Source organism: Juglans regia, chromosome 6 (genome assembly GCF_001411555.2).
Source record: "Juglans regia cultivar Chandler chromosome 6, Walnut 2.0, whole genome shotgun sequence".
NCBI classification, from domain to species: domain Eukaryota; kingdom Viridiplantae; phylum Streptophyta; class Magnoliopsida; order Fagales; family Juglandaceae; genus Juglans; species Juglans regia.
Window position 1 is genome coordinate 35,366,111 of NC_049906.1, and position 60,948 is coordinate 35,427,058.

A 60,948-nucleotide genomic window follows, 5' to 3' on the forward strand; every position below is an offset into this window, starting at 1 on the left:
GCGCGTGCATATACATATATATATATATATATATATATATTATTGTTAGAAACAGTTTTAAGATGTGCAACTAGTCAACTACCGCACATTCTTTCCAAAAAAGTAAGATTTATTATTATAAAACTAATTTTGTTTATGTAAATCTCAAATTTATCAACATTTTATAAAAGAAGCGTGCGAGACTTGTATACAAAATATCATTTCTCATATATATATATATATTAATTAGAAGAAAATAACAACGTTACTAACAATCTAGGTAATAATCTTTCACATAGTCCTAGACACAACTAGGGTATTACCTAAAAATTTGTTGAAGATTCCCTATGTCTAGGTCACATTATGCATTACTATTTATATATTCTCTAGTAATTATCTTTCCAGCTGTACGTCTTCAGATTATAGCCAAAATCCATGAAGTTAGCTGCATATGTTCCTTAGATTATATGAAGTTTTGTAATTAGTCTATGATCACGACTCTCAAATGTAAAAATGATGGAATATTTGTTTTATTTAACAGCTTTAAATTAGAAGTACTAACTTTTCTTTTAGAAATTATTACACTTGAGAATTTCAAGTTGAGTAATAAATAAGAAAATTCTTATTCTCAAGTCAGTGTGTAAAGCACACACAGATAAAATGCTTATATGGAATAATTTGATTTGGAAAAAAAAATTTAAAATTTAAGTATTACAAATCAAATCTTACTATTTAAATAATGTACTATAGACCATCTAATAATAGAGTAAATCGGTAAATAAACATATAATTTATTACTAAACATGATAAAATGCAGCAATACGATCATCTTACGTTTGACTTCAACATGTCTTGCTGTCTTCTATCAACTGCATATTTATTATTTACAGCCATTTTACCCCCCACACCACTTTCTGCAGACAGCAAACCCAAATTCTCGTACATACTCGGTGCATCAAACCCTTAGCAGACAATTTTCTTTTCTGTTTTATTTGGCATTGCATCAAGTTTAATACTTTGGTATTATCAAAGGCTGAGACGTTTGGATTCGAAGATGATTTGAGATGACTTGAGATGAGCTGAGATGAGTTGAGATAGATTATGAATAGTAATGAGATGAGTTGTGAATAGTAGTGAGATTTGTGAGTTAAAGTTGTTGAATAATAATGAATAGTAGTGAGATGAGTTGAGATGAGCTGAGATGACTTGCGAATCCAAACGTATCCTTAATGTTAATTGAATTATGTCTAAATGATTTGACATATATCGAGTCTTCGATTTGGATTTGAATTTGAATATGGATTTAACTTAAAAAATTTTGTATCATTTGCTTAAGTATTTATCAGATTTTCTAGTGAATTTGAGATTTAAACTACGGATCAAACTCGACTTAAGAGAATATTTCTTACTCGATTTCAACTATAGAATGATATTGAGAAATGATTTGTATAAATTTTATACAAGTTCTTGTAAAAAAGTAAATCATGTCTTTAAAAAGTGTGAAAAAAATTATTTTTTATTAATAAAATTCATTTTTTTACAAAAACAAATTTATAAAAAATTTATATCTAGCAGTTATGGTCATGCTCGAATAATCGAATATAAAAGTCACTTCTGATTGATCCCTTTTACCTTTTTATCATAAAAATTCAAAAAAAAATAAAAGAGAGAGTTTAGTAAAAAATAAAAGTAGCTTTTTACTGACAAACAAAAAAGTAATAGAGAGATATAGCCACAGATCTCGATAAACCAATGGAGACAAAAGGCAATAATAATAATAATAATAATAATAATGTAAAACAAATAAAGGGTTTGAAACCACAATCGAAAAGCAAACAGATCTGATTGTATTAATGCTGCAGCACTGGCAGAAGCATAGTCCTTTCTATCTTTAATCATAGCTTATTTGGTGTCTTTCCTAGTAAGTCCACCCAACTTGAATTCTAGATGCCCCAAAAAAGGGAAAAAATAAATAAATGTTTTTACAATTATTTATTCCTAAATTCTACTCTTCATATGTATATTCATGTTCATGATTCTAATAATGATGCCTCGCACTATATACCGCAAGTAAATTGTTAACACGAGTTTAAAATCAAGTTGACTTTGTTCCACATGTAAATCTTTATCTAGTCAAGCATTTCAAGAAAGAATTATAACAATTTTTTTTTTTTTATAGAAAAAGTAAAGAAATTAAAGTGTTAAAACATACAAATAGGGAATGGATCCTACGAGACCTACGCCTAATGTAGAAAGAAAAATATTATAGATACAAAAAGATTTTACAAAAAAATCTCACATATTGATGTAGCACACATTGATATGGCGCCACGTCTCCCTCCCTCTTTTTTTTTAATCCTCTCACTCTCTTGTGCGTCTCCCCTCGCCTCCTTCTTTTTTTCCTCTCTGTCTCCGCCTTCTTCGTGCCCGTCATGGTGGTAGGGGACCACCTCAGGGTCGAACGACCTATTGGCAAGCTCACGACGCTTGCATGTCCTCACCGGACGATGCCGCTTGGATTGCCAATGGCTTCTGCAGGCTCTGAGGTGGTCCCCAATCACCATGGCAAGCATAGGGAGGGCGGAGACAGAGAGTGAAAGGGAGAGGAGGGGAGGGGAGGGGAGGGGAGGGGAGACGCACGGGAGAGGGGGAGAAAAAAAAAAGGGAAAAAAAAAAAGGAGGGGGGAGAAGTGGCACATTGTGAGTGTGCCACGTTAGTATGTGAGATTCATTTATGTCTGTAGCAATTTCATGTAGAAAACAATAATGAAAAGTACTACAATTACAAAAATATTTCATAAAAATAAAGATGCAAATTGATGCAACTTTATGTAATATGATTTTTTATATATATGGAGTTTGATTAAATGAAGAGCTAATAATATCGATCATGTCTAGGAGCTATTTAAATTTTGAAAAAAAAAAAGATTATTTATATTATATCTTATATAACTTTATCTACAACTTTTCATAAACAAATGTTGAGTTATTATAAATATCTTTATATATAAATATATAAATATATTCATAAGGATTTAAACAACCCGCATATATATATATGTATATATATATCATGAACATTATTTCTTCTTATCTTTTCAAATATGCAAGATGTTCTCGTTACAAAGTTAAAGATAATATTAGAAAAATTATAAATACCAACTTATTTAAGTTTTATTTGGATATATGTGAATTGAGTCAAATTTTATTGAGCTGAATTGAATTCTTTATAAATAATAATGAGTTAAGATGATTAAATGAATTTTATGAGACCCACCTAATCAATTGATCCATTTGTTGAATAAAAGTAAACTGTTTTTAGCGATGTTAAGTTGGACAATGAATATGAGCATGAAGCTATAATATTTAACCCTTCTCATTTTGAGTATTAGCAATGAGAACTTTGTACGAATGCATCTATCTCTACTTTTGTAATTTTTATTTAATTTTAATGTATCTTTATTTAAAAATAATAATAATAAAAATAATACTAAAAGACGAAACTCTAAAAAACAAAAGATAAAAAAATAAAGATTAGAAAAAAGGAAAATAAATTAGGAAATAAATTTTTATTTTTTAATATTATTATTATTTTAAAATTAGAAAAAGTTAAATTTTTTATTATATTTTATGTAAAAATTTGTAAAAAATATAATAATGAGATGATATGAGTTGAGAGCCCCTCTCAATTCAAACCGAGCCTTAAAGTCTTGTTTATTTTCACAACTATTCTAAACTCATCTCATCTAATTATTATAACTTTTTTAAATCTTTATATAAAATAAAATAAATAATTCAATTTTTTAAAATTTTAAAATTAAAATAATATTAAAATAATATATCTTAATAATATTTTATTTAATTTTTAATTTTAATCTTAACTTCATTTTATTTTATTTCATTTACGAAGCAAAACACGCGTCAAAAGTATAACGGAAAAACAACCACCCTCCCTCCGAAAACACGTGTAAGAACTACATTAAAGTTGGCAAATAGATACCTCTGGCCCGCTGCAGGGCTGGCGAGTTGAGTGGCCACGGACGACCTTAATCCACGCATGTATCATTTTATATATATATATATATATATATGATTTCCTATATAATTATATTTTAAATTAAGAGTATTATTATTTTTATAAAAAAAAATACATATCATTTAATCAATGGTTGTCTAAAAGACTTTTGGTGAAAAGAGTCCAATGTATATAATTTTTTATTTCTTTTTAATGTTATTTTAGGAGATACTCCACGCCTTGTTAGCATTGGAAAATTTTACCACTTTTTTAAATTTAATTAAATAAACTAAATTGAACATACCATATTTTAATTGTATTTTCTTAACTTAGCAAATATTATCTAAAATAAAATTTATAGAACATTACATTTTATTTCCAAGTGTAAGTTTGACACTTTGAGACAATCTTTAGGTTTTGTTTGGATACTAGGATGAGATGTGATGATTTTAAATGAGGTGAATAAAATATTGTTAGAATATTATTTTTTTAATATTATTATTATTTTAAGATTTGAAAAAGTTAAATTATTTATTATATTTTATATAAGAATTTTATAAAATTATAATAATGAGATGAGATGAGTTAAAAATATTTATGTATTCAAACAAAACCTTAATAATACCTTGTTCTTCGCTTTAAATGATGTCATTATTAATAAAAAAATATTGATGTGATATGCATATTATTAAAATGAGATGAGATAAGTTAAAAATATTTATATACATATTATTAAATGGATAATCACTTCAAATATGGGGTATCAAATATAATTAAAATGAAAAATAAAAAATATTATTCTCATTCTTATTATTAAGAAATATGTTATTATTTATTTTAAATTTTATTATTTTGATATATTTAAGTGAATATTATTCAAGTGGTTAATAATATAGCCAAATGTGTATGGTAGTAAATAAGCAAGATTTAGGTCTGAGAGTTGAGATTAATTAAATAAAATATTATTTTTTAATATTATTATTATTTAAGTTTTAAAAAAAATTAAATTATTTATTATATTTTGTATGAAAATTTTAAAAAATTATAATAATGAGATGAAATAAATTGAGATCACTTTTCAATCAAAACAAAGCCTTAAGATAAAAAATATATATATTATCTTCGTTTAGATAATAAATTCTAAAGAGCTACTATGATGCATGAGTGGTACCCTTCGAAGTAATCGCTTGGTCAAATTGATCCTTTTTTTTAAAATTTTTTTTATTATTATTTTAAATTTTTTTTTTAAATATATTAATAATTATTAAGTAAAAAAAATTATAAAATATAAAATATCGAGAGAATAAGTTAAAGGGATAAAGTAGCATTTTTTAATTCAAAAATAAATATTGCGTACTGCCAAAGAAAAGGTTTCGCCGCTTCCGTTGTGAACGATTACACATCATTGCAGAATCCGTTCCTTCCTGAGCTATTTTTAACCAAAACACGCCTACCCTCACATTTTGCTCCCCTATAGGCTATAAATACCCTCTTTCCGTTCCCTTCTCTCCTTCACTCACAACCTTGCGCCTCCCTTTCTCCGTCGTCTTTTCCTGCATCCATACTCCCATTGTGGTTTCAATTATAAGAAAAACAAGTTTTAGAGCGATTCGTTCGGTTTTCCCATCAACCGATTAATCCAAAGGAAAAGTGAGTGTTTTCAATCTGTTTTTTTTTTTTTTGGCTTACATAGCGCTTCTTTGTTCATTTTATGTTTCTTGTGCTTTCGTTGTTATCTGCATGTACGGTTGTTTATTTGGAATCGTTGATCTGGGTATTGAGGATTTACCTCTCCAGTGATCTGAAAGTTATAGTATTGATGCTTTTTCTGCAACAAATATTTGTGGGGTTTGCTGTATATGTTCTCGATTTTATGTGTTTTGGAGGAAAAAATGGTTGAAATCTTGATGGATGTTATTGATTTCAGAAGCGTGGATGTTTTAATGGAGACCAAAGGTGGGAAGAAGAAGTCTAGTAGTAGTAGTGGCTCCAAACAGTACGAAGCTCCCCTTGGCTACATCATTGAAGACGTTCGTCCCAACGGTGGCATCGAGAAGTTCAGATCTGCTGCTTACTCCAACGTAAGATCACTCTTCTCAATCCCATTACCAGCTTCCTCTGATATTCATTCATTTTGCTAATTATTTTTTGGGTGATTTTGTATGCAGTGCTTGAGGAAGCCATCCTGATACGTTTCCAGAAATGCCTCCTTCGATAGACTAGATTTCCATTTCCCAAATCCTCTCCTTTCTCCCGTTTTTCTCTAATTTGCATAACAAAATCAATAATCTGTTGTTGTAAAACGAAACCCAGAAAACAGAGTCTGTTTCGTTCTCTCCTTTGTTGATTAGTTTTCAGTGATATCAGAAAAAAAATCCTATCAAGCAATGACCACCGACCGTCAGCCACCACCACCACCGCCTTCACCAATCGGGTTCGAAGGCTTCGAGAAGAGGCTCGAGGTGGCATTCTCGGAGCCACCCATTTTCAAGGACCCAGAGGGGCTCGGTCTCCGAGCCCTGACTCGACCCCAGCTCGACTCCATTCTCGAGCCAGCTAGCTGCACCATCGTGTCCCAACTCTCTAACTCTGAGTTCGATTCCTACGTTCTCTCCGAGTCCAGCCTCTTCGTCTATCCATTCAAAATCGTTCTCAAGACATGTGGGACCACCAAGCTGCTCTTGTCTGTCGCACCGATTCTCCGACTTGCCGAGTCTCTCTCGCTCGCCGTCAACTCCGTTAAATACTCTCGGGGAAGCTTCATTTTTCCAAATTACCAACCTGCCCCTCACCGGAGCTTCGGCGAAGAAGTCGCCGTGTTGAACGAGTTCTTCGGGCATATGCACGGTAAGGCCTTTGTGATCGGCGATCCCAGCGCCCCAAATCGTAACTGGTACATTTACTCGGCGATTAAGGAGGGTGAGAAATCGGTGACGGCTAATCGGACGAACGAGATCACTCTTGAGATGTGCATGACCGGTTTGGACCGCGAGAAGGCGGCCGTATTTTTCAAGAAATCGGACTATGTGGCTCGTGAAATGACCAAATTGTCCGGGATATCAGAGATCATTCCTTCGCACGTGATCTGTGACTTTGATTTTGACCCGTGCGGGTACTCGATGAATGGGATCGACGGTCTAGCATACTCGACGGTGCACGTGACCCCAGAGGACGGCTTCAGTTACGCGAGCTACGAGGCCTTGGGGTTCGACCCGGAGTCGATCCGGTTCGAGCCACTAGTGAAGAGGGTGCTGAGCTGTTTCGGACCTACCGAGTTCTCCGTTGCGGTCACATGCCGCGGAGGTTGGGTCCATCAATGGGCGGTAGCCGACGTGGAGGGATACACGTGTAACAGTTTGGTGAAACAGGAGCTTCCAGGTGGGGGGACCGTAGTGTACCTGTCGTACTCGGCGAAGGCCAAGGGTGTGTGTGCCCCGCGCACACCTTGCGCACCTACCAAGGCTGTCATGCAGTGCTGGAAGGAGGCGGTGGCGGTGACGGATGAAGTGGAGGTCATGGCGTGTCCTTGGATTTCATCAGCGTAGGCCAGCCAGCCAGCCAGCCAATCAGAGTGACCGGTTGTCAGTCTCATCGGTCACTGACAGTCAGTTTGTTGAGTGGCGTTTTGGTGATTATGTTGGGTTGCTAATGTTGGCATTTTGGCTATTATATGGTTATTTTGTTATTTTGTTTTGTTTTGTTTTTTTTTTTAATTTAGTCGTGTAATGGGTCTTTGGTCTAAGATTTGGAATAAATTGAGGTTTGGGTATGGTCGCTGTTGTTTTGTGGGGTCATCATTGCAATGGACTTTTAAGAACAATCTTGTTTTGTTTTCATGTTTTAAAAGGATTCCAACAAATATGGGAAGTATTGGATAGAAAAATTATTTTAAGAATGCTATTGCATCTTCTGCAAAATAATTATATAAAAATAATTTAACATGATTTTATCTAATTTAACAAATACGTCAAATCTTAAGTCAGTTTGTGATATTATTTTTATATAATTATTTTATGATTAGAGTATTTTTCTTATTTTAATTTATCTTATTTTATTTTATTATTATAATTTTTTAAATTTTTATATAAAATATAATAAATAATTTTATTTTTTTAATATTTAAAATAATAATAATATTAAAAAATAATATTTAATTTAATTTTCACATTTCAACTCATCTATCCAAACCACTTATATTGATGTTACATTTATAGGTTTGTTTGTATATTGCACGGGGACATAAGTGCCGTAGATCATGTCTGTTTTGGTCAACATGCATGCAATAACGTGGGGATGGAAATGATGGACAAATTTCTATAGGAATTTTCTTGCCCATTTAAAGAGATTGTGGAAAACTCCAAGTCTCGTTCACGTGAATAAAGAAAATTTAGATGAAGAAGTTGGAAAATGTAGATTATTTTCCCAACTTTGGTCAATCTAACATCTTGATTGGCTGATTGAGTCATCAAATGTATACCATGTGTGAGCTGCATGGCATGACATGGCTAAGGTCAGATTGAATATTCAATTTTATCAAGTTTCGAAGAAATTAAGAGATGCTTTGGATTGGAAGGGAGACTTTGAAAATGGAATAAATACAACAATCAAATAGGAGTTGTTGGTGCAATGAAAACAAAATGTGAAAATACTCGTACTACCTTAATATTATTATAAGGTCAAGAAAGCCAAGATCCTTTGGATCAATTGGTAACATCTCAATTTTTTACTAAAATAATCAATGACTAAATCTCCGCTTTCCCATGTAAAAAAAGAAAAGAAAATGTGATCAAGAAAGTGATTTATGCACCGGAAAAGAGACTAAAATATATTGTACAAAAAATAATACAACCACGAAAAGATTTCACTCGAGTAATATTATTTATAAGTTTTAAATAGATAAATTTCGTGCAGATCTTTTGAAAAAATATGGATCTCACTAAAAAAGAAGTTTTTTTTTTTTTTCATGGTGTAGTCCACTACATGAGACTTGTCTATTGAAACTTGACTTGTCTATTGAAACTTGTACAAAAAAAATTTCATTTCACAAAAATAAACTCACAAAATGAATATATTCGTATGATACGTTAGATTTATTTTGTACTAATAACAACTTTACAATATGACAAATCACGTCAATTCACATTAATTTATAAGTTTATTTTTGTGAAATTCATTTGTTACTAAATTATTTCTCTATATTATATAATACTCTATTAATTAAATGATTCAGTTAAATTTAGTGATCAAGATAATTTTTTTTTTCTCTCCGCAAACCTATTATTTTATGCAAAAACTTATTGGAAACAACTGGTTGTTAATATTCTCTATTTTTATAAATATATTATCGCTTATCACTAGTCCAGAAATATTCTACCTTTTTAGAGGATCATCAGTACTTACCACTAATCCACAATATCATTCAATATAAATCACGACGACGAAATTAAAAAATGAAAGAACAATATTTTTATAACGTGTATGAATTTTGTTGGATGACATGATCAATCTCTTCACTGATTAAAATAAAGTTTTGTTACATACAGTCACTTTTATATATGGATCATGCTACAGCCCCCGCTGGGGCTCCCACTGGGGGCTGTAGCATATATTGTATGTAATTTTTTTTAATATTTTTTAAAAAATAAAATAAATTTAGAACATCATTAAAAACACTTTCTTAATCAAGAAGTAAAAAAAAAAGTTATTAAAAAATACTTCCTTAATCACGAAGTAAAATAAAAAATCATAAAAAAATATTTTATATTTTACTTCGTGATTAAGCAAGTATTATTTAATAATATTATAAATTTTTGTATTTTTTAAAAATATTTAAAATCATTAAAAACATCTATATAAAAAAAGAATTAAAAAATACACATGATAAAATACACTAGAGCTCCAGTGAGAGCTTCCGGCGGCTCCCGACATTTTCCTTTATATATTCTTTATGCATTCTATTGATGTGATTGGTCAAAATAATTATTTTATATTAAAAAAAAGTAATGTAATCAATCACATTAATAGAATTCGTAAGAAATTCGCAAAAGTAATACATATAAAATTTTTTTATTAAAATAATGATGAATAGTATTTCTGCATGCTTCCTGAAAATGGGGTTGTTGGATCAAGCAAAAACTCAGAAGGTTCTGGTCCATACATTAATTGGCACGTAAAAAACTAAACAACAGGTCTTGGAAGGCACATATCCTTGTTCATAGCTCTGAGGATGTTCATGCATGACAAAGGTTGAGTTCACCATGGCAGTCACAGACTGATCACGGTGACAAATCCCAAAAGAACAAAAAAACAGAGCAATCTCTTTTGAAGTAATTTGATTGATGCAGCTGATCTCTCACCCTTTTTCTCTTGGGTAGAGACAAGAAGGATGGGCCCTGATCTAGACCTTTAAAATATATGCACGATGCCATTGATAAAGGGTGGGTGGGGGCAAAAAAATAGAGAGAAAAAATGAAAGAAAAGCAAAAGAATAAGAAAAAAAAAGTTCATTTTTCCCTTCTGGGTTCTCTTCCATAGACACTACTGGTCTTGCTTACCATTCCTTTGTGTGGATGGATCAGCCAGATAGATTCAGGGACAAGGAATTTTAGGCTTGTTATCTCTCCTCTTAAGAACCTCACGTTTCAAATCTCTTTTTGGTTTAAAGCTGATAATGATGTTCTTTTGCACATTCTTGTGGATCTTACGATAATTTAATTTAGTACTGTTTTCTTTTGGTGTATTATTCTGGTTCCTCCTCGGCTGTGGGGGCCCCTCGATCGAGAAGCAAGATCCTTGGCTACGGATCCTTGGTTCAGGCCTCCAAGCCATTCACCTTGTGACTGACAGACAGACATTGATACTCGATCGGACAAAAAGATTTGATTTGTGGGGCTCTTCGTACCCACAAAAAGCATGAAAGACTGAAGCAACTAGAGGATGTTTGAATGCAACTTTGATTGAAAGTTTACAAAGATTTAGGATTTGTTTGGATCATCTCACTACTATTTATAAATTTCAAATCATAAATCTTATTACTATTTATAAATCATCTCAACTCATCTTATATTAACTCTAAATCCAAACATGACCTTAGAGAAATTTTATGAACGTGGTGGTGGAGACAGTTCCACGTAAGCTTGGCAATACCATGAGCTCGATCCGTCGCAACCAACCTGTGAAAACAAAGAAGACAAGTTAGGTGATCCCAACAGAGGATCGATGTCTCCTATGATTGAGTTAAAAAATAATATTAGAATTTTTTTGATAATATGTTTCAATAGGTCTAGTCTCTTACATGCATGGCGGGGTGTTTATTGAAGATAGAGTGTATATATTGCACAAGTTATCCCCTCGGAACACGCTTCTCATATTTATTGAGAATAAGAACTCTTTTATTTTTTTTCCTAGACAAGTGTGTGGCATATGATTGCTGACTAGAATTTTTCGTTATTTCATGTGTCATCCGCCTTTCTCACTCACACTACATACTTTTCCCCAATGCTTGGATTTTATCAAGTTTTATAAAATTTTGAGTTAAGAATACAGATATATTCAGATTATTTCACTATTGTTCATAAACTATTTACTATTATTCTCGTTACTATTTACAAATCATTTAAAATATTTTTATTATCCAAACGTAGTCTTCATTAAACAGAGTTTTTGTTCGGATTTGAGAAAATGTTGGGATATATTAAAAATATATTTGGGAATAAATTCTTGTGAAAATTACTTATATTTTGGTGTCTTATGAAACCGAGATAAAACGGGAATTTATTCTCTCAAGTAGGACCTTAATTTGACTAGATTCTTGGGTTCTCAGAAGAGAGAGAGAGCATTGTGCTGCCACGGGTTTAGGCCCAATCCTAAGTTTGGAGTCTAAGAAATAAGATGTTTGATAATAGGAGTAACGAGTTCACATGGCCAAGCTCCATTAGGCTTGGGCTCGAGCTTGTATTTTGTTTACTTGAGCTCACTGCCTAGAAGATTAGAACAGAACTTGGGACACAATGGTTGGATAAAAAATGAAATGGGTTCAGTCTATTGGAAGTTTAGAGAGAGAGAGAGAGAGAGAGGGAAAAGAAGAAGAAGAAGAAGATAATACTAGGGTTGAGCACCGTCAATGTCGGAGTTGGAGTGTCCTACCTCCGATTCCAACTCCAACGTTGTCGAAGGTCGAATTCGACCTTCGACTCCGATTTAAATAGCCTCTGATCCTACTCCGACTCCTACTCTGATTTGTCGGAGCGGGATTTGAGCTTTTTTTTCTTAGTCCATTTGAAATTTCAATTCGACAATTTTGAGCTCTCACTAATCGGATTTGGGCTTCCAGATTTCAATTTTTTTTTTTTTTAAAAAGAATATTTTTTCAAATTCAATTTTATTAAAACATAACCAAAATTGAAAAAATAAATCATTATACAAATTATTGTTATTATACATTAGTATTATATGTTATTATATGTTAATGTTTATACATTAGTATTACATGTTACTATACTTTAGTTATTATATATTAGTATTACATGTTATTATAAATTAGTACTAAATGGTATTTGTTATTACATGTTATTTGTGTTTATACATAATACTTTAGTATTAAATATTATTATACATTTGTTATTATATAATTAGTATTATATGGTATTATATATTAGTGTTACATGATAGTAACAGTTAATAGTATGGTGTTTACATATACTAAACTATTATAAGTGAATTTTATCTAGCATAAGCATATTATTTTAAAGTAATTTGCTTATACTAGTATATTATTGAATTTAATTAACTATATAAGTTATAGTTATATAAAATATATATATATTTTTATCAAATATGTACAATATCGGAGTCGAAGTAGGAGTCAGAGTCGGAGCGGAGTTAGAATTTTAAATTTTTGCTTAGTCCTAAATAATACGAGGAAGAAATCAAATTAAAAGAAATTGATTGACGTAGAAAATGGTAAAAATGACATAATGTAAGTATGACTCAACTATTCTAAAAACGAATAAGACCTCTCTAAAATGAGGGTACACGTGGGATGATCTAATAGAGGACAAGGATAAAATCCAAAACTTTAGAAACTTTAAAAACCTATAATCTCATCGTTATAATTTTTTCAAATCCCCACGTAAAATAGAATAAATAATTCAACTTTTTCAAATCTTAAAATAAAAATAAGATTAAAAAATATATTCTAATAATATTTTATTCAACTTTTTAACTTTAATCTCAATTCATTTCATCTTTAAAAACAAACGAGGTAAAATGAAAGACTTCTCTACACTATCTAGAGACTCTCTCTTTCCAGGTTTCTACATGGACGACATCTTCTTTAACCGACCTCAACCCTATTTTCTTTATTGTATTGAGAATTATGTGAAGTTATGAGAAACTATACAATCACTAAATATAATGGATTTCAGCTTCAAACGATCATTGGATGTAGATTTTATACAAAACCATATAAATCTCTGTATTTTTTTTTTATATTTATATTGTATACGCTTTATTTATTATTTATTTCTTGAACCACCATCCGAGCACTGTATAAATGCCTAAACAATCATTGGGGACCATTCAACCGTATTATTGGGCTTCGGCCGCGTCTGAAAAATTGCATCAACAACAATAAAATTAGGTGTTTTTGTTTAGCAAACGAACAAAGAGAAGAAAGATTACTCACTAGACCTCACGTTTTCTACACATGCTTTTATTTCTCAAACGGTTGTAAACATCATGTTATTCTCAATCTCTTGGAACTTCGGTTTGTAGGAGCAGTTCAAAAGGATTGAAAATCAATGCTGTGACAGAGTATTCAAAAGATTATGAAAAATCGTGTAGTTAAATTGGGTTAACCTAAACAGCAATGATACGTAGAAATCTCATGCAGACAAGTTTCGCGTAATTTCTTTGTAAAAAAATAGATTTTATAATGAAAAAAAAAATATATATATATATATATATAAATTATTCTTTTTAGTGGGACTCATTTTTAAAAATCTTTATAAAACTTGTCTATTTAAAATTTATACCTAACAATACTCCAACCTAAAATTGTAGAATAAGGTTTTGTTTGTTTTCGTAGATGAGATAAGATACAAATTGAAAGTTGAATAAAATATTGTTAGAATATATTTTTTTAATATTATTTTTGTTTTAAAATTTGAAAAAGTTAAATTTTTTATTTTATTTTATGTGAAAATTTTAAAAAATTATAATAATTAAATGATATGAAATGAGATAAAAATAATTGTGAAAATAAAGGAGGCTTAATTGTAAAGTTACTACCTTTCGCTGAGGCGATGAAAGAAAGCCCAACACTTTACAACAAATGTGAGCCCAACCCAATAGCATTCACAGTTTAACAGTCAAATTCGTTCGCGACCATTTCCAGACTTTCAGTTCCAAAACCTTCCAGCAAAGCGTCGGCAGTTGGAGACTTGGAGTTACTGCTCTCAGCAAAACGTCAATCCCCAACAATGGCAGACACCTCCAACGGTACTCTCTCTCTCTCTCTCGTTGAATTTACGTCTTTGGTACCCGAGAAAAATGTATGAAATGAGGAATTGAAATGACACTTCCCAGAACAACCGCAACTTCAATTTCGTTCTTCTTAAGATCTGAATCTCTTTCATTTTATATGTAGTTTTTGTCAAATTTGCTCCGCACCCAAACACTTATAATGCCCATCAGATCCATACGAGTCTAATCCAGGTCTTGCTTTCTTTATTTCAACAGGAAAGACCACCTTCTCTTCCTTCCGTGCCGATAAAACGGCGAAAATCTGCGTGCTTGGTCACCGAGGCTTAGTCGGCTCCGCCATAGTCCGCAAGCTCCGGGAAATCGGATTCACCAACCTTCTCCTCCGCACCCACTCCGAGCTCGATCTCACTCGCCAAAACGACGTGGAATCCTTCTTCGCCTTCGAGAAGCCCCGGTTCGTTATCCTCGCCGCGGCCAAGGTTGGCGGCATCCACGCCAACAACACCTACCCCGCCGACTTCATTGCCATCAATCTCCAGATCCAGACCAACGTAATCGACTCCTCCTACCGCCATGGTGTCCAGAAGCTCCTATTCCTCGGCTCCTCTTGCATCTACCCCAAGTTCGCACCACAGCCGATCCCCGAGCACGCTTTGCTCACTGGCCCACTGGAGCCAACCAACGAATGGTACGCTGTCGCCAAGATCGCGGGTATCAAAATGTGCCAGGCCTACCGAATTCAATACGGATGGGACGCGATTTCTGCGATGCCCACGAACCTTTACGGTCCGAACGACAATTTCCATCCCGAGAACTCGCACGTCTTGCCGGCGTTGATGAGGAGGTTCCACGAGGCCAAGGTGAATGGGGCGAAGGAGGTGGTGGTGTGGGGGACGGGGAGTCCCCTGAGGGAGTTCCTGCACGTCGACGATTTGGCCGACGCAGTTGTGTTCTTAATGGAGAGCTACAGTGGATTGGTGCACGTGAATGTGGGGAGTGGAAAGGAGGTGACCATCAAGGAGTTGGCTGAGCTCGTGAAGGAGGTGGTGGGGTTCGAGGGGCAGCTCATCTGGGACTCGTCCAAGCCCGATGGGACTCCTCGGAAGCTGATGGATAGCTCGAAGCTTGCCGAATTGGGATGGACCCCCAAGGTTTCACTCAAGGATGGGCTTGTTGATACCTATAAGTGGTACGTGGAGAATGTCAAGCAATAGTTCAGGTGATAGCTCGTCATGATTTTCCTTTTTGAAGTATATATATAGTGGATCATTGACGTCCATTGTACCAATAATTTCGAATAACTATTTGTGATGTTTTATTATCTGATATCATTCATCTCTATTTGATTTTGAGAGTTAAGGCCACCGAACTGTTGTTTAGAACTTCGCAGGTGTTGTTATATATTATTTGAATTGCAGTTCATTATTAATAATTGTGGTTGATTAATGTTCAGTTGTTATGCATTGTAGTTGGAGTAAGGGTGAAGCCATGGCTTCAATTTTGCACCGGTCTGGTTGTGTTTAACTCTAAGAAAGATGGATTTGCATGAATTCGGGTATGGCATGGTAATAAGTCTTGCATAATGTATATATTCATTATCCAAAATTGGGTCCAGGTGCGATTCTTCTAGAGGTTTTGGATCTAGTACAAATGGTAGAGGTGTTGGCCATGTAGTTGTTTACAGGCTTCTCCCCTCTATCTGCCACCTCTGCCATGTTTTATGTTTTGAGTCAACCAGTTTACAGGCGTTTGACTCTAGGCCCTAGAATGGAATGACTCTAGGCATTTGACTGAGGGGATACATGGTACTAGGATGGTTGCGCATTGACTGGCTTCGGAAGCACAGTAAAACCTGAATACTGAAGATTCACCCCTGAACCTTGCTCTGTTTTCATTCCCTCTTATATTCTCTCATGGAATTCTACTGCTACTTCGTGAAGTACTGTGGGGAGAATTATGTGATATGTCACTTTACAGTTGAACTTTGCATGATGCGAGCTAATTTGTTTTGCGGTTGACTTAATTATATTTGTATTAGTCAGGTTCTTCACTGAAAAATGCGGATGTTAGTCATCAATTCAACAGTTTCTTAAACAATTAGATCAAAATCTTTGAGTTGTGTTATGAATCTCTCATATAAAGTGTTTCCCTTCTATCATGGTTATTTGTAATCAATTGATTACTGGTTGTTGGCCACTTCCTTATGTTCATGGTTCAAGGATACTAAGGATGTCTTCTTGCTTATTAGGTGATTAGTATTCTACAACCCCACCATCAGAGGTTTGTGGTTCTTCCATTGTTTGACATAAACACATGTACATTAACATATTGATAGAGTAAAAGAAATGTGTTGTGTAAAAAAGGCAAATTTCCAAATTAGTAAATTTGTGGTGGGTTACCTTTTATCCGTTTATCCTTTGTTAGAGTAGTTATATTCAAATCATGGCTTGATGCCTGTTTTAGTGCTAATGATTCATAGAGCCCGAAATTCTCAAGTTTATCTGATTGCTAGCTCTTACTTTTGTAAGGTTCAAAATAGATTCGTATAAGTCCAAAATTTGCGTAATGTGTGGGAAGGTAGATTTTTTACTCCTGTAAGGAATGATTAAAATGTGAGTCATTGGATATTAGTATTCATTGATCGGTTGTAATTGATTTTAATGGCATGAATATGCATCATGCATAGGTGGCGCTCTTGTATATGTCCCATGTACTTGGGCTCTTGCCCATTCTGATTAACAACAAGAATTTTGTTTCCGGATAAAAAAAAACAGATACTAGTATTCAAATGCTTCTGTATCTCTTTGAAGTGAATGTTTCCTACATATGTGGTATGTGAATGTGAGTATTCTGATTGGAGTTTTTGTTGGACTCGAATTGAAATGTCCATTGCGATATGAAATTATTCTTGTTGCTTAGCAGCTAGTGGTAATATTTGCATGCTTCCTAACAGCAGCAAGGTGTATTGTCTAACAATTTTGCCCTTTTGAGCTCATATCAGCGATCAGCTTAGTTTGAGCTTGAGCTTTAGTTGCTAAATTCAGCAAGCTGTGATAGTCTTGAGCATGATTTGGATCCTATTTTGTAGGATTTTTGTATGCGTTACTCGTTTACCTTTTGTTTATATCTTACAAAGTCGGAAAGAAGAATGTGAAACTATATTTGTGTTGTCTTCGTGTTTGACTTCACCTGCACCCCATTCCATATTCCTTACTTCAAAGATATGGCAGTCTGAAGTAGATAAGTGAATTCTCCTTTTTTTCTTTGATTTATATTTGGTGAATGCTGTGGCTTTGTTTGTTTTCCTCCAATCTGTGGCCGAAACGCTAAGGTGTAATGGATTCATGGCATATGAGGAGACATAATTGCAGGCAATGCTGAATTATCTATTAATTGTTGGTGGCAATCACATAATCATAAGGGAGAAATGCCAAATGTGATGAAAATCTTAAGAGATAATATTAGAAAAGAGACCGAACCGACTTAGTTTTATATATGTTTAAAACTGGCCGGTTTTAAACATGATTCCGGTTGGTTCGTTGGTGTTCTGTTGGTGGCGCGATGAGAGTACCAAGAGAATAGAGGTTGCGTCTTCACGATGAAAGAGAGAGAGAGAGATTGGTGGTGCTGTGTGAGGGAAGAGGAGACTCGGAGAAATGAGAATCGAGAGAAGAGGGGAGGGGGATGTTAAACCTTAAATCTAAACGATGCCGTTGTGGCATCTTTTCATTCTTTTTTTTTTTTTTCTAAATGAAAAGTGTAAAACGAAGCCGTCCGACAGTTTGAATCAGGTTCAAATCGGGACATAATCGGCTGACGTCGATTTTATTAATTTTCTATCGCCGGCCGACCAGTTCTCATTGACAACGGCCGGTATCATCGGTTTCTATACAGCACTACTTAAAGGAGCGTCCGTCCCAAGTAGGGATATCTGCTTGAAGAAGTGTCCCAAATAGGGAGATCAGTCCATTATCCTTTTCGTCCATGACCGAAAAGAAAAAAAAAAAAGGCATTTTCATTCTCTGTTTTGGAATACGCACGTAGATTATTTAAATTGACACATGACATCTTTAAACTATTTTTGGCTGTTAAAAGAGCACTTAACAGCAGAATACTTGGATTTTAACGAAGGGTGCTTGTCAAATAGCAATTCCATCTAATTCTAGCATGTTATGATTTTTTCTATAGCTGGATGATAAAACTTGTTAATTTTGATAATTTTTCATTCACATTTTAAAATACATTTCAAGTATAGGGGTATAAGGTTATATTTTTTCTGCCAGAAATTGGTGTGAAATCCTTCCTTACATGGCATTCCTTAGCAAAATAAACAGAAAAATGTAATCAAAATTTGTTATGAACTCACTAGGTAGAACTCACTATTAAAAATCAGTTTACAAGGAAATGGTGTATAGGGGCTTATAATCTACCAACAAATCACATACTTAGTTAATGTGAGATGGTAACAAGCACCACTCTTTGTAGTCGATGTCCACGGCAGTCTCGACGCTCACACGGGCTGGCAATGTGCTAGGTCTTTCCTAATCCCGAATGAACACTATCATGCCGACATCACCTCCTGTGCTGCAGGTTTGCAACCGTGTCAACATGGATTACATATGTGGGATGACTATTTGTTATGAGTCTAGTAGGCATAATTCACCCTTAAAAACCGACTTACAATATAAAGGTGCCTAAAAATTTATAAATCACTGGCTAATCTCAATTTAATCGACATGGAATCATAACAAAATCTCAAATCACTCGGAGGATGCTGGTACTTGTGAGGTTACGGAAGCCTATTTTCTTTCTTGATCGAAAAGTAAAATGCTTATCTTTCTATATAAATGGAACAAGTCAGTGGTGCCGAATTCATTGGTTCCAAAACTTGATTACTTGGGTCTGATTGATAGTCTGGTCTGTGATTGATAACATGGGGCCATTCTAAATGATGTTATATATAATTGATTACCCTAATCCTGCAGGACTTAGCTGCTGCTACTCTCCATTTTCAGAGACAGGAGGTTGTGGCTGGCCAGGGCGTACTATCTGATGTAACTCTTCTGAACCAAAGAACAAAAAAGAAAAAAAGTGCAACCCCATCAAGGTTTGTTTGTTTCCGATACAGAAGAACATCAACTAATTTTTATTTTTTAATTTTGTTAAATTTCACACATGAAAGTAAGTTTGGCTTTCCATTATTGGTACTCTGAAGCAGACACTGTGACATAATGGTAGGTACGGCTCCAACTCTTTTGTGGGAAAATAGGGCCAACTTCTTTAGTTGAACCTACATTACAGCTTTTTTAGGCTTACCAACAAAATACAGAGCCTTGATAAGACATGTTTTTGTTACATGAAAGTGAAGTGGTTGTACCCTTGTTTTCATGGTTTTTTTTTTTTTCTATTTCTAATCAAGCATATTATAGCAAAATACGAGAGTTTAAGATGAGTCTTTTTCATTATTAATATATAAAAAATATCTTGAAAATTTATCTAAGAGTAAGTATCCAAAAGTAAGATTGGTTGTTGCCCATTGCATTACTGAATGTGTACATCAATTTTAAGATAGATGAATTTTTGCTAATTTTCATTCATTTTGATTGTGGAGAATTTGTTAAATATCCACAGTAATGGGAGAGATTTGCCAGAATAGGTTTCTTCCCTTTTTTTTTTTCTCAATGATTGTTACTCTTAGTAGTTCTTATCCTTGGGTAAAATAGGGAGTGCAATCTTGTGTCAACTCCATTAATATTTTATAATAGTTAGAATGATTGAGTTAGAAGAAAAGTAGCATTCCTTGGTTTATTTTGTTTAAACTTCTCTATCAAACCTAAAACCCAAGACAATTCGTTTCAACTGTTGTTTGCATGCAGTTTTCATGGCTTCTTTTTCTTTTCTTTTGCTGTTACTGTTTGTTTTTCTTAGCCTTAGGTGAATAAGGAGTAGATTGTTGTGTCAAGTCCATCTCTATTAGAATATGGCTTTTAGGATGATTGAATAAGAAGAGAAGTATCATCCCGTTAGGTTGGATTATGGCTCCTCTAGTAAGCCTATGAGGCTATGAACATGAAGAATATACTGCAACTAGGATGGGATGTTTGATTGATTTTCCCTTATTCTCTTATTTCATTGTACATAACAATTAGTATCAGAACTGGCTATCCATGGACAAGTAGCCATGGACAAGCAATGGTGGTGTTATTTTTTTGAAATGGAGCTAAAGAAAGATGGAAAAATAGGTGAAATATTCTGAGTATTATGCAGAAAACCTGCAATGCATTCTGAAGATGTGGAGGAGAATTCAGAACTAGATACTCATACAGCTTGATCTGCACATTATAATGAGAAGGCCAAATCGGAAGTTCATGGCAAGTGGCCGTCGAGAAAAACGGCAGCCAATCGCCATATGCGACCACGATAATAAACACACTAGTTTGTTTTTTCTCCTTTGTTTTGTTAAGTCTGGCTTCATATTTTCCAAGTAGCTGGTTTCATATCTTCAAGAGCGCAAAGAAGCGATACTTTGGGTACAAAATGTGAAAATATATATATTAAGAGGGTAAATAAAACAAAAGAAAAAAAAAACTATATAAACTATATTCTGCATACAATTATTTTTACATATTTTTGCACACTCTATTGAGATAATTGGTTAAAATAATTATTTTATATTAAAAAAATAATAGTGAATCACATTAATAAAATGTATGAAAAATACGTAAAAATGATTTCATATAGATTTTTTTTTATTTTTTAAAGTTTAAATTCCATTATAAATATGACAAAACTTTTAAAATCATCCTCCTTCCTCGAAATTGCCATTATTTCCAGGTCCCACCAAAGATATCAAAACTTCGAAAATGGCCTGTATAAAGCTAATATACAAAGCCATGTTTTCACATGCACACAAAAACCAAAAAGGCAGGAAGAGAACCCAAAATTGCAGTGCAAAAAATTGATAGGACACTTCCATAAGACTATGAGGGCCTTTCCCTTCCATCACTTAAACCTGCACTCTCCTTGTCTTTCCTTCTGTTTTTTTTCTTGCTCAAGTCTTTTTTCTCTGCTATAACTTATGCTCTCTGTGTTTATAGCACAAACTCTAGGGGCCCTAGACCTGCAGCTAAACCCTCGTGGTTTTTTCAGTCACTTCAACACCCAAAGCAGTAAAATCGAAACCAAAAATTAATGGAAGTGAACAGAATAATAATACATAGAAAAGGAAAATCCAAAGGATGCATATTCCCATGAATATATTTTCTTTCTTTCCAACTTAGTATACATAAATGAAATGAAATCTCCTAGTTCATTTGAATGCTATGTAGCCCCACGTCTTCCAAGGAGAAAAGGAAAACACATTAGGAATAGACGTCCAGTCCAGAAGCAAAGACTGACAGAAAATCTGAAAATTGATAATAAAACAGTGTTTGAACATTCATGGCTCTACAGATTCAGGGACTCCAAACAAAGCTTTACTCACCAACTACTTAAAACAGTTTTAACTGCCCCCCCTAGCTATTTACTACATAAAATTTATCTGGCTTCATTTCTTTCTTTGGTGTCTAAAGGAATGGGGTTCTCTTCAAGAAGCAGTAAGTCACAAATGCAAAACCAAAACAGCAAGTTAGTGTCATTAGAAGGAAGAACTTTTGCATAAACTTTCAGTATGAACAACATCATAATGAAGAAGAGCAAGAGGAGAAGAAGAACTATGTCATAAAATTAAGAGATTGAGCCGTCCCGCCAATATCACCACCACCAACACCATCGTCAAAAGGCAAAGAAGCAGAAGAGGAGGAAGAGCAGAGCTAGTTGTGAAGATTGGACTTGGGAAATGGGGTTCCTTTTATAACCAAAGCAACCCATGCATAAGCCAGGGAAACCCATTTGCTTCACAAACGTTCTGGTGACAAAGATAAACGGAGATTCACTCTCCCGAATAGTGACAGCCACATGAGGCCTCTCCATACTTTCACCGCTCCCGTTACCACTCCCTCCACAAGCCTAGCATTTCAAGATGCACAGAAAAAATGAGAAAAAAGGTTGTTTTCTTTTTTCTGTAAAGCCTTCAAAAGAACTCAAGAAAAAAAGAACATAGTGAAGCGGTGCATAATTGTCAGGAAAAATCAAACATGAACGAATTCAAAAGAAGAGTGAAACATGGGATTTGTGTCGTACGATTTTTCCTCCTTCCTTTGAGAGGCGATCCCTTTGATGATTGGGTTCTTCTCTTCTATCATAAGAAAAGCAAAATAAACGTACACGTTAAATAGAGTGTGCAGTGTTGTAATAACAAGCTGAGAACATTGAGGCTTTGCCTTGTGTGCGTGTCTTCTGTCTGTCCCACGCTGCTGCAACTGTGTGACTGACTGTCTAAACATAATGAGGCCAATTAAATGTGGGCAAGACATGAGGGAAATGGGTGTGTATGGTACGGTTTGAACTGGGCATTATTGCTTTGCTTGCCTTAACCCCCAAACTCTCAGAGCCCCTCCAGCTCCCTCTCTCTTCCTCTTACCTTGCTTACCCCAGAAGCCCAGATTAGCTAGATTTGCGCAACCAATCACTGTCTGTTTCTGGTTTTCCTTCCCTACCCTTCATCAACTCAAAAATTTCCCTCCAAGTTAGGATCTAATTACCTTTTTTTTATTATTGTTAGTCTGAAGTTGGGATCCAAGTAGCTCCTGCATTATATAATTATGAATGAAAAAGAAGAATGCGGTATGATTACAGTGACATCTTTTTCTATTTCCACATGTTCACATTGATTTTTAGTTTTCAACATTTAATATATCAAAATAAAATAAAAGCCTTTACTTTAATAGCAGTTTTTAAAATTCTGAGGCCAGCCTGACTCTCAACCTGACTAAACAGGCACAAGGGCCGAGGTTAAATTCATCGAGACCGCCACCACACCCAACCCTACACAACAGTGGGTCTCTCAAGCCTAACATTCGTTTATGGATTCTAGGGAGTGTGAGGACCAAGCAATGCTAGGCAGAGTTATAGAGCAGACCCAAGAGATCTGAACTAAACTAAACAAAACAAAACAAAAAACAGCCTCTTTGTTCAAGAAAATGGGTTTTGAGGTTTTTGACACTTAGGTCAAATATCACCTCCACACTACATTTCCTGTCAATTTGTAGGGTCACCATTGACAGATGGGGTTCCCCTCGAACTAGAGGGGTAAGTTTGTAATTTTGTCCATCGGGTCTGGATGGGCAAAAGTTCCCCGGATTTCACGTCTTCATGTTAACAGAAAGTGTGTTGCTACAACTCACTCCATAAAGAAATAAAAAGGATGGAAAGGTGTCTTGCTCTGGCTCAGATTCAGAACATGTGATGTGAATTTCCTTCTATGGGTCTCTGCAGTTTACTTGAATGGGTGAAGAAGTGTGGGGTCACCCTTCTTTAAGAGCACAACTGTTGAGTATTTCCATTGCCCAAAAAGAAGAAATTGTTACCAATAAAGTGACGCTAGACCGCTAGCAAAAAGAGAAAAAGTTTGAGCTGGCTGCAATGCCCTTTCCTTCCTTCCTTCAAAGATACGAGGAGCTTCAGCCTTTATTGGAGGTGAAAAGACTAGGGCATTGTTGTTGATGTGAGAATTTCCATTGTTTTGTCACACTTCCATTGCCGTACAACAACATAAGAATTTGGGGTTCTAGGAAGGATCAATATGAACGATTTGCCACGTGTGCGGTAGAGGGTGTAAGGTGCAGGGTTGGCAATGCAGCTTAGGGATGCATGATTGTTTTTTTTAGCTCAAAATCCAGGTCTGGGACTATATGATAACAGAGAACAGCAAGAGACAGAATATCTGAGGAAAAAGTCAGATATATTACAGAAATATAATGGGTTTTTCCGTGTTGTTCAAAAGAAAGAAAAAAACAAAGAGAAAATGAAATAGAGAGCAAGGTACCTGAGATGAAAGTTGGGCAGCTCTTAATCCAAGATGAGGATGAATCACGAATCTCTTATCAGGCGGTCCTTATTCTAGCTCTTCCTGCAAAATAAAATGACAGATACAGTGTAAAGAATGTAAAGCGTCTGGAGAATGAAGATACTGAGATCTCTCAAGCAAGAATGCAAAGTGAGGTTTTGAAAGCTACACAAGTTTTACCAAAAGAGAAGCTCTGGAGAAGGGAAAGAGAGCCTAAAGAAAACTAAATAGGAAATGTCTCGGCGCTTATGATCGAATTCTGAAGAAAAAAGATGCAAAGATATCAAATCGTTTTCAACCCAGATCTTCAAAAAATATGCAAGTACTGCTTTTCTGGGCGTCACTGAAACTGTGACAGTCTCAAAGACAAATGTACAGCATTCATCCCACAGAAACAACTGTGTAGAACGAACTCGTGTCCTCCAAGAGCTATGACTTTAGAGAGTGGTGAGCTGCTTAATTTTTCCTAGATAGAAAAGTAAAGAGAGAATTACCCGTACCTTAACGGTGTTTCCCAGAAGAAAAAGCAAGTAGCATCGTATTTGAACAGCCCAGATATTCTGATGTTTCATGAGTGAACATGATCAAGTACCCCAGAGAGAGAGAGAGATTTTTGTCAAAGGAAATGGAATTATATTATTGTAATAATATATATGATAATGCAATTTTACTCAACCCCAAAAAAAAAGAAACCTCCTTTTAATATATAACAAAAGTAAAAGGGATTCTCATCTTTCCAGACAGTCACATTTTACATTCTTTCACATGAGGTGCGGTTTGAATAGTTAATTAATTCAGTTAAAATGAGTTAGAATAAAAATTAAAAGTTAAATAAAATATTATTATTATTTTATAATTTAAAAAATTAAATTATTTATTATATTTTATATAAAAATTTAAAAATATTATAATAATGACGTGGAATAAAATACTTTCACCATCGGCCTTAATATTATTATCTATTTTATATCTACGTAGCAATCCAAAATCTCGTTCTGAAAATTTGAGGTGGGCAAAAATTTTCGAAATTTTGATTTCGGTCGAATTCCGACAAGGTTCCGATTTTGATGGAGTATAAATTTTCAAATTTTGGAATTAGAATCTCATATATATATATATATATATATATATATATTTTTTTTTGCAAAAATCACATAATCAAAACATCGTGGTTCTACCTCAAATAAACAACTACGTTTCACTCATAAGAGCATTAGTATTGGTCTATATATATACATATATAAAATCATCTCTTTTGTATATGCACTTTGCTATTCAAGTAAAATTTTTATATTAATTTATGCATATTTGAGATAAAATAATAATAAAATAATATTTTATTATTATTAGTTTTTTGTTAAAATTAATTTTTTTTATATATATTTTGCAATTAGCATCCACTAAATACATTTGACATTAATAATACAAATACAATAATAAAAAATATAATTTTTTTATATATTATATTAAAAATATAATAAAATGAAAAATATATATAATATATTATAATAATAAAATAAATTTGTAAGTGAAGATTCGTTGTGTTGTTGAAGGAGGGAGAAAAAGAAATGATTGTGAGAGAGAGAGTGGGATGAGAGATAAATAATGATTAAAATATGATTTGTAGGGTGAATAGTGGTTATCCAAATTTGAATAAGAACTGTTCATAAGTAGCTAAATATTTGGATATGCATAAACCAATGTGAAAGATTTTAGGGTCATATTATGCAAATATGACTTTGCATATACATATGCATAGACCAATGCTAATGCTCTAAGAGCACTCCCAATGGATGCTCTATAATATATTTTTCTTTAAAATATAAAAAAATTCTCTTAAAAATCCCTCTAATGGATCTTGTATTTCATATTTTATTTTACATTATGCTATAGTAACATGCTAGATGTGGAATGAGCTATTCATCATTGTAAAAATTTTAAATTAATTTCTCTCTCCTACTGTTTGATTTTCCTCATTTCTTCAAAAATTATTTATTTTCATTTCACATCCTCTCTCCCATTCTCACTTTTTTTTTTTTTTGTTAGGAGTCAAAGACAAAATTTGAAACTGAATTAATCTCTTCTTTTCATTATATATATATATATATATATATATTTTTTTAGTTTTTGAATTAATTTATATTTTAGTTTAGTTTATAAATTTGAATTAATTTAAAATAGAACATAATTATATAGTATTGTATAAGGTAAGATATTGTGAATATAAAAAAATTTAAGGATATTATTGATAGTTAGAAAAAATATTTGAAATGAATAAAAAAATATAATATTTAAACGATATGAAGAAAAAATAAATAAGTTGATGTAAGATATATTATAAAAATTAATATATAAAATAGAAAAATTGAATTTTAATAATATATTTTAAAAGATAAAATGAAGAAATTGGAAGTGCTCTAAGAGCATTGGAATTGGATTAGCCAAATATATTTTCATCTTCAAATTTAGCAAACATCATCCATATTTGCTCCACATTGAATTAGTTAAATTGTTTTCATTCAAACAATAAACTACAGTAAATCCATTATTCTTTTCAAATATAAAAAGAACCATAACAAGTCTAAAAGTATTTTTTAAGATTATTATATTATAGATATGAGATTTTATCATTTATATATATATGAGATTATTATATTATAGATTGTTAAATTATGAAAATAAAAATGAATATGATTTGTTAGAGGTCATTAAAGATTATGAAAATAAAATAAAAATTAATAAAAAAATATAAATAATAAAAAATAATAATATTTTATTATTATAGAAAATAAAAATATTTTATTATTATAGAAAATGTGATGATTAATTTAATATAGATTTTAAATTTTAAATGATTAATTAAAAATAAAAAGATTATATATTAATTAAAATTTAAAAAATAAAATAATCAATCCAATATTAATGTTATAAGGATCGAATATAAACGAAGTTTTTAAAGACAAGATGGTAATAAAATCATAAAGAGATAGTGTGTTAAGTGTTAAGAGGAGTAAGCTTTTATAAGCTTTTAATGAGAGTGCAGGTGAGATTGACACTTCATCCACCCACATTTATGTCTCTCGCAGTTTGGTTTCAGTGACTTTGATTGAACAAACAAATATTAGTACCTCCAAACAGTGCTGCATTTTAAAGAGCCCTCAGCCAAGTCTAGTGTGTGCCAACAGATCATCACTGTCTTCAAGAAACATGTGTTTGTACAACCTTACATGGAAAATACTAATACAGCCTTCAAATTTATCACTTGATTATTTTAATTTTTAATTTAATAATTAAAAATATGATTATTATTCAAATTATTTATTTTTTTCTTAAATATTAAAAGAAAAATTAAATACACTAAGTATGCGCTAGCAGTATCATAACTGCATTATTATTATTATTATAATTATAGGACCTTAGAAATAAGTTCTCCTTTTTTTTTTTCTTTTTCTGAATTTGAAGGCCCATTTTCAAAGCCCAAAAAGAAAAAAAAAATACAATATTGATAAAAAAAATTAAAAAAAAAAAGAAAAAAGGTATTTTACGTTTGGATAGCAAAAGTATCTCAACACTTTTTAAATATTTTCATACTGATAAAAATACTCTACATGCCAAACACAATGAATCATTTTCGTACTAAAATCTCTCTATTATAATACTTATTACTATTATATATAAATAAAATCATCATTAAAAAAATCAATTATTGATGGAGCCTATACTTTTTTCAATTATATATCTAAAAGTCTACGACTCAACATATTTCATACATTCAAATAACTCAAAATATTCTTAATGAGACCCACAAATATAATTCAATCTCTTCTCATAACTATTCATAAATATTTTCAATATTTATTCTCACTACCCAAACGTGTCTCCATTAATAAACACTTCCAACAACAAAGACAAAGGGTAGCCCTGTGTTGGGCTTGTTTTGGGCTTGCATATCTATCCATATGGATCTGGAGCACAAGAAATATTCAAAGAGTTATGTTCAATTCTCAAGAAATCTCATATTTGCAAGACTCTATAAAATGGTTAGATTATCTATAACCTGTCCTTTTTGGGTGGTCTATTATTTATTATTTTATTATTATTTTTTTATATATATTTGTTACTATTATTTATTATTATTTAATATTTTATTATTACTTTTTATTATTTTTTTTATTATTATTCACAACTCTTCTAAACACTTCTCACTACCCAAACCTTTGAGATGTGTTCCACACATAACAATGTCTCATTCTCTTCTCTCAAATATCGTACTTGAATTTAGGGGCTATCTTATTAATTTAAAAAAAAAATCCTATAATATCATTCTTTAAGATTTTCTATACTTTATTTAACTATTATTCTATTAATTTTTTTTATTTTCACATTTCATTTTATTATTCTTCATCTTTACTAAAACTACAATAGAAGAAAAATTCATTCGCATAATAATACTGATATGAATAATGCAGAAAGTGATTTAATTTGTTTCCTCTTTTGTAAATGAGTCTTTTATTTTTATGTTATTTTAACTTATTATTTTTCTCAACTTCATAGTAAATCACTCTTTCCAAATTTCACTCAATTCAAACCAAAGTTTTAAAAAATTAGACAAGAAAATGAAAATGTAATATCTTTATTTGAGAGGATGAAATCAAAAGGCAGTATTTTGATTTTAGAGAAGGATAATGATAAGTTTACTACCTTCCTACCACATATTTACTACTCTATAGTGTATTTAAATTTTTATTATTTTTTATTATTTTCTTTCAAGTATTTTTTTAACATCCTCAATCATTAAGAAAAAAAATTTTAAAAAAATATACACTTTCACTAATAATTACTTTCTTAACCATTAAATAAAAAAATTAAAAAGAATTAATAAATAGGTGGTAAGAAGTAATAAGCCTACTATCATCTTCTAGAGAATAGGGCATCGGGAATTTTTTTAAAAAAAAAAAACCTGTATATGGTAAAATCAAAAGGTTGTTGTATTTTTTCTGACTGACAAAATAAAAAGAAAATGAATATATATATAGAGTAATGATATATACACAATACATTATATAATATATTATATAATAATATTATAAAATAAAGATATTTTTATAAAATATCTCTCGTTTAAAATATTATATATAAATTATATAGGGTTCGGGGCAAAAGATGATTTTGTCGTGATAAGACCACGTTGTATGTCAAAGATCTTTTTGTCCTTTAACTTTACTTTTTTTTTAATGTTATCGTGTATTGTCTGCCAATTCGACCATGTCTTTGTGCAACCACCTAATATTCAATCTTAATAATAGCCACATGCATAAATGGGTGTGTAAATACACAATTCAGTATAACATTCAAAATAATTATAAAGTAATTCAAAATATAAATATTTTTTCTATAATAATAGATGTGAAAAACTTCTATATTCTTCCTCCTATATATCTCGCTCTCGACTCCTTTCTTATGATCTCTAATGGCTCCATTTATGATTTGAAAAGAATAAAAAAACAGATTCTCTTTTATCAGTTTCAACTTAATATGTTCTCCATTTTGTACTATGAATTAGATAGGTCTACTTCCAAGGCCAATTGAAAAGATTTAGAAGAATGAAATGGGAAAGAATCCATAAGGCAGGTAGGAATATGAACAAAAATATGCTTAGAAAAACATCACAAGAAAAGGAGGGAGCAAATTTACTGCTACCACTATATATTGGAATCCAAGTTTAATGGACAAGCTTGCTAGCTAGCTAGGTGGAACAAGAACCTAAACCTTTGAAACATTTCCAAAAGAAGAATCCTCAATCAGACCCAACATATATGACAAACGTTGCCTTGGAACTGATCATGGTCTAGCTGTATGTGCATATTCTACCAGACAAAGCATCAAAGGACGTAGTAGACATTTGATTTCCAATAGGCGGTGGAAATCTGTTTGTTTTCAGAGATGAGATGAGATGAGATAAGATGAATTGAGATTAAAGTTAAAAAGTTAAATAAAATATTGTTAGAATATATTTTTTAATATTATTGTTGTTTTGAAATTTAAAAAAATTGAATTGTTTATTTTATTTTGTGTGAGAATTTAAGAAAGTTGTAATGATGAGGTGAGATGAGATGAGATGAGATGAGATGTTTTTGAAAAACAAACAAGGTTCAAAATTTGTTCTTGGATTTGCCAACACAGACGTCTTTGATCTATGCCCCAAGTTGCAGAATCATTAATGACGTCCATCCTACCCGCGCCATGCACCCCCTCCTGCCTTGACATCCTTAACGTTAAGTTTTATATTGTTTATATATAATTATTGTATTACTTTAATCTCATGTTGGCTTAAAAAACTAAAGACAATTCATTAATTTAAATTCAATTTTAAATTTTTAATAAATTATATATATATCTATATATAATATATTTATATAAATAATTTTTATATTAAATATGGCAGGAGAGCAGAGCGGGGCCCCATTGGGGTCAGCCCGCCCTTGCCCCTGCTAGGGGTCTTCCATGCGGCTGTCCCCAGTTACCCACCCCTAATTTTCATGTAAAAAGAACTAATTAAGTCTTTAATCGGTGAATCCATCTTTAATATTTTTTGTTAATTTGATGCACCAAATATTAGATATACATACATATATATAATATATACGAGTAAATCTCTTAATTAAAGCCATTATAAGGAATGCTCTGATTGTCATGGAAGTGCATGGCCTGGCAATAATGGATCCTCCATGGTACTGATTTCATGATGTTGTCACAATATTTCATTTGCCAGATATTGCGAGGAGTTTTGCTACATAATCTCCATCACACTATACACTCCATATTTTTTTAAAATTTTTAAATTTTTTTTTAAATTTTTTTTTTTTGAGTCTATTCTTTTTAAATTATTTCAATTTTTTATTCATTATTTATATAATAAATATTTGATAAAAGAAAAAAAAAATATGGAGTGTGGAGTGTTTGGAAGTTGTGAAGATTTTTTGTATTGCGAGAGTACTGTCATATTGATTATTCTGTTAACGATTAACGTTGCATTATCCTTTTAGACTGATAACTAAAAATAATATATGTTAATGTAAAAGTTTGTTAGCTAGGATTATATGATTAGGACCAATTTGAATTATTGGATGTATGTAATTTGTCTTTATCTTTATCTATGAATAGTTAATTTCAAAGATAAATAGATTAATAGATAAATGTTTGTCTTGATCTTTATCTATGAATATTTGAATTCTAAGATAAGTGGTTAAATAGATAAAGGTTCAAAAGACTTTTAATTAAGATTGAATGTTCGAAAAGATAGGAGATATCAAGTGATTTGGATAGAAGATTAAAAAAGAAGATATTAAGCAGAAAGAATTTCGAACTATCAATAAGTTATCCAGAACAGCAACTGAACAGAAATCAGTTACTGCAAAGAAGAGTTATCGCGACATGTCAGCAATCCGTCAGGAGACGTCATAGCGACAGATTCTATCTGTTAGCAGAATCCTACTGAAACTGGAACTCTTTCCAGATAGTTAATTATGCTGGTTAAGATTTTTAGATATTCAAATCTTTATATTTTCTATAGCACTTTTCAGTGCATATTTTAGTGAGAAAATTCTTTAGAGAATTTTCATATTATTTCTCATAGAGAGTGGTACTTGAGTGTGAGAAAATTTTCTTGAGAATTTTCTAGTGTTTTATCTCTTATTTTTTAGTGCGTGTATACTCCATGTTGAAGAATTGATTGGTCGAGTTTCAGTCACTGGAGTTCCAGGAGAAAAGCCAATGTTTGAAGATCATCAGAAATTCTAGCTGCTACTGCGGTAGAAGACAAATGGGTCATTTGTCTGGTTAAGTAAGAGTGTCAATTGACAAACGTTTTGTAATTGAGCTTTACTTATAATTGATTTTCAAATAATAAAATTGACTTTTTTGGGTTTGGCTGTCTCGTAAGATTTTACCTTTAAAGAGTTCTTTAAAGGGTTTCCATTCGATACCAATTTTGGTGTCACGCACTTCGTTTATTTTATGTATTTGATTGTTTATCAAATTAATTACATGCTTGACGACTAATTAATTTGTTAAGTGAATTGGTAGATATTCCCGTTGCGTTACAGGAGCATTTGGGTAATTTCAATACATATATTCTTAATTATTTGGTGGTATATTAATAGGAGATGAAGATTACAATGATAATAAATAATAGAGAAGTGTTACCGTTATAAAAAGATCTCATAAAATAAACTCGCAAACTAATATGCATGACTTCATATATATAATATGTTAGATCTATTTTACAATAAAAATAATTTTATAATTTAATATACAATATAGAATCTTCTTGTGATTAAAGCATTTTACTAAATAAAAATTGGTAAATAGGATAGAATTTTGTTTCTAGAATAATGAATGCATGTCAGCTATGCATGATCTTTACACATGATCATAAATCACGTACGGGTAGGGCTGCAAACGGGCCGGTCCGGTCCGGTCCGGCGATGGACCGAAAATTTTCGGTCCATTATTTTTCCGGACCGGACCGGACCGAACACCCAAAGGGACCGGACCGGACCGATAGCTATCGGTCCGGTCCGGTCCGGTCCAGTCGGTCCGCCCTCTTTTTTTTTCTTTTAAATAATTAATAAAAAAATTTATTTAAAATACTAAATTAAATTAAGTGACTTATTAATGTGGATTATGTAACAAACTCAATAAAAAAATATTTTATATGGTCAATGATAATAAATTAGATGAAAATTATATTATTAATTTATATAATTACTATATAATTAACTAATTGATATTATATATTTATTAATTCATAGAATATTAACAAGTGTTAATAGTATATTTAAAATTTTATATTGTTAATAGTAATAGGTTAAATGAATATATATAAAATATTGTTAATTTATAGAATATTAACAAGTATTAATAATATATTTAAAAATTTATATTGTTAATTGTACAATTATTATATATAAAATATATATAAAAAATATATATTTTTTTTAATTTTTCATTCGGTCCGGTCCGGTCCGGTCCGAAAAAACTGTGGACCGTGGACCGGACCGAATGATTTCGGTCCTCTAAAATATGGACCGGACCGGTCTAAGTCTCGGTCCGGTCCGGTCCGGTCCGGACCGAAACGGTCGGTCCAGTCGGTCCGACCGGACCGTTCGGTCCGATTGGCCCGTTCGGTCCGACCGGACCGTTCGGTCCGATTGGCTTTGTCGACGCAATAAATGGCTATCATCACGTAATTAGATCATCAAGAATTTATATATATATATATATATATTATTAATTATAGCTGTAGTAGAGTTTTCCTATATCTTATTATTTTTTTCAGGAATTTTTGGTATATATATTTTAAGAGGAGTCTGCTTCACACGTGAGGAAGAGTATTAAAAATATTATACAAATAATTAAATCTACCTCGATCTTTCTATCAATTTAAACTTTTGAGATAAGTAGTGATTTCACAATAACATACTTAAGAAAAATTATATTTGTAGGTAGATCATGTATAGAGAATGTAGTTTTCAACAATATAATTTTAAAATGACATAATTTAATTTATACAAAACTCTACACCAAATTATAAGAAAAAGAACATCAGAAGTACTAATCTAATATTTTTGTAGAACATCTCTGATCTAGATATCTTCTCAACCTTGAAAAATGTAACTTTCTCTATTGCAGTCTCCTTTCAAATGACTAGCAATGATTCTCAACATCTGCTTTGTAATGTTTATTATTTATTAATCATTGTCATGCATGAGATTCTTCCAAACAAACCTTATAATTAAAAGATGGTACCAAAGTTCAACATGATTAATTAACATCTGCTGTTATGTTTATTATTAATTTATTAAGAATAATTGCCATGAGGATCTTACATGCAAACTTTACAAAGATACCAAAACAACTCATGTATGACCAAATAATTATCATTTACAGTACTATATACTGTAATGGCCAATATCGAACTTTCCACCAATTTGGCAACAGCTTTATCTTCGTTCCCTGTTGATCTTCTTTGGACTTTTTAGATTTTGAGGTAAATCCAAATGCATGCATACATTCATTCATACAAAAGCAAAACCGTCTGTTCCATGATTAAAACAAGCGTCTGCAAAATCAAATGCGATAAACAGACTGATAATATTGCTTCCGCCACCTTCATATTCTGATCTAATATTTCTAACAATAAGCAGTAAGAACTCAAATTCTCATCACCTGGAATAAATGCTCGCTCACCAGTCTCCATAATATTCACTTAAATGTGCCCATCGATGAACTTCTATAAAAGGAGCCTCTCCCTCTACAAACTCCCACAAACCTCAAAATCCGAATTCCCCTTCCAAGTCTTCGCCCTCTCTCACTAGCACAGGTTGTAGAAGATGAAGGATGGAGGAGAGAAAAGATATGCTCTTCTTTTGGCAGTAAAGGATTCTGAGTACGTGAAGAAAGTATATGGTGGATACTTCAATGTGTTTATTGCAGCTTTTGGGGAAGAAGGAGAGAGGTGGGACTTGTACAGGGTTGTAGAGGAGGAGTTTCCTGACATGAATGAGCTCCAAAACTATGATGGTTTTGTGATTAGTGGCAGCCCTAGTGATGCGTATGCCAATGATTACTGGATTCTCAAGCTCTGCTTGCTCTTGCAAACTTTGAATGCCATGGAGAAAAAGGTCCTTGGGATTTGCTTTGGTCACCAGGTAATTATGTTTTGTCCATGACCACTTATACATTTCATTTCTGCTAATTAATTTCTCAACTGTAGTGATTTGGACCATGCACGCACAGTAATTAGTCATATAAACACAATGTAGGATGTGCATGCACACAACTTTAAATGACCATGAGATAGTTTGCAAGATAAGAACTTTGTTCTATAAATTGAACAACCTCGTCACTTGTCGTGCATCACACGAGTTCACAACCAGTTGTATTGAAAAACTGTGGCTTTAGTACTGTTGCAGGTATTGTGCAGAGCACTGGGTGGAAAGGTGGGTAGAGCCTATACAGGGTGGGATGTGGGGCTGAGGAAGGTTAGCATAGTGAAGGATTTGGCCCCTGCATGCTGCTTCCTTGATGATGAATTGGATGAAATCCCAACTTGCCTTTCCATTATAGAGTGCCACCAGGATGAGGTTTTTGAGGTCCCATTAGGAGCTGAAGTGATTGCATTCTCAGACAAAACAGGTGTGGAGATGTTCGCCATTGGAGACCATGTTTTAGGCATGCAAGGCCATCCTGAGTACACCAAGGACATCCTTCAAAATCTCATCGATCGCCTTCTCGATATGGATGCTTTTGAGGTAGGTATATATATATATATATATATATATAAATTAATCTATCAGAGTACCTACATCTTGAATATTGTTACCGAATAAAAATGGAAAACTCATCCATATTCTACCAAAAAAAACTCCCCTATTCTAATTTTGTTTACTGTTATTTCGCTACGTTGATGACTGGTTTAAATTTATATTGTTCCCTTTTTTTATTATTAATATTATTTTGGGCAAAAAAAGGGCACCTTGCCCATGCATCCACAGTCTCTACTTTTCAGTATATTTTTGTTTGCCAAAATTTGAATTTGATCATTAATTGCAGAGAGGTTTTGCCGACAAAGCAAGGCATGGATTGCAGACAGCTGAACCGGATAGGAAGTGTTTGCAAAGGATTTGCAAGAACTTTCTCAAGGGATGATAGTTTCACCCAAAGTTTTAAATACCGTGTTGGGCGTTTCAGTTAAGGTACTGAAATGAAATATTTCGATATCTGTATCATTTTAGATATTAATTTTAGATAGTCTATATATAATAAATTAATTATATATATAAATTATATTTCAAAATAACATCAATACAAGTTTTAAAAAGTTAAAATACATTTATAAAACTCAATAATACTTCTAATTTCTCAATCCAACTATTTAAAAAATAATCACTCATCTTCATCATGAAAAGGGGAGTAAGGATTTGATTTTAAATTCTCAAAAAAATGGGATTAAAAAAAGTTAAGAAAAAAGTTTTAAATGTAAGAATTGGAATGAAATCACTAATTTTGAAAAATTAGTGGATACATTGAAAATTAATCACAAAAATCCACTAATTTCAACGGATACACTGAAAACCAACTGGTATTGACCGAAATGCATCGGTACAACCAGTATTTGACCCAGTATGAAATACATACCTTCCCTATACTGATCACTAGGGGTGAAAACCGACCCTATCGGTGTAGTTTTGGATCGAAACCACACTGACGTGTTTTTCAGAGGGAGATACTGATCGAAGCCGCTAACAAGGGGTCGATTACCATTGGTTCATTGGTTACCATCACCTTATTGGTGTTCCCGTTGGTTTATCGGTTACAAGTCTTGCCCGAAAACTCATTACAAAATACCAATCCAGAAAACTCAAATCTCATCAACAAAAAACTAGAAAAATTAAAAGAACCCATCAATAAATCTCACAACAAATATCACAAGACTCACAACAAAATCACTAGAAAAACTAAAATAACCTCATCAACAAACCTCAAATGAATCGGAGATGAAAGAGCTTGAAACGACGCAAATGGATGGAGGGAGAAAGGGATGGCAACGGAAGAAGAACCCCATCAACATATCTTAAATGGATCGATGGCATTGGGTAGAGAGAAAGTTGAGAGGGAGATGAGAGAATCTGAGAGAGAGAGAGAGAGAGAGAGAGGTGCAAAGGAAGTGAGGAGAAGGGGGCTCGGGAGGTTAAGGCTGAAGCTCTAACCCAAAACAGTGTTTGGTGTATTAAAGCAAACAACGTCGTTTCATATATATTTTTTCAAAACGGTGGGTATAAAACGAAGCTATTTAAATCACTTAAGTGAAACGGCATCATTTTATATCAGAAATAAATATATATATATATATATTATATCGTCTAGTTCAGTGGTTTGAACTTGGTTCAAATCGGAACCGAACTGGCTGACGTCAGTTCTAGCTATTTTCTATCTCCGGTCGACGATTCTTCATTGGTTTTGGTCGGTTTTGGACTCCAACGTCCGGTCCGTGTCGGCAACAATCAATTTGGCCGGTTCTTATATAGCCCTACTGATCACTACCCCGGCACGGTATTTAAAACTCTGGTTTCACCTCCTTTCTCACTGGCCTGGTGTTTCTCTATTTTCCCCTCATGTTCTCTTTCTCTTTCCTTTTTCCTCTCATATTTTTCTCAATTCACTCAACAAAAATGTTATTATTAAGTAATCTCGAAATATAGACACGTGGTACTCTAATTCTATCATAAATCACTTTGACAAATATAATTAATACTTATACGCGCAAGCGATTTTAGCCATAAAACGTGTTGTGATAGAATAAAAGTACCACGTTATCTATACTCAATAAACATCTCCCAAACATATATATGGTTAGCATTAATCATGTCCTATGCTTTGTATAAACCTATTTTGTTTACCAAGGCTTGTAATAAATTATGTAGTGCATTCATGACCAATCAAGATCCAAGTAATATGGGAACTTTTGATACAACCACATAAAACTAGGGGTGTCAAATTGTGTTAATGGATTATATTTGTGTTGTGTCAAGGCACGTATATTAGATTATGTGGATCAATCCAAACACAACTTGTTAAACATATCATGTCAAAATCTCAAACCTTAACACGACCTATTAACATAATGGGTTAACACGACCCGACCTGTTCTGATCCGTTAGTGAATAATACGAAATATGTTAACATGACACGATCCGACTCATTTCAACCCGTTTATGTAAATGGGCTAAACAAACACAAAATTAACCCGTTTGACAAGTTTAGCATAAGTTTATATAAATATTAAAATCACAATATCTATAAAAAAAAAAATATAAAACTAATTTTAAGTCCAAAATTACAATTCAAACAATAAAAATATCGAAATTAAAATCTCAACAATTTTACTTTTAGCTATAAGGATATAATTGTAACTTTAAATTTCTTAACGGATCATAACGGGTTATAACAGATCTAAATAGGTTGACATGTTATCAACTCGTTAAGCAATCATATTTTAACGGGTCAACCCGTTTTGACCTGAACCCGTTAAAATTAAACTCAAACCCATTATTATCGTGTCGTATTCATATTGGATTAACAAGTCGTGTCTTATATTGACACCCCTACATAAAACCTCTTTCTGTGTGTGTTTAAGTTGAATTAGCCTTGTGGGGAAACTCTTACTCAGCCAATTGGCAATAGGGGACAAAGGTGAATTGCTTTAGCACAAAGCTTTATGGATTTCAAAAAGGTTTGCACATCACCATAGCCAGCCAGCAAAGATGCCTAAAAAAATAAAAATAAATATTTCTCAGCAAAGAGGTACGGTAGATATCCAAGATAGTAAGCTAATATTCCAAATCAATCCATAGATTCTATTCCATTCACAATATTCTTACATTTTTTGGTTCAAAAATTTCTTATTCCTTAAACTATCAATAGTCTCATCACTTGCAAGATCATTTGTTCCGGAAATATAAACCCAGATAACGAATTTATTTTTCAAAAACTTAAACATATAAAAAAAATGATAAATTTAATCCTTTTGCTGTATTTTATTCATGCATATATATATATATACATATACAATCTTTTACCCTATTTATGTTCCTAGAGCTATTATAAGAACATTAAATAATTAAATGGGTAAGCTTTTAGCTTAAGATTCTGAAGTTAGGGGTAATTTATATAATGAGTATATATATTTTTATTATATGAATTCGAAAATATTAGTTGCTTAGTAATGTGTGGATCCTAACACATTGCAATTGGAGTATTGGTTCCTATATCATAACACATTGCAATTGGAGTATTGGTTCCTATATCATAACACATTGCAATTGGAGTATTGGATCCTATGGATACAGAAGGAACATTGGAATTTAGGAAAGTTACAGTGGAAGGAGGCAATATGCGTAAATACCTTTTTCTATATTCTTCATGTCTATGCTTATAGTTTTATATTCTGGTCCCAGTTTGTGTCCCTTTGTTATGCAAATTGGATATATAGATGCTATTGCATGGTTTTATCAACCTTATACTTTTCATTTTTTAGTAGAGCCTGCATATATTTATCATGGTAGGTCTAATATTTGGGGATCGGTCTTAAACCTTTACACAAATATTATATATATAAAGTACTAGTGTGCCACCCAGCATTGACAGTAGAGAGTACAAATTTCAATTTTTATTTTTTTCTTTATATTTTTTTAACATATTTAAATATTTTTTAAAAAAATATATATATATATACACAAATATAATAATAATAATCATTTCCTTAATTAAGTAAAAAAAAATTAAATATACAAGCAATCAAAATGATGGGACAAAATGAGTCGGAATAGTAACATTATTCAATATATATATATATATATACCTTCAAATTGCCATTTCAAAAACTAACAATTGATAAGGTTGATAAATATAAACGCATAATATTATGAAAGTAAGATGTGAGTTTAATATATAGCATAACTCTTTCCTTCGAGAAAAGAGTCAATGCTATACATTATAGTCATCTCATTTTCATTATAGTATGCCAATGTTATATTACAGTACATTTGAGAGGGCAACGTAGAATTTTCCATTCTTAAAATAACAAACTTAAAAGAACCAATCGAAAGTTAGCAACCACGCAACACTACAATCACCCACTCACTCAATATGATACCATTCATAATACCTGACATATAATAAAACCAAGAAACTAATTGAGCAGATGACTCTTCAACATAACCTCAATAGAACAGGCTAATTGAATCAGATTGAACTGCTTGATAACTTTCTATTGCGATGATGTTGACCATGAACCTCTCAAGTTTGAATGCTTTCAGAACGTCCCCCCCCCCCAAACAACAGTGGGAAGTAGTCAATTTTACATGTATGCCTCACAAAGTTACAGGGCCCAACAGGGAAAAAAATGCTAATGCTGGGGGAACAAGGAGTTCAAACAAGTTACAATAGTAGACTGACAGTTGTTCTTTTCTTTTCATCTGGAGAGGATGCCTATCGCTCAATAGTATTGAAACTCCAAAGAATGATGAGATTGAGTAGTTTCTACATCTCTCTTCAGTTTTCTTTTCTTTTTCTTTTTCCCTTTTTTTTTTTTTTTTGATTTTCTGTTTGCCAACATTTATGGAAAACGACAGAACACAATATCACATTACTAACTCACCTACAGCATATTGTTGATAGAAATCATACAGTTATGATAGCTATGCAAGCGGTTGACGTTCTCTTCCGTTTTGACCCCCAGCAAAGTTCCACCTTACCAATCTTCCTTTTGGTCCCGAGATAACCTTGACAATTTGAAGCTCCACAGTGGCACTTCACTTCGGGTCCAAATTGCACAAATCTACAATGCCAAAAGCTGGATGTTATACCCGTGCCAAAATAATTGCCTACTATAAAACAAATTACCTCCAACAATCTATATGATTTGAGTAGTGCTACAAAAAATATCTGCCTAAGAACATAAAAAATATCTGCCTAAGAACATATATTGCAACGATAACGGGCGGCTATAAGAAAAAACAAACATTTGTGACGAATTATTTACGACGATAATGACTATTTGCAACAAAAATAGACTCATTTTAACAAGAAATAATCATTCTCGTTAGAAATAACTGGTCACAAATAAACAATTTTCTTGTAATAATTTTTTTTAGAACAGTACCCATTATTACTACTATTATTATTATTATTATAACCCTGGTACGTAATTATAGATTTGTTTTACAATCAGATATTTGTTTAAGTTGGCTTGTGCTTGTATTCTCGCTGGGTTTGATTGTTTATTTTAATAAACTTCTAATATTAGATCAGTGCAACAGAAAGGAGGGTTGTACAGACGAATGATAAATCGGGATTATACCTGTAATCATACGTTAATGGCTCTCCAACCTCGATTGACCGCGCAGCAAACACACCAACACGCACTTCCCCCTCAAACTGCCTGGAAGGGAAAAATATTAGTCAGACCAATTTTCTTGTGAAAGCTCCAGTATCTTCATCAGATAAAAACACCTCTAATGTTAGAATGCTAATGGATGCCAGGCCAGCTCAAGCTGACATCATTGGAAAAGCCAGAACTTCATTTAAATAATGGGAGATCCCTGGCAGAAAAGACCTCTAGAACCCTAAAATTTTGATATTGTTCAACCAATCATCACAACTTTCATTTTTAGACTATGTAACTTAATCCCCTGGGAAAGGGGTCATGGACATAATATGCCAATGCAATAAATTTCTGAATAAGGACAAATGATACAACTAGGATCCATGATATAGAGATTTCTGTTTAATCATTACATGCCCACAAATAGTCAATAAAGTGTTCAACACTAGACAGGAAAGTCATATCCCAGTCTGCATTTTGTGTCCATGTCAGTCATATCTCTAGGAAACACAAAATACCAAATTTGTAAAATACGTTTTCTATATACATCCAAGCGCTTATAGCATGTGTCCTAAGCATTAATCCATAGTCAGAGTACCTCAAATATATTGAGTTTCCCAAGAAAAAATTGAGAACGTACAACGAATTTCAAGAGAACCATAGTAAAAGACTCTTGCTCATGTACAATAAATGCCAATGTTGGTCGCAATTAACCAGACCACAATAGAAGTGTTTCTCACAAGTATCACGGCAATCGCCAAAACAGAGGAACAAGTTTGGCTAGCAAGATCCAGAAATGAAGATAATTTACAATTCCAGACACCAGTATGCATTTTGGGTGAACACATTATAGCTTCGAGAGCTATTGACTTCGAGTATGGAAGAACCTACTTATCCCTACTATCCATGAGGACCAAAAAGGATAAAAAGCCACAAATACTGATCATACTAACCACTTCTCCAGAATGCAGTTGGGGTCACAGCCATGGTTCAAAAACCGAGACGCATTACCCTTGAAAGTTGCATCAATCGTGAAGTCCTTTCGAATTTCACACATGTAAAAATTCTGAGCACCTCTGTATTTCATGTCCCAAAGCCTTTGCTCACACAAGGCATCATCAATAACTGAAACAGAAAATGAACTTAATTAGGGCTCTCAATGAATTGCAAACAAAAAGACGTAGTAGAAATCAATGTCAAACCCCAGACTTAATATGACATCGTAAACTTTCGAATATAGTTTAAGATGTCATTAACTTGCAAAAAGAAAAAAATCTAAGATCAAATGCATTATGGATCAGTAAATGTAGTTTGAGATGTCAATACCACTTGTACTAACAGTTCAAGTCATGAACTTTATACAGGGCCCACTTACATTGATTAAGGGTAGGGTATGGTTCCAATCTGCTTACTACATTATTAAATTATGACTTGCATGCATGCAGGAGAACCATAAAAAAGTCAGAAATTTATCCGAGTTACTGCATGATGCACATATCTCATAATTTGTAAGATCTGTGGGAGGATGTTTTCATAAACCAAAATCAAGTATCATACGCTATTATTCGTTGGAATAATCTAGCAAGTCTGGGCCCCTAACTGGAGAATTAATTAATTTAAATCCGCAAAAAGGCATGGAACCTTATTTTAGAAAGAAATTTCTCAACATTTTCACTAACAACCCTTAGGTGGAGAATGAACAAGGCAATGATTGATTATGAGATATTCTTATTCATGAGAATATAGCCAAACTGACAGTAAAATAAAACATGCAAACAAAGGAATGTAGGCTGTTGAGAATTTGAGCTTAAGCCAAATAAAACAAGTACCTTCTCCAATGTACTCAATTATAAAATCGCCTTTATTGAATTTTTCTGCAGCCACTACTCCCCAACCACAAAATTCTGTCTGATAAGGAAGATAAACATTTAATAGTAACAGAACTTAGAAAACAAGAACTCCAATGCATAAAATCTAACAAAGAAGGGAAAAACCATGTATAGTAATTTTTTTTAATGATGCAGAGCCCTTTGGACCCAGCCCAAGGGATTGAACCCCAAATACACGGCCCCACCCACTAGAATCGTGTATAAGGTAATCCAAGGAAACTTCAAGTCTGAAATCGAATCCAGGCTGCTTCTTTTTTCTATCAGTCAAATCCAGGCTGCACCTTGATAGGTGTAAACCAGTTATAGCAAAACAGTTTAAGTTTGAGGTAAAGAAACATGATGCACTCCCTCCTAAAGTAAAAAATTTTAACCTTGACAATATTTATCTTTCTCTCCTTGCGGAATGGCCGGTTTGTGCAATTTTCTGAGCAACGACAAGCCTTAGAGCAGCTTATGCATTGAACCCTATCAAACGATACAACCAAATGATAAATAAGCTGGAATGTCTATAACATTGTGAATAGGGGAAAATTAACACCACTGTGAACTAGAGAATGTACAAGGCAAGGGGAAAAAACAACCACATAAGCAATTTGCCAAAAGAAATGCTTAGAAAGAATTATCACATGAAAGCTCATATTAGTGTACTAATAGAATATGCAGAGAAATAGACCAAACAGAACGGCAGGAGCAATGGTCAAAATCGCAAAACAGGTCACATTATGTGATAAATATGCAGTCTTACTTTGTCTAGCTACAAATAACTCATCTATCAAATTACACATATATAATTAAGAGAAATAATATTTGAAGTCGTAAAATGAACAAACGCTTCGCAATCCTTTTGAAAAAATTAAATAAATATAAAACTCACATAAAAAATAAAACTAATTTTTTAAGAGCAATGCTACATACCGTCTCCATTTGGAGACTGCAATGAAAGTTTAGACAATTTTATCTTTAAAATTTTTTAAAATTACAAAAATATTCCATCTAAAATAATGTATTTTCTCTTTTAATAAAGGACCTGCACATTTTTTAATAAAGAAACCTAAATGACCTGCAGACACAATCGTCAGAGCATACAGTACTGCAACTTGTGCATCCAATATCATCTGCTGCAGCACCATTACGCTTCTTCTTGACCAGATAAATATCTATTTTCAGTTAAGATCAGTTCCATGGTAATCATAAAAAAGAACTCATTAATAATAGACCCGACAAAATGGAATGAGCTATTTATTTCATCAATAAGTTGCCTATACTTGCACTTATTTAATATATGTGCAAGGATCTGCCTAGGTGATTGATACTACTGACAAACATAACAGATATAGGATACTGCGCCTGATGTGGACATAGGGAGGTGGCTCCATCTTATTCTCCATGTCTTTCCATGTTAAGTCAATCTTGAACTCCTCATCGACATAAGGCAAAGGCAAGCGACCAAAAACTTCCTGAAATTTCACCAGAGTTTTTTTTTTTTTTTTGGGGGGGGGGGGAAGAGAGAGAGAGAGAGAGTTAGACACTGGTTTATGATTGATGAAAAAAGCACATTAGATCTATAGCTGTAAATGTAGTAAAAAAAAATGCTAAAATAATCCATGTAGTTTGACCCCCCATGTGGTGCTGATTATGTTCAGTTGCCCCTTTTAAAAAACCAATATCAATTAAAAAAATACAAAAGAATAACAATTTCCAAACAATATCTGGGTGCCCCTTTAGAACAAGGTCCACCTCTAAGGCTGCAAATGAACAGAGCAGCTCATGAACAACTCGAGCTCGGCTCGTACATACTCGGTTTGAATTCGCTTCATTTAATAAATAAGATGTTTGTAAACACTAATATTAGCTTGAATACTAAACAAGCAAAACTCGTATAAACGCGACTAGACTAAATTTAGACTCGTAAACAAAGCTCATATAAAAGCTTGACTTGACTCATTTGAGCTCATTTTGAAGCTCGTAATATCTATTGTATATGTATGTGTTATATTTATTACATGTTAGTTGTATTTTATATACTTAATTATATATTATTAATTTATTTATAGTTTACCTTATCTAAAATATTTATTATGTTCCCAAAGTAAATATAGGATAACTTGTATAATTCTTTATATAGAATATATTTTATGTACTTAGCTGTATGTTTTATTACTAGTTATATGATAAATCAAGCTATTTTATATTTGTAATACAATTTATTTTATAAATTTAATTGATTATGTAATATAACATTAATGTTATATATTAATTTTCTACTTGTTACATAGATTATTGCCTATTGATTTGGTAATAAATGAATGAGTGAATACACATTTACTTCAAACAATTACCAAATTAAGTTTTTTTTATAAGTATTAAGAGATTTCATTAATGCAAGTAAATACACAATTTCCAAATTAACATTAATTGATTAACTATAATTCATATATATAATGCACATCATAACATAAGTTGATGGTATTTCTTTTTAATTAAAGAATCATATCAATAACCTTATACACAATATGGTTTTCATTATACAATATAAATGATAACATATATTATAAGTTATGACTATACTTATTATTTATAATTGTATATTATTATATTCTTATGGTGTAATATATGTACAATAACTTATATATTTATATCATATGCTTTTAATACACTAAAAAATATAATATTTAGTAATGTATGCTATAATTTATATTTAATAATAATATATTATACAACTAGAACTTTAGATTTATTATGTTATCTATATATATTAAGAGTAATGCTAGGAGCAAGCCCTAAATGCACAAGTCTTGCACAAGCCTTTTGTAAAAAAATGGCCCCACCAAGACGTGAATATTTTACATTTGTTCTTGGTGGGGTTCACTTTTTTATAGAAGGCCTACACGAGTCTTGTACATTTTGAACTTGTATATATCATATGTAAAATGATTTAGTTTATTACATTTATCTTATGTATCATTTTTTAATTTACAACTAGAAGTTAATTTATTTTATAAAAGGTTTATATCATAATAATTTTCAAATCAAAACTATTTGGTTGAATGGTTAAATAGTATGAATTTTTTGTAAAATTTAAAGTTTTTTTATTTTAATAAAAGATAAGTATCAAAATTTTCAAAACAAAAATCGAGTTCAAGCTCGAGTCGTTCGTTTATTTTTAGTCGAGCTCAAGCAGAATTCAAACAACATTAATGGTTAACGAGCCAAGTTCAAACAAGGATATTCAAATTTTATTCGAGTTTGAATGAGTACACATGCTAATCGCCTTGTTTGAATTCAGCTCGACTCAATTCATTTGTAGCCCTAATCCACCACTAAAGGAAGGGACCTCCACCATCAACACACTTTGTAGAGGAGCTAGAGGTTCACCACCCATCCTAGAGCAATGGGAGAAGGGACATCCACAAAGGCATGCTTCATGGCGATGTCAAAGGCCTCATACCTTGGGTTGTGCCTAGTGGGGGCCATGTTGGCTATTGTTGGGGAAGGGCACCCTTTACTTTTTCAATATGAAAACTTCTTATTAATAAGTTTTTTTTTCTGTTTTTTTCATTTATGTTTTGCATTGATTTCTTGAAATTTATTTTGTATATTATTTTTTCTTACGTTATTAGTGCTGACATGACATTTTTAACAATTGACTAAATAAAGTGACAAAGGTGATTGATTTGCTCAAAATTGAAACAACGTGGAGTAAAAAATTCCAGATTAGAGTAAAAGAACTAATCTTTCCAAAAGCTAAACCACATGGGTTGTTTAATATTGAACACATTGAGTATGAATATTACTGATTAAAGATTTTAGACTAGGTTTTATTTTCCCTCTGCATCTGGTCTGTTCATTCTTTCTATAGTTTGGTGAGGGCCTAGTATCGTACATAGCCCTGTTTTGTTAGGGCAGGAAGAAGTATTCATGCACACAGGGTCATGTGTAACAAAGATAATTTATGTGATCCTTGGAACATTTAAAATCAATCTCTCTAAAATTTGACTCGAGGAATGTGATTCTCTTTCTTTCTTGGGCACTCATTATTTGACATCAGGTATGTCCAACATACCCTATATTGTCATGTCTGACAAGGGTACTCAATTAGAAGCATTCATGTACCTTAGGCTTATGTTATTTGACTTCAACCAATTGTATTAATAGATTCTTCATGAATTTTACCTCCATGTCACTTGTACAAGCTGCATGCTGCTCATTCAACACATAAGCCCTGTCAGCCAGCCTAATCAATCAAAAATAAGAATGAAGGAATAAAACTTCAACAAGGAGCCAAAACATATTGATAATAGTTTAAGGAAATTTAATCTATGTTACTCAAACCCAAAAGCAATGGTTCTCTTTGGTAAACCATGAAATTAGCTAGTGCGGTAGATACAAATGCCAAATAAAGACACATCCATGCATCAGAATCAGGCACCCTAGGTACTAACAACCTTAGTAAAGAATTTGGAAGCAATTAAATGGAAGCAATACATAGACAATGAAATACAGGTACAGCATGACAGACTGTTGGAAAGGGTAAAAGGGATTCCAGTTACTAAAACAAAATCTTCAGAGTTTTCACAAAAAGCTTTATTTTCAACAAAATTTCACTTGCAGAAACTTTTACATGGATCTTACAATATGAACGTGACAACTAAAGAATTCCTCATAAAATACATGTTTTCCTGCATTTTTGCTACATCTATTTAACAAAACATGTAGTGCTTATCCATGCTAACTAAAGGAACATCCTCAAGGAACCAACCAGTGGAGTCATTAATATCTCACTTTCTGATAACAGAAAATGTACCGTAGAATTCTTATTTGTAATTGTAATGACCTAAGACCCTTTTATCTCAGCACATCATCATTATAATTCAATAGTATAGAAACTAGTGATGACGATTGGATGCCTTCATAACCTAAAAGATAGATATTTTAGAAAGGGAACTGACAGGAAATCAAAATGATGGAGGAAAGAAAAAATTGACCTCCCTATCCAGCCGCCAATTTGTAGGATGCCTCCAGCAAACAGCTCTCCCTGATTGACCTTCTAAATGCATCACCGTGTCAGGCCATGGTGCACACTTGTCATGTGATGCCATTGGGCACTGCACACACCGCCAGTATAATCTATTTTTGCAAATGAAGCATGCCTGATCATTAAAATATCTCACATATATTAGCTCCACCAAAAAAAGTAGTTATAATAAATAAAACAAATAACGCATAGATATTCTGAAAGAGAAAGAACAAAGCACACTTATCAATAATTTCATTTCATGTGAAGTAGAAAAAAAAAAAGAGTTGTCAAATTTGAAAGCAATAAAAAACGATTTAACTTGAACAATGACACTAACAAAATTTAGAGAAAAAAGTCATAGAACAGATATGCACAGGAGACACATTTGGAAGCAATAAATAAAGGTCCTTAACTTCTGAAAAGCAGAGCTCAGAAAAAAGTCTCTCTCTAAAGGTAAAAAAACCAGTAACTAGATTTGATAATTGTGTATAAGTCAACAACTCAATTACAGGATAAAATGAGAGAAAAAAATAATAAATCAAAATTTCCACTGCAGATAAGAGACTACACATGAGTTAAAACTATTCCTACCCATAGGTACATTTAAAAAGGAAGGCGATTTCACTCCAATAATAGGAAAGTGGGTATTCCAAAAGTTTGAAAGCTTGTTAGCATTAGGTGTGCATAAAAGATTGATATGTGTTGTGTGTTTGGTGTTGCACTGAGACAAACTATACAATTAATTATGTATGCATTCAAAATCAAGATAATAGAAAATAATATGGATTTGATAAGACTTTACATGTTGTGGGCACTTGAAATTTTTCAGGTTAGAGATCTGAAGCAATGCTTTTGCACATTCTAAATGGTAGACTCCTTGACAATCACGAACAGAGCACAGCACCTCTTCCCCAGGGTAGATAAGATCATGGCAAACAAGACATTCAACCTGAAATGAGTACCAACAGGGCATTGAGAAGGAGAAGTAAGTCGATTGATAATTATACAATGCGCATCATGTTGAAATCAAGATTTGCACTTAAACCTTCCAAACATTTCAATGAAAAAAAATGTTGGAGAAGTCTTACAGATCAAGAATTTCCAAAGAGACTAATGCATAAGCTGAGGTCCTAGTTTAAAAAGTGACTAAGCATATGTTTTATACCTCCATTAGTATGTTCTGCCATTACTGCAACGATAAAGTCTGTATTGCAATGATAAACTTCCATATAGCAAAACATGTAAGCATCAGGTGTATAAAGATTGGGCAAATTAACATTCATTTTAACCTACTTGAATCAAATATCTATGTCCATGAATGTATGTGCCTCGACGATTTTTAAATGGTAAACCCCCATTAATGAAGACTCAGAAAATGTTACTTTTAGCTTCAAGGTAGGATGGTCTAATGTTTTGTTTTATGGGCACTACGGCCCTGAGTCGATATTAAGTTTTGAAATTCTTCTAGAATTGCTTTATTTTTTCTTACTATATATAACGTCAACAAGCTTTCAACCCTAAAGAGGAAACATTGAGTAATTAGCATGTTCTTTTGTATATAGATCCTTGCTTTTTTCCCCGTTTCCTCAGCACCCAAACAGAAATGGGGAAAAGCGCCCCAAAGACACAAGAAATTACCATTTTTTTAGCGCCGATGAGGAAAGGAAGACAGCACCTCGATTCGGGAACCCCCGATTCCATCTTCTTCTGAACCCAAGTCTTCACGTGGTCCTCCAAGCCCTTCCCATTCGAGGCCTTCCTGGCCCGGTCCAACGAGCCCCTATTCCGCCTCAAAGCCCTAATTTCGTTCCCAACGTTGACCTCCCCTTGGCAGAGTACCGGGAAGCTCAAAGTTTGCTCCTGATCGCATTCTTCGCCAAGGGTCTTGACCAAGCTAGGGCACTGAGGATTGCCCAGATCTGGTGGATCAGTTATCAGCTTGATGGCAGGGCAGCGAGTGAGAGCGAGAGAAGCCGAGAGAGAGAGATTACCGAGATCCGGCATGCTTTTAAGGATCATAAACAAAACCCTATGAAGCACTGTATCTATAGGTATATGGAGAGGGAGAAAGGGAGAGAGGGAGAGAAGGGGGTTGGGCGGGAAAGCTGAAATTTGTAGTTGGAAAAGAGGAGGGGAAAATGAAATTACGAAGAAGTTAATTTCAATATAGTGTATTTACGGGAGTGCCCGCCAGGTCATTCAAATGGGTGACCCGATGTCGTCGGTGGATGGAGAAGGAGCCGTTGGAGCGTACTGAACAACGTGTTTCGTGGTAGCAGTGCGCGCGTGCACTAAGGTTTATGTCAAAAAGAAGTTTGAAAGTAGTTGTACTTAAATGACGTTTGGGAAGAATATAGGATGAAATAATATGAGAATTTTATAAATATTAATAACATAATTTGTTAATAGTAGTGAAATAGTTTGAATTTTTGATGTGATTTAAAAAATGATAAAATAAAAATTATTATAAAATTAAAATATTTTTATAATATTATTTTTTAATATTATTTTTATTAAGTATTTGAAAAGGATGAATTATTTTTATTTTTTGTTTAAAAGTTTGAAAAAGTTGTAATAATTAGTTTGAAAGTATTTGTAATTGAGTGATGTTTAGGAATAAGATAGGATTAGATGATATGTAAATTTTGAGATGGAAACTTTTTCCAAACAATTCATGTTTATTTTTACAATTATTCTCATCTAATCATTACAACTTTTTCAAATTTCTACACAAATTAAAATAAACAAGGACCTGCATAGCTAGTTAAAAACTCTGAGGGTAACAATTTTTTATGAATTTTGATAAGGAGATAAAAGTTAAAGTAATATAGCAACAAAATGTCTCTAGAAATCTTCATAACCCAGCTTTTGTATATAAGTTACTGGCATGGAGTATGTAGTATATTTTAAGGTTTTGAGGATATTTTGTAGTTTATGTCACAAGATATACTCTGCTCTTGCCACCAAGTAGTCACTTGGAAGTTCTTGGTCATCAATGTATGTTCAAACTGCTACAAGAAGGTAAGTTATCAGTACATACGTAGCCTGCTTTACTGGTGTCCAATGGATGTGTTATACATTGTAGAACTGAATGTCGTACGCGTGGAAGTTCACATGCGCAATAATTCCTTACTGGTGATTATGGTCATAGATATATCCATTATGCTTTCAGAACATTTCTCACCAAGAAACTAAACTAGGAAACACCAGCCACTTGTGTGAAGTTTGTTTGTAAGCCTTTGGTCTCAATAGTAGCCTTTTGAAATTCTTTCTTACACAGAACTTTTGATCATTTATATTTTATCATGCATGAATGGATGCCAAAGTTGCTTATGACTTCCACCATTTACACAATGAAAAACCTTACCCTGCACAAGGTCCAATTGCAAACAAGGTCAAGTGAATCTCCCACTTGAATGCTTTATCTTTTAGTTTCATTTATGCTTTGAGATATTATATCATCAACATTAGAGTTTGAGAACTGATCTGGGCCATCTTTCTTTGATTTGTGGAGGTTTGTTTCTTGTATCTGCTATGACACAAACTCTCTTTTGTAGGTCTTGTGTAGAACCATTTTTTTTTTTGTGGTGCTTTTGGATTTTTTATTTTTTAAACAATTTTTGTTCCTTTCTATTGTAACTATGTGAGTGTTGAGTAAGTAACAGCTTTTCCCAATGCTCTTTTGCCAAACTCACATTCTTATGCTGCATAGGGTAAAGAACTGAATATGTGAGAGTGCTTTTACCTTGGATAGTGTTGTTTCTCATTAACTTGTGAATGGTTAAATCCCATAAAGAAAAGAAAATGAGCAGGGTTTGTTATCACTTCATTCCTCTCTATCAACCAGATACATGACATGGAAAAGCAAGCGCTAAACAGCTAATTTTTCAGGTTGCTTTTAATAAAGTTAAAGAGTATTACTTATAATTAGACCAAAAATCTGGATTGTCGAGGGTTATTGGAGAGTTGAAAAGCTAAGAAGTTGGATGGTTTTGAATATCTTTTGGAGTGGTGTCATCTGCATAAGTTAGGTTGCAAAGCTTTGTACAACTTTTTGGAAGTAAGCTTAGAATTGGGTTGGATTCTACTTATAATAGAACGTGACAAATCGTCATTGCTCCGCAACCTAAGCATTCCCTACAACCTAGAAAAAAATATCTCTTCTAGTCTTGGTTGAACTTCACTTGTTATTTTGTAGTCTTCTAGTTTCATATTTGTTATGTTGTTTGCATTTCTTTAGAAGCTTTATATTTTGATTTTATTATCATTATTTGGTTCCATAGGAAATGGCCATTGTTAAGAGGTTTCTAGACCAAGAGATATTTATGGTCAATCACTTGAGGAATTCAAAAGAGAGGTGCAATCTGCATTCCCCTTTCTTTGGGTTGGTGCATTAATGAAGACAACTTGTTGTTAGCTTGACATTTATGGATAGAAAGAAAAACACTTTAAATTTATATTTCACTGTGATATGTTGGATTATATTGTGTTAAACTTAAGACGTAATATCTTTTGAGTAGAAAAGATATACGTCGAGGTTATTTGAATGATGTTGACATATATGCTGGTAATCAAATATAAATTTCTCTAAATCTAGTATTTTTAATTTATTAGCAAGAAATAAACTGTCATGAAATAAACAAATATCAGAAAAAAAAAAAAAAAATCAAGTAGGACAAAATAAGACCAGACAAAAGTGGTTTTAAACAACTATTTCCGGCGAAACAAAGTCACCGTAACTACATTAAGGACGGCAGGGAAAACTGCCACAAAGTAGTTTCGACAATTTTTAACTCGCCATATAACCATTTGCGGCGATATTCAACCATCGCCCTTAATTGTGTTAAATATTTGCGGCGACACATATTTGCTGCAAATATTAAGTATTTCCTACTACACATAATCGCCGAAAACATAGTTTAGCGACAATTTTCAAAATTTGTATTGACGATGATGTATCATATTTGCGTCAAGTTTAATCGCCGGTAAAGGTCAATATTTCTGTCAATTTCAAAAGTCGTCGGATCAAGTTTTACTTGGCTCTTTAGAAGCGGCGATATTTTGGCAATCTGTTTTAGCTGAATTGAGAAATTCCGACGATTTACCTGATTATTTGCGGTGACTTTAATCGCCGGAAATATGCTTATTTCTTGTAGTGTGTGTAGGTCTCACACAATACTTTTTAAAAAATTGAGTAAATCTGGGATCCACATAAAAAAATTATTTTTTAATTGTGAACCTCATTTTTTTTTCGAAATGAGTTGCAATGCTTACACACTCAAAACTGTGTCTAACATTACTTTTATAAAAAATAAGGTTAATCAATAGACTTAATTCCCATCGTGAATAATAAGCACTCTCCCTATGATCTCTCTCTAGAAAAAACTCTCTCCCTTCTCTCTAAACCCCCCCCCCCCTCTTTTTCTCTGTCCATTTTATTTCTGTGTAGTATTTTTGGTTTTGTTTTGTGTTTTTTAGGCCAAATAAGGAGGATCGCCATCCGAGTCTTTCTAGCCGTCGCACTTCTACATGCGCCCCACCGACATGACGCCCAACCGCCAATCTTCAAGACCTCCAAATCTGGCATCCATCGGAGTGGAGCGTAGCCTGCACGCTCCGGACGAAGTTTTTGGATATCGTCGATGGGTGGCCATCACACGCCACCGAGGAGCCCTCTGTCGACGCCATGCTCGGTTTCTATAGAACCTCTAACTCCAGGACTTTTAAGTCTGACCGTCGACTTTCCTCCCATAGTGAACAGTGTTATGCAGGAGCCACTGCCGAACCATTGTGCATTGTTCATCCTTTTTTTTTTCCTGTTTCTTTCTTGTTTATGTTTCAGTGTTTTGTAGTTGTTTAGTTTTTCTGTTTTTGTTGTTGCTTTTTGTTGACCCGAGTGAGGTGTTGGGCTTTTGGATCGGACGTAATCTAGGGCAAGAGCCTTTCGAGAGTGGTGGGCGATGCTACGACCGGTGATCGTACGGCCGAACTGTTGTGGTTCATGCGTGAGCTGGGTGCTCGTTCCATCAAGGCTCGAGATGCCGATACTTGCGGTGGGTGTGACGTCTGGGGTCTCACCAGTGCTTGTGGTCTTGTAGTTGTTAATGTGTTTATTTGTAGTTTTTTGTTAGTTTAGTTTTTAATAAAATAGGAATAAGCTATTGGATTTTGTGTTCATAGCAGTATCTCATACTCTTCTTCCCTGGGAGGATAGAGGGAGTCTTTAAGTTCTGTTTTACAGAGCGCTTTCTCTATTATGAGAGATTTTATTTAGAAGTTAAGACAATATCCGCCACAAAGGAATTTGTGTGTGGGGAAGCCCTAGAGCTGATGCGTAGTTTGGCTTATAGTCTGGATTTTTCATGTGTTGGATTTTTCATGTATTGATAAGTCACAGTTGTAACTTCGATTCATTAATGAAATGAGTCTGTTTCCATAAAAAAAAAAAAAAAAAAATCCCATCGTGAACAAAAAATATAGTCCAAACTTACAACACATGATATCTATTCGGATCATATTGGGCACACGCGAGTATTATTGATCCCATCAATAAGCCCTCATGCACGATAACAAAAATGAGTCGAAAACTCAAATACTTAATCAATATTGATTCAAGAAAATAATGAAGATTACGAAGTAAGGCTTATTCTTCTTTACATCTACATTAATCAAGGAATGAACCAAATCTATACTTTAGCCTATTAATTTCCCTCTCTAAAGAAAAGTGGAAAATCAATCTTAACCTCGTGACGACTTACCTAATTAAGCCATATTCATCAAGTCAGCTTTCATATATAACCACAAAAAAGCCAAAATGGTATATATATTTCGTAATTAAAAAGAAACCAACGATCTCCCCTCACCCATTATCTATTCCAGTACTTATTCTGATCATCTTCCTCCTCTAAGCATCAAAATCATCACTGTGAAATATTGGGGGCAGAAGTGTGTTAAGGTCATTGAAGATATTACTGTCTCCTTCACCAAAAACAATAGTACCAGAGTGATCATGGGACTGATCGAAGTATGTTTGAATGTCCTCAGGAAACGACGTGCACTGTGTAAAATTAGATTGATCCGATGGCATTGATGGGTAGTCAGCCATTGATGTCATCTCCATCATTTCCCTAAACTTTGAGGACTGAAGAAGAAGCCCTAGTGCCGATGTGGCAGTATTGGCTGGCTTTGGCTGATTCAACTGCAAGGTCGACGTCTGATCATCTCCTGAGTTGTATGTTTGTTGGTTGTTCATGAAGAAACTTAAACCAAGTTCTTGATTAGGGTTTGATGTCAAAGTATTAGCATCCACATTAGGGTTGATGATATCCACACAGGGATTGTATAAGTCATCGTTAAGATCATTATTAGTACTGTCAGGTTTAAGCCATTTGATATAACGACTGAGATCGAAGTTGGTGACTGCATTGAGCCCACGATATTCTATTGCTGCCATATCATATGCAGCAGCAGCTTCTTCTTGGGTAGCTGCAAAAGATCAAGATATACATGATGATGATGATGATCAGAAAAAGATGTAACATAATCCATATATAATTCTTTTGCATTTGTTAAAATAATCCATTTTTGCTTAAAATTATGGCTCATCATCATCATGAACTTCCTGACAAAATTTTGATTTTGATTTATTTTTTAATGTACAAACAGAAGGGACATCATGATCGATCCTTGGTGATATATCATGCATTAATATTAAAATATATATATATAAAATAAAAAATAAAAAATAAAAACTAGAAGTATTTGTTTGTCCTAAATGAACACATGAGTTGAGATAATTAAACATGATGAGATGGTTTCGAAGCATGCATGCATAATTATAAAGGAAATCTGAAAGCTTGTCTTTTTCTCTGGTAATTAGTAATTACTCGCTTTGTCCATTCGCTTTGTCCACTGCCTTTATTGCGCTTAATTAGAAAAAAACAAATTAAAGGAGTTTTTTCATTGATGAGACCCAATATATAACAGTATTTAAATTAAATATTTGGGAAATTAAGAAATAGTCCGGAACAAAAAAAAGTGGTCATTATTTTGCAAAAGCCCTAGATCAAAATATTTCAAAATCAGTCACGAACAAGCTAGGCGTCGTGCTTGTAAACTTATGTTATATTAATATGCATGTATTCTTATTTTATGAAAACTTTGGTTTAAATTTTTTATAGTAACACAATTTGTACACGCGTTCTAAGTATATAAGTCATGTGTAAACTCTTTGTAAAAAAGTAAACCCCACTATAAAAATATAAAAATAAATCATTTTTTTCAATAAAATCTACCTTTTTATAAAGAGTATGCACAAGATTTGTACACCTAAAGCTCATCAGACCACTACTCATCTTTTTATTATATATATATATATATATATATATATATATATATTCTTAATCATGTTAGAAAATGAAATTAGATCGAGAAAGGAGAAAATATTAATACCATATGTCCCAAGATAGAGATATTTGTTTCCGAAGACCCTGCCAATCCGAGCTTCCCATCTTCCATTGTGATGATGTCTGCTCGATGACATTAAAGAAAACGACATGTCAAATTTACAAGTATACCAAGAGAAAGATTGAGGTAGCAGGAAGATCATGCTACATTAATATACTTGTGCAATACTTTTTAGAAGCGCTATAGTTATAAAGAGATTTTACAAAAATAAATTGATCATCACAAATCGATATAGTTTCATGTGATATGTTAAATTTATTTTACAAAAAAAAAAAAACAACCTTATAATCTGACGTATCATGTAGCTGTGTTTGGCAAGTGAGAGTACTTCAAGTACTCTCACTACTATTCTTTATTTTATTATTATTTTTTATCTACTTTTTTACTATTTATTACTTTTCACCTACTTTTTACTACTATTTAAATATTTTATTATTATTTTTTCACTACTATTTACAAACATTCTCAACACTTCTCACTACCCAAACGTACCGTAACAAGTAATGTAAATTTATAAGTTTACTTTTATAAAATTCATTTGACTTATTTAGAGCCGTTACGAAAAGTGGCATTGTGGACCTCATAATAATAATGTATTCCCGCCGTCCTTTACAATGAGACTCTCATAACTCATGGTGTTAGTGGTAAAATATTCAAAGTCATTTATATATAGCATTCAATACTATTACTCCACAAACCTATAATGAATTTTTAGAACGGTCATGCATGGGAAGCCATCCATATTGTAAATCCCAAAAAGATTAATTTATATTACTTGAGGTTAAGGGCTTGTTTGGGTTGAACATATTATTTAGTTGGCTAGCTTTTATTAATTAGGCTAATTCATGAAAGTGTAGGGAAAAGTACTACATGTCTCAATTGAAATTTGGAAAATTTTAATATTTTATTATCTTAGAGATAATATATTATGATCGTTTAATAAAAGATGGATTTGAATAATGATCACCTTGCAACACCTCTATATTTCGAAACTCCTCGAGAAAAACCACTGCTTTTCCTGAAAGTTCAACATGATCATGCAGATCTAAATCAATTAAATTAATTGAAAATTTTGCAATATTTTTTACCCTAAAAATTGAACGTAGATGCAGATACAAAACCTTCGTAATGATCCAATATATTCTTCTCTTGACAGACCTTCCATTTCATGCAGTTCTTTCTCGTACGTTGATAACTGCAATTGTTCATGATCATGATATATATTGATCATCAGTTTCTTCCCGGCTTAAATACTTTTCCAGTGTACTCTAACATGATCAATGAAACAATTGTATATATAAGTACCGGAAAGTTGAGAATGGTTTCTTGACCCCAATATTTCAGTGCTGCTAGGTCATAAGCATGTGCTGCTGCATCTTCATCATCATAGGCACCTAAAAAATTGATCAACGTACAGCACATGAAAACATTGAAAATACAAACAAAATTGCACTCAAAGTATCTCTGAATATCCTAGTCGACATTTTCTGCGTGTTTTAATTTTGCTTTCCAAGATATTGCATGAATTAAGCAGAAGTGATGATACATACCCAGGTAGACTGCGCGCATTCGAGTAAGATCCCAACCAAATCAACGACACGCCAAAACCCAAAAGGAAAAGAAAGCAAAATACCGTCAATAAAAGCTCTATAATTGAATATTATAAGAAAATTAAGGTGTGTAGATGGATCAGATTATGAACCTTGCCGTCCTTTCTTGTTCTGGGATTCATTCCAACAGTTCTTATCCCACAAATGAGCTTCATATCTGCCTGTCCAGCGATGCCTGACATGATCAATATCACGACTCAACCCAGTTCAGAAAAACAAAACGAAATTATCAAGAAAACATAAAATGATCAAGAACATGATGATGATCATAATGAAACAAATATCATGTATAATATGAAGTGCATGCATGCGTTCTTGATGATCACCTAGTAACCCCTCGATATATGGAGCTACGTTGAGGAGGAGAGTCTCTTGGCACACTTCTCCTTGTTCGTTTCACCTTTTTGATGGCGTTATTGACATTATTAGTACTGCTGATGTTTGCATTTTTTCTCTGGTTTTGCAGTGATAATTTAGCCATGAAAGCTCTGAACGCAAGTCAATAAACAAGAAAGTCCGGGGGGAGGGGAGGGGAGGGGATTTGAGTTCAAAACTCAGATATATTACCGAGTCCTCCAAAGAGAAGGTTTTTAAAAGGGGATTACAAGGAGGCCAGAGAGGCACAAGAATGCTAGGAAACTATGTGCTGGCATGTAAAGAGATAGCGGCCGGCCGGCGCATGCAGGAGGTAGTTTGTGACCGTCTTTAACCGGCTCTTATTGTCATTTTCTTCTTGTCCTCACCTAACTTTGTGCAGCTAGCTATCATGTGCTGTTTCAATCATATCTAGTTACAATTCTATTATCCTAATTAATCTTATAAACAAGATAACTATTATAAACATAAAGAAATTACACAAAGTAAACTCATAAACTGATATGATTTCATGAAATCGGTTAATAGATCTACTTTATAATAAAAATAACTTTATAATCTGACATGCCACATCAAGTTACAACAGTTTATAAATTTATTTTTATATAATCACTTTATGACTAAAGTATTTTCCTATAAATAATGTCCCAAAATTTATAGTCACTACAAAAAAAAAAAATATTTATTTATGACGAGTTATTTATTATAAAAAATTACCATTTTCTACCAAGATGATCATATATTTTCTTTACAAATATTTCGTTGCAAATAAATAAATAGTTGATTTAAAAAAATCTCCTTTATTTTATTTCTCATTTTTTTTTATATTTTATATGATCTATAAATCATGTTGAATATATATATATATATATTTATTTATTTTGTTTTTTAAAAAAGCTATTGATCAATTGGCTATAGCAGCAGCATGGTTTTATCTTAGGGTTAACATGTATATTATATATATATATATATATATATAGGAATCCCTAAAATGTTGACTTTTCACATGGAAATATTCAACCACCTATATATTTGATCAAGATGAAAATTGTAGGTAAACAATAATGGGTCCTAGCTGCTAAAGAAATAGGTTTTAAAGTTTTGTGTCCTTTAAGAAGTACTTGAGAATTAACCTCGAAACGTACGTACGATCGAGATGGGAATTTATATATACAATCGATCCTGATCCCGATCGACTTATATAAATTAAAAAAAATTATTTATAAGCCAATGTGAATATTACAGTGATTATATAATATAATTTGATTTAAAAAATAGTTTTAATTTTAAATTTTATAAATTAAATCTTAATATTTAAATTATATATAATATGTTTTATTTACCGACTTAAAAATAAAATAATTCCGACTTATATATGATGTGCGATATATAGCAATATAGCGTGCATGACCAATTGGCAAATTTACCACCAAACCTCAATGGGGTTTATAATTAAACTGGCGTCCCATATCTAATTCATCAGACACTAATTCCTCATTACTTTTTAAGTACAACTCATACATGAGTACTTGTTCAAATGTTTAAATTAAAGAAAATATTTAAATTTAATTATTTATATTATATTTTTAACAGTACTTCTCATCCCCAATCAATAGATTCAATAGATTCAACACGTGGAATATAATTTAAATGAAATAGAGTTACATAGTTATGATTCGGTCTCGGAATTTAACTTTAATATTATATAAAATCATCACTTTTTTAAAATGTTAATTAGTTAATTAGAAGAAATAGATTTAATTCTATGTATTATGTTCTTAACAAGTAACACGTACGCTTAATTGGCTTAAGTAGCTAGTAGCGAACCAATAACCATGTGGATGCAGGCATTTATGATAATTAAATATCTAATTAATGTTCTTTTTAGGTCTAGGGTGTCCCTTAATTTTATATCTTGCGTACTGGTACTGTTGTAATGGCCTGATATATTTATATGGGCAGACTTATTTTTTTATTAGTGGGGTCTCCTAGCAGCTAGCTAGATATATAGGGATTGAATAATATGATCAGCGGAGCCCATATTGCATTCCCACAACACTCGGTGTTGCCGATCCAAGGGGAAGCCATGGCCCATGAGCTAAGTTTTGAATTGTAACGTTTTCGTCGAAGTATTGGAATGAAATATTTTGAAACCAATAATATTTTAGATACTGTTTTAAAATAATTTATATATAGATAAATTAATTATATATGTATA

At 32.7% G+C, this 60,948-nt stretch overlaps 5 protein-coding genes and 1 long non-coding RNA gene across 9 annotated transcripts; 3 read left to right on the plus strand and 3 right to left on the minus strand.

Moving 5' to 3' along the window:
- Positions 1 to 5,425: 5,425 nt before the first annotated feature.
- Positions 5,426 to 7,830, plus strand: LOC108989524 (S-adenosylmethionine decarboxylase proenzyme-like). Its single transcript, XM_018963153.2, has 3 exons — positions 5,426 to 5,644; positions 5,922 to 6,075; positions 6,163 to 7,830. The coding sequence occupies exon 3, from the start codon at positions 6,382 to 6,384 to the stop codon at positions 7,537 to 7,539; it is 1,158 nt and encodes a 385-aa protein (XP_018818698.1). The 5' UTR covers positions 5,426 to 5,644; positions 5,922 to 6,075; positions 6,163 to 6,381; the 3' UTR covers positions 7,540 to 7,830.
- A 6,539-nt stretch (positions 7,831 to 14,369) lies between these two features.
- On the plus strand, positions 14,370 to 15,925 carry LOC108989545 (putative GDP-L-fucose synthase 2). The gene is made up of 2 exons (XM_018963184.2): positions 14,370 to 14,494; positions 14,735 to 15,925. Exons 1-2 carry the CDS (start codon positions 14,476 to 14,478, stop codon positions 15,691 to 15,693), a joined length of 978 nt encoding a protein of 325 aa, XP_018818729.1. The 5' UTR covers positions 14,370 to 14,475; the 3' UTR covers positions 15,694 to 15,925.
- A 5,779-nt stretch (positions 15,926 to 21,704) lies between these two features.
- Positions 21,705 to 25,046, minus strand: LOC108989500. 4 transcript variants are annotated; one of them, XR_004801677.1, is made up of 5 exons: positions 24,926 to 25,046; positions 24,606 to 24,684; positions 24,405 to 24,488; positions 22,661 to 24,302; positions 21,705 to 22,486 (listed from the first exon to the last, which is right to left on the minus strand). It is a non-coding gene; the product is annotated as an uncharacterized LOC108989500 (long non-coding RNA). The 4 variants fall into 4 exon arrangements; XR_004801678.1 differs by lacking the exon at positions 24,606 to 24,684; XR_004801679.1 differs by lacking the exon at positions 24,926 to 25,046 and having other exon boundaries at positions 22,661 to 23,166; positions 24,606 to 24,916.
- A 9,620-nt stretch (positions 25,047 to 34,666) lies between these two features.
- On the plus strand, positions 34,667 to 36,137 carry LOC108989512 (gamma-glutamyl peptidase 3-like). The gene is made up of 3 exons (XM_018963138.2): positions 34,667 to 35,137; positions 35,402 to 35,740; positions 36,042 to 36,137. The coding sequence occupies exons 1-3, from the start codon at positions 34,820 to 34,822 to the stop codon at positions 36,135 to 36,137; spliced, it is 753 nt and encodes a 250-aa protein (XP_018818683.1). The 5' UTR covers positions 34,667 to 34,819.
- A 4,432-nt stretch (positions 36,138 to 40,569) lies between these two features.
- On the minus strand, positions 40,570 to 50,363 carry LOC108989501 (histone-lysine N-methyltransferase ASHR3). Its single transcript, XM_018963127.2, has 11 exons — positions 49,918 to 50,363; positions 49,082 to 49,228; positions 48,248 to 48,412; positions 47,436 to 47,462; positions 44,605 to 44,719; positions 44,323 to 44,419; positions 43,634 to 43,727; positions 43,203 to 43,281; positions 42,327 to 42,498; positions 41,350 to 41,430; positions 40,570 to 40,827 (listed from the first exon to the last, which is right to left on the minus strand). Exons 1-11 carry the CDS (start codon positions 50,296 to 50,298, stop codon positions 40,671 to 40,673), a joined length of 1,515 nt encoding a protein of 504 aa, XP_018818672.1. The 5' UTR covers positions 50,299 to 50,363; the 3' UTR covers positions 40,570 to 40,670.
- A 4,509-nt stretch (positions 50,364 to 54,872) lies between these two features.
- On the minus strand, positions 54,873 to 59,045 carry LOC108989513 (AP2-like ethylene-responsive transcription factor At1g16060). Its single transcript, XM_018963139.2, has 8 exons — positions 58,682 to 59,045; positions 58,448 to 58,530; positions 58,296 to 58,304; positions 58,051 to 58,139; positions 57,867 to 57,940; positions 57,713 to 57,763; positions 56,731 to 56,807; positions 54,873 to 55,764 (listed from the first exon to the last, which is right to left on the minus strand). Exons 1-8 carry the CDS (start codon positions 58,834 to 58,836, stop codon positions 55,184 to 55,186), a joined length of 1,119 nt encoding a protein of 372 aa, XP_018818684.1. The 5' UTR covers positions 58,837 to 59,045; the 3' UTR covers positions 54,873 to 55,183.
- Between the last annotated feature and the right edge of the window lie 1,903 nt (positions 59,046 to 60,948).

Coding starts and splice junctions, on each gene's coding strand:
- LOC108989512 (XM_018963138.2), top strand. CDS start 34,820: ATGAAGGATGGAGGAGAGAAAAGATATGCTCTTCTTTTGGCAGTAAAG. Junction 35,138..35,401: donor GGATTTGCTTTGGTCACCAG/GTAATTATGTTT, acceptor GTACTGTTGCAG/GTATTGTGCAGAGCACTGGG. Junction 35,741..36,041: donor TCGATATGGATGCTTTTGAG/GTAGGTATATAT, acceptor CATTAATTGCAG/AGAGGTTTTGCCGACAAAGC.
- LOC108989513 (XM_018963139.2), bottom strand. CDS start 58,836: ATGGCTAAATTATCACTGCAAAACCAGAGAAAAAATGCAAACATCAGC. Junction 56,808..57,712: donor AAATATAGAGGTGTTGCAAG/GTGATCATTATT, acceptor GTCATCGAGCAG/ACATCATCACAATGGAAGAT. Junction 55,765..56,730: donor TCTCTATCTTGGGACATATG/GTATTAATATTT, acceptor GATCTTTTGCAG/CTACCCAAGAAGAAGCTGCT.
- LOC108989501 (XM_018963127.2), bottom strand. CDS start 50,298: ATGATCCTTAAAAGCATGCCGGATCTCGGTAATCTCTCTCTCTCGGCT. Junction 44,420..44,604: donor CTATGTCCACATCAGGCGCA/GTATCCTATATC, acceptor AACTGAAAATAG/ATATTTATCTGGTCAAGAAG. Junction 42,499..43,202: donor AATTGAGTACATTGGAGAAG/GTACTTGTTTTA, acceptor TTTCTGTTTCAG/TTATTGATGATGCCTTGTGT.
- LOC108989524 (XM_018963153.2), top strand. CDS start 6,382: ATGACCACCGACCGTCAGCCACCACCACCACCGCCTTCACCAATCGGG.